Genomic DNA, 70,919 nt, shown 5'->3' with positions numbered 1-70,919 from the left:
GGCTCGTTCGTTTCGTGGCACCGTAGTTGACAAAAATTGCTTTACGCGGGTAAATGGTGTGTTGCGCGACGCTCACGAGTTATCTTCGCAGCAGCAGTAAAATGGCACCGGTTAATTATGCGCAGCACGGCTGCTGCTTTCAGTTTTGTGTCAAAAGTGGGAGATTTTAAGCTCGTTTATGTGGAGCTGAGGAACTTCGCAGTACAGACCCTACAAAAGAAGGGGACGTTTACGTGCATTCATTCACTTATATTTACAATTATTTACAGTATTAGTATACACAGTACTTTGCATCTATCTGCGGCTAAATACGGCTATAAACTATTTGTATTTATAGCCATTTACATTCATAGAATTTGTGTCTGTTTGCATGTATTTACACGTATTTACAGTCATAAGAAGTTTGCATTGTAGCGCAACCATTTTTGCACGTGTGAGAACGACAAAGCATCTCATGTGCGAGCGGAACTCAACAACGAATAAAACAAAACACACCTAACACTAAGGTGGAGATGCCAGTTCGTACGCCATCACGTGTTTGGTCTCTATCTCTTACGGCGCCGAACGACAACGCCAGTAGAGAAGACGCTGACGGGGCGCCGAAGAAACGCTGCCTTGTGGTTCGCCCTTTACGGTGACTGCCCCTGGACACGTGATGAAGCGGGCTTGATTTCAGTTTTATCTGCCTCCTTTTCTTAAAGTGCCTTTTCTTAGTTTTACATCGCATTATTAGTGCCTGGCAGTAATCCTGGTAGTAATCAGGACCAAGCAGAACTTCCGAAATGCTTTGGCAACAGCTGCTGCGCCTTGTATTTGCGAATGAAGTTCATTTTTCGTTTCTTAAACCAATCGTGACTGCAGGCTGCCACGGACAGAGAATAATCTTTATCCAGCAGTCGTAACTATGACAGCTTATCCTGGCAAAAGTACAGCTACGACTTGCAAGCTATTGCTATCTGGTAGTTTCTAAGAATGCCTTCTCAGGAAGATTTACCATGCCTTCTTTATTTCATTCTCCTATTTTCCTTACAGAGCATGATTGCATTCCAAGCCAAAATAGCACAACTTATTACTAACTGCATTTACTCGAATTTCGTTTCTAGAAGACCGTGTATTGTGTGATGTCAGCGCATGTTAAAGAACCCCAGGTATTAGACCCCCGCGAACGAACGAAAGAACGAACGGACGAACGTAACTAGCTTTACCATCTCAGTTCATATTTCCGCCAAGCGATTTCATTGCCTCTCTCGGAATGTTTCAATGTTTTTTTTTTATTGGTTTATTTTTGGTTTACAATGCATACGTAAACCAAGGACGAGCAGGCGAAAGGCGTTAAACAACACCTGACTAAGGCCTGCCCTCCTTTACAAAAACAAACAACAAATTAAAACAAACATTCAAAGCATTTACAGCAACCGACTTCGAACAGAAAAAAAAAAACGCAGGTTAAAATTAAATTGGCAGTAGTATACAGATTTGATACCAAAAAAGATACAACGGTGTTTACTTATACAGCACTGTCACGAAAGTAGCATATCATGCACGGCTCTTTTATAGCTTTGGTCACTTCGTTTTTCCATTGCCATAGAAAGTAGCGGGGCGTAAGCATTTAGAACTCGCGGTATCATAAATGTCAACATTTGGTGGCCATAATTTGTGCGGGACTTTGAAACATGGAAACTAGCTGTTCGGAAGTTATATAGTCCAGGCATGTGCAGATATGTGTTCTGAAACGTTTCTTTACTGTATTTTATTTGATTCTTTATGTATATAGCCAGTTTTTTGTCATACATTGTTTGTATTTTAAGTAACTTGTGCTTTCTAAAAACCTCCCCTGTGTCTTGGCTGAGTGTAAGGTTGAATACAGCTCGGATAGCCCTTTTTTGCAGCGCAAATAATTTTGCTATATTAGTAAGTGTTGTTGTTCCCCACACAAGTAGGCCGTAATGTATATAGGAGTGAACTAAAGAGTAGTATAGCTGTAGTTTGCATCTGACAGGTACAAGCATTCGTAGTCTGTTTATTATGCCCACTGACCACGATACTTTACTGCGTAAATAATCTGAATGGTCATTCCACAGTAAGTGCTGCTCGAAAATTACTCCTAAAAATTTTATTGAATTTTCACGAAGTAGAGTTGAATTTTGAAATTTCAGTTGAAAACTTTCAGTAATCATCTTGTTTTTGGCTCTAAATACGACATATTTAGTCTTTTCAACATTTAGTTTCAATTGGTTAGATTCCAGCCATGAAGAAAGTTCTTGTAGCCATACGTTTGCTTCTTTTTCTAAGATAGCCATATTATTTCCTGAAAAGAACACATTAGTATCATCTGCGTTGTAGCTAAAAGACCGACATGATTCGAACAAGCCACCACAGCCTTTCGTCGCAATGCCAACGCCGCTGCCCCGCACTATCTGCGCCTCCTTTTGAAACGAGCGCCTGCACTAGCTCCGCGATGAGTAGCGCCATGGTGAGCAGCGCCACGAACAGCGCGCTCTGTGACGCGTGCATACCTGACAGTATGCCTGAGAGGCATCCTGATGATTACGAGTAAAGCCCCTTGATAATACAAATTATAAAGGGGCTTTAATTGCAAGAGATGCGAAGCGCCGCCTCACGAAGAGAGAGAGAACGTTTCAAAAATTGTTTACGGCCGCTTTGCGTCGTTAGGCGCAACTCAGAGGGCACTTTCTCTCACAGGAGTAAAGCAGGCGCGAAGGCTAGCCGATAGGAAAGAGTAGCAAAGGAAGATAGGCATGGAGGAAGGAAAGAAGGAAAGAGTTTTCCTTCCTCCTTGAGGATAGGAGAGAGACTTGTACGGTCGGATTGGGCGTACTCGGCAGGCGTTGTAAAAATAGAGGAGTGTTAGCTTGTGTTGGTACAGAAATGCGCACCATCTATCGCCAAGCGGAGGAAGCAAGAGCAAGCATCCTCAGCCTAGAATCCTCTTCGCGGGGAGGCGCGAGAGAGCGTTCAGGCCGCGACGACGCACTCGTCGAGACAGTCATGTGATCCAGTTAATCCTTCAATAAATGTTGTTCGAAGAATTGATCGTGTCAGTCATATGCACCAAGGCTGACAGAAGGCGCTGACCAGAAAATTAAACGTGTTTTTACGTAGGAATACGAGCGCCTTATCGTGGTGAGCGCCACATTCATCGTCGCACACCTACTTTCGCCGACCGCTGAGATGCAGCGCTCGCAGCCTTGACGAAAACTGCGACGCTCGGCATTCGTTGTATTCAGTGCCATTCACATTTTTAGTTTGGTTTATTGGTTGGTTTGGTTTATTGGGGTTTAACGTCCCAAAGCGACTAAGGCTATGAGAGACGCCGTAGTGAAGGTCTCCGGAAATTTCGACCACCTGGGGTTCTTTAACGTGCACTGACATCGCACAGCACACGGGCCTCTAGAATTTCGCCTTCAAGAAATTAAGCCGCCGCGGCCAGGATCGAACCCGCGTCTTTCGGGTCAGCAGCCGAGCGCCGTAACCACTGAGCCACCGCGGCGGGGCCATTCACATTTTTGGAATTTCCCGGCCGCGGCGATCGAATTTCGATGGAGGCGGAATTCTAGAGGCCCGTACTGTGCGATCTCAGTGCACGTTGAAGAACCCCAGGCGGTCGAGATTACTGCAGCCCTTCACTACGGCGTCCCTCATAGCCTGAGTCTCTTCGGGACGTTAAACCCTCATAAACCATAAATCATGCATATACTATAGAATATGTGTCTATTTGCTTGTATTTAGATGTAATAACACTAATAAGGAATTTGCATTGTAGCGCAACCACCTTTGTACGCGCAAGGAGGACAAGGCATCTAGCGCCCGAGTGCAACACAACAACAGCGAACGACAAAAAACACACCTACCGCTTGCGTTGAGGTGCCACTTCGTACGCCCTCATGTGTTTGATCGCCCTCCCCTGCGGCGCTGAGCGACAACGGCTGTAGAAGAGACGCTGCCTTGTGGTTCGGCCTTTACGGTGACTGCGCTTGAACACGTGCTGAAGCGGACTTGATTTCTGTTTTAAGGCGGAAGCCTTTAATGTCTCATCGTTGTAAGCAGCAGTTGTCGACCGAAATGTCACGCTTTTCAATTGGTCGAAACGGTCGTGACGTCACAGTGAGCGAATTTCAAACGGGGCCAATTGTACTTTGGCTAGTAACCATGCAACCAATTGAAGGGATCGTATAGTGATGCTCCAAGTAAGTGGGACTGAGCTTAGTTAATTGCTTAATTACCCAATTAGCCTAATTAACTTTTCTAGTCAGGCCATATAAATAAATAAATCCGAGTAGGAAATTGGTCGAGCTCGGGAATCGAACCCCGGTCTTCGCCGTGCGAGACGAGCATGCTATCCACTCCGCCATGCCAGCTCGATGGTTTGGAATGAACAAACGCGCGTCTAGTGAATACGGTGTCTTTGCTCACACTCATCCTCCTCCCTTCCTTTCCGGCGAGGTTTAGGTGTCCACCGAGATATGAGAGACAGAAAATTTCCTTCCCTCAAAAACCAATTTACCGACGAGCGAGGCGTAGAACCAAATGGCCGATGGCGTTCTATGGACTCCCTGGCAGCATTGCAAGACGCTGTCGCGTTCCACTCTTAGAGGCGAAGCTTAACATCTTAACCACACATCAGTGACCATACTTTAGGTAAAAAAAGTGTCCCCTGAATTCTGACGGGTGTCCACCGAGATATGTGAGCCAGTTACTGCGTAATTTCCTTTCCTCAAATACAATTTTCATTTTCTTCATTTCGGCCCTCTTTGTCTACTTTCACTCCCACTTCCTACCCTCCTCTACGGTGCGGTTCGGGTGTCGACCGAGATGACAGAGAATCACTGCGCCATTTCCTTTCCTCAAAAAGCGTTGCGTTCAAAGGGCAAGGCATCGCGCCGAACGGATGGTGGGGATCCGTGGACTCCCTGGCAGCGCTACAACACGCTGTCGCGTTCCACTCCTGAAGGCGAAGCTTAAGCGTCATTAATTAGAAGCTAATTAGTAATCAGGCATCAATCAGTAATTAACCATTAATTAGTGATTGGTCATCACTTAGTAATTAGTACTCAATTATATGTGACGCCACCAGTGCCACAGAAGCAGCGAAGGTGGTGCGGAAAACGCTTTCGCCTCTACGCACTTTAGACAGCCAAAGTGTCCCTGAATTTTTATCTGCATCCTTTTCTTCAACCGCTTTTTTTAGTTTTGCATCATTTTACCCCCGCAACCTTCTTAATCTCATCCGTCCACCTAACATTCTGGCACCCCCCGCTACGCTTGCCTTCTCTTGGAATCCACTCCGTTACCTTTAAGGACCAGCGGTTATCTTCCCTTCGCATTACATGCCTTGTCCAAGCCCATTGCTCCCTGTTGATTTCGATTAAGATGTCATTAACCCGCGTTTGTTCCCTCACCCACTCCGCCCGCTTCCGGTCTCTTAACGTTACACCTATCATTTTTCTTTCCATAGCTGGCTGCGTTGTCCTTAACTTATTCTGAACCCTCTTCGTTAGCCTCCACGTTTCTGACCCATATGTGAGTACCGGTAAGATACTGCTGTTATATACTTTTCTCTTTAGGGATATTGGTTAACTGCCATTCATGGTCTGAGAGAGGCTGGCATGTGCGCTCCACCCCATTCTTACTCTTCTAGTTATTTCCCTCTCATGATCCGGATCAGCGGCTACTATCTGCCCTAAGTAGACCCACTTCCTTACCACTTCCAGCACTCGCTACCAATTTTTACTGTGAAGCCCTTCATGTCTGTCCTATTCTCAGAGTGTCCGATGAATTCATAACGCCATAACCTTCTTGTCTCCGTAGGTATATACTTCACTACAGCTGCTTTTATTTTCGCTTTCTTTATTACGTTCTCCCTCTGGGTTCGAATGCAGTCTCTGCCATAATTTATCCATATACCGAGATGTTTATATGCCTTAACCCTATATAACTCCAAATTTGTACGTAATCGTGCCAGAGTAACGAATACAAACCGTTATAAACTGTCCTTTACGTTGCATGAGGCGAAGCTGGAGTCATTGACTGAACGGAGTTCGAAGCTAGGCATAGCTCCCTAAGAATACGTAATTAAACACTCATCTAGAAGTCTCTTAATAATCATGAACACTCCGTTGGTACAATTTTTGCTCACACGAATGTCTATAAGTATTCATTTTTTCCTAAACAATCACAGACTGGAATGTACCGTCTGTTGCAAAAGTTTACAATGCACCGCGCCGTTCATTTCTGCGACGGAATGGACTGTAAACTTTCGCAACAGACGGTACGTATTTCCGTATGGTTCTCTTCTGCCTGCCGCCGATAAATGATTTGAACCGTCAGTTGGCGTGTTCCATGATGCGTATGTTGTTAACGTTGCGTATTGTTTCCTTTCTTGTATGGCGTTTCTATGAGTGACTGCACCTCATTTGGTCTTATATAAGTATGACTTCTGCATCTTTGTACCTGCCTCTCCTGCTTGGACCGTTTTGTTCCGCGGTATATGATAAATAAATAAAATAAAAAAATAAAGGACTCCCAATTTTTCTCAGCTAAATTTCAGTTCCAGAACCTCCGCCTCCTGTCCGCAGATGTTCGCCAAATCTTGAAGGTCACTCCGGTTGTCGTCTAGAAGAACATCATCGACATACATTAGTCCACGTAAGCGACTTGTTTCCAGTTGGCCTATTTGCCGCCATGAGAAACTAAACCCTAATCAGCTTATTTCTGCCTTCCGTTCAATCTCCCTAACGTGGACCATAAAAAGCAGCTGCGGTAAAGCCCTTGTTTTTTACCAGATCAGTTGTACGTTGTTCTCATTACAGATTTCTTTGAAGAAACATATTGTTTCACGACCCACACCCTCTTTTTTAGAGAATTTGCCCCAACATGCCGGGTTTACATATTCGCAAGTTTCATTTTACCTAAAAACGCCATCCACAGTGGTTGTTCTTCATTTGTAGCAATTTCGATGTGTTTAATGACTACAAAAATATCACCTAATCGGTACCTTGTCTGAAACCATTCACAGTTCTCCCTATACCTCAGCTTCTTCAGTGCAACCTTACAGCTGATCCTTCGCACAGCGGACATTAGTGTCTCTAGCGCAAACAGTAACACTTGCGCACATTAGAGCCGCTAGCGGACATTAGGGTGCTTCGTTGCATGTCCCAGCGGACATCACCTTCTAGCGCCTCCTGTCGGCTGCCAGTAGCAGCCACCATATAACTGAAAGGGAGTATTTTCAGTTGTGACTGAGAGAAAACTAAAAAAGTGCGGCTAGATATCTTCTTACGTGCTAACATATCTAACTTAAAGAATGCTACCTGCTCTCGCATTGCTTCCTTCAACCGGCCATAAAAATATCAATGGGTTGTAACGAACATTAGATTTTTTTTTTATATTCAGCGACGTGTAGCAGCTGGTGACTGTAGTACAAACTAGAGCCATTTGTCCAGAGGGTCCTGATTTTTTGGGCTCGAAAGCGTCACTTTGCTCGCTTACGCCTCAAGAATAAAACGTTTTTGTTGTAAAAATCTCGAGGATGTCTAGTGCCACTCCATGGCGGAGAACGTTTAGCCTCACCACTCGCATTTCGACTCAGCTGCGAAGCAAAAAATGTGGTCGGCTAAGCTACGGTTTCTCGCGGTTAATTCAGCGAGAAGCTGTCACAGGGATCTAAGCTTTGTATGTGCTTTGGCTGATGTTCTATTTTTTTTTCTTTAGACGAGCAATCTGTCTAATGATAGTAAACGCAAGCGGTTTCTCGTCTTCTTCCTGCATTTATTCTTCCTTTTCATCTTTGCTGACGTCAAGAAGTTACTGGTTAAACGGACAGTTATCCTGCCTGACATCCTTTTAACAGCTTCTGTTAAAAAGCTCGTGTGCTGAGATGTTCATGCACGTCAAAGATCACCAGGACGTTTATATGCGCACCTCGTCAGCCATACGCATGCCTCATAGCCTCGGTGCAGCTTTTGCGAATAAAAATTGGTAACAGAGGGTAGAGTTTATAACACTGCTTATAAACTCAAACGATCAGTTTGCACAGTATTGTAAAGACCCGTTTTCTGCGATAACTACATGACTGGCTTTCCCCGGACGGTACAGCACCGTCTTTGCCGTCGCCTTCGCACTACGTCACAAAGAAAATTTTAGTGGCTACCTACGCAGCGCGCTTACTGAAGCTCTTTAAATATATAGCGTATAAGTGGACGTTCTCCAAAAGTGTGCCACTTCAGACGTGTGATGTAGCGTGGTGTGGCGTGGCGTGAATGTGATGTGATGTGATGTGATGTGGCGAGGCGTGGCGTAGCGTGGCGTAGGGGGGTGTGGTGTGGAGTGGAGTGGTGTGGTGTGGTGTGGTGTGGTGTGGTGTGGTGTGGTGTGGTGTTTAGGACGGCGTGGGAATCAGTGGTGTCATGGGGTGGGGGAGGGTGGGTTCACTTAATATTGTTGTAGCTGTCAATTGTTGGCCCCAGGGAGTGTCGAAAAAAGTGTTGTTGTTTTCCTATCACAAATAACACAATGTAGTATAAAGCCGTATACTAGCCGTAATACTTTAATGTGCCCGTTTGGACGGGTTCTCAGTCACATACCCTTCCTTTCCACAGCGAAACAAGGACGCAGACATGCCAAAGCAAGAGACGCGGACTGAAACGGAAAGGGGCACAGGCAGAGAACGCCTGCTGTCCTTCGGTGGCTGGCGGGACGGCGAGGTTCCCGGCGTGCGCTGAAGCATAATGAGATCCGGCCAAGTCGGCTCATCCTATCGGTGCTCGGCGTGCATTTCGCACTGGCGAGAAGAGTTTTCCCACTGCGACCGTCGGCGCCGTGGCTTAGTTGGTTAAAGCGCCTGTCTAGTAAACAGGAGATCGTGAGTTCGAATCTCACCGGTGCCTAGTAACCTAATAGGTTGCACACCCCCCTTTTTTTCCCCGCGCCATTCTCGTTCCATTGCAGTGCAATTCTCGTTAGCCGTCACTATAAGGGGGAGCCGGTGACCTGTATTTACTCTCCCGTCGCTTTTGCCTTGATGCGCAGTCTGCACATGGTCGTTGATATTTGTTTACTTTGAAACATATGCCCGCAGACAGAACAATATGGAGCAGAACATCAGTGGAAAAAAATTCCTTCACCTTATTTAAACGCGGCCCATTCATGAGTATGCGTCCTACACACTGCGCAATAAATCATTAGGCTATGCACCCTGGATAAAAAGATGTTAAATTTCTTCTCCCAAGCCAAGCCGCGTTACACAATTTTTCACGTCTGGTTCACATATAAAGATGGATCAGCTCCTTGCACCCTTAAGCCTTGATACGCTGGGATGAAGTATGAAATAACGACTGCTCTATCGAGGAAGGGACAAGCGCACGGACGACGGAAAGGTCGCTGGGACATTCCACGTAAGGGGCGACGCGAAGAGGAATTTAGGCGCATCAGTGCAGGATCACAAGATGGCCACCGGTCAGCGGGGAAGCCATCCGGGTCATGAAGCAGGCTGCAGTGGAACCAGAGCTTGCTGGCGACGGCGCGGGAGCATGTATCCACAGAGCTGCTATAAGCACCAAGTGAAAAGAATGCGGGTAATGAGAGAGAGAAAGGAATTTTAATGAGAGGAAAAGGTGGAGAGGTTGGCCGGAGGTAACACACACACACACACACACACACACACACACACACACACACACACACACACACACACACACACACACACACACACACACACACACACACACACACACACACACACACACACACACACACACACACACACACGCACACACACACGCACGCACGCACGCACACACACATACACACACACACACGCACGCACGCACGCACACACACACACACACACACACACACGCACACGCACGCACGCACGCACGCACAGCCGCCGCGGTGGCTCAGTGGCTATGGTGCTCGGCTGCTGGCCCGAAAGACGCGGGTTCGATCCCGGCCGCGGCGGTTGAATTTCTTTGGAGGAGAAATTCGAGGCCCGTGTACTGTGCGATGTCAGTGCACGTAAAAGAACCCCAGGTGGTCGAAATTTCCGGAGCCCTCCACTACGGCGTCTCTCATAGCCTTAGTCGCTTTGGGACGTTAAACCCCATAAACCAACCAAACCAACCAACACACACACACACACACACACACTGGCTGGCACTCGCATCGCGGTTAGTAGACGCACGTAAAACTTGTGTCTTCAACACACGCACCATGAAAACACAAATGTAAACCATGTAAACTGTGTAACCCATGTAGGTAGTGCACAGGCGGTCACAGACGGGTATCCAGGCATGTTTCACACAAAAATTTTAGCACTGCGGGTAATGGCACATTCAAAGACACAGCACCTGATGAAAACTTCAGGGAATCCATGTGCGAAAAACGTAGGGCGAACGAAGCCAGGACCATCGCCGCCAGGCGAGGCCAAGCGAGCGGCAGCCCCGTTTGGGCGGGAACTAGGAACTGCGAGAGACACGTTAGTGCGACTCCAAATCTGCCAGATGGCTGCCAGATGTCCACGCCAACTTGTCACGTTCCCAACTTCTCCTCATCCATTAGTCCATTCGCTTCCTTTTCCTCTCGCGAGCAGTAGTGTAGTTTATATGGAACGCATAAATAAGCAACTGGAACCGAGCTCCACATAACCTTATCCAGGAAAAATGACGACCTGCCTGTACAAGTCATATCTAATCGTGCCACGAAAGTTCGACTCAAAACGATGCAAAATAGGCAGCAAAAGTGCGTGCTCCACATAAAAAAGCTGAAACGAGCTTCGTTCCAGGTGGGATATGTGGATCCCAGGTTTTAGCTGAATCTAATGTAGAACCAAAAAAGTATGCCAGGAACCGAGATTAGGAGCGTAGAGGAACGCACGCAGACCTAGAGGGAAAAATTCAAATGAACAGTTTAGTGCGGCTAACATGCGCTCACAAACACAAGAATTGGTATATGGCGATAGCATCAAGCGCTCGAAGCGTCCTTTGCACCAATATATTCATAAATGTACTGTGCGACGTTAGTGCACGTTAAAGAACCCCAGGTGGTCGAAATTTCCGCAGCCCTTCACTGCGGCGTCCCTCATAGCCTGTGTTGCTGTGGGACGTTAAACCCCCATAAACCATGCCTTACAAAAAAGTTTCAGACAGCCTATATAGTGCCTATAGACTTCTGTCTATAAAATCTATAGACTGTCTGTAGACAAAAGTCTATAGACAATACAAATGCCCTAGACAGTCTATAGACAATCTATAGATTTATGGTCATACACTTTTAGTAGACTTTTGTCTGTAGACAGTCTATAGACTATGAATAGACAAAAAGCAATATCTATGGGAAGTCAATAGCGTCTATAAGAAGCCTATAGACTGTCTATAGACCATTTTTATAATGAAGCCAAAAATGACTGGGAACAAGCGCCTACAAGCCTGCGAACAACACCGAATTCGTCATAGCTGTAGCGAGTGATCACAGTCATCGCATGCAAAGCTATCTCTATGTTTCAAGCGATAAACGATAGCTCGCGGTAAAGTGGGAATTAAAAGCCCCCTTCCTGGTGGCACTGTATATAAAAAAGGAAAATATAAGAAAGCTGTGCGTCAATGTGGAAAATGTGGAGTCGGAAATTGGACGGAAACTCGTCTGGCTGGGGACCATAATATTATAACTTGAAAATATTTTCCCATTTTAAATTTTAGAAATAATATATGACTTATTGGCAACGAAATCTGGCGTCGGCGTCGACCAGCAGCAGTATTCCCGAAAATCCCCGAAGACGTCACTTGGTATAAAAGTTTCTTCCGAAGGGGCGCGGAATTGAGCCCAGGATTTTCATACTGCGAGAAAAGCACTCAGCCTATGAGCCACAAAACTTTTCTTCGTGATTGGAATGACCACAAAATGGCGTAGCTTTTCTGCGAGCAAAGGTGAACCTAGCATATGCGTTGCCTTACGACAGTGTGCTAAAGAGTATGTGTGTCATTATAAAACAAGAGGAAAATTAAATAAAATAAAAGCTAAAAGAATATAAAACCAACTATTTTGCATTTAAATCACGTAAATAGTCATAAGTGCCCTCCGTAATTTTTTTTAACCAAGTTCCCGTCATACAGTACTAACTGGAACCCGGTACAGTTGTATAGTTAACGTTGGCATTTAATAAGTCTAATGCATGTTTCCTTATATAATTTTGAGTCTTCGGGCCATGCTTTTTATCAGTGCGTTTTCTCAGCTGTTATTATACAAAGCACAAAAGATAAATGGCTATCAGCAGGCGTTGTTCAACAATAGGGTAATTATGACGCCACACGAACTGGATACCATTCAAAAGATTCATGGTACTCTGAACGTTGAGAAATATTAGGACATCCTCAAATGAGTTCTCCTTCCTTTGTGTTGGATGATCGATTAGCTGACGAATTCCATGTTTTCAAGCACAATCGAAAGTACCACCCTGGTAGAGAGAAACGACAGCTGTCCCTGCGTGCCATCGCACCTAGCTCTAATTCGTCTAGGACAAAAAAATGCTTCCATAAGAAAAATTACCGGCGAGGGTATTTTAATTTGCTAATGCACGAACCATTTGCGAGGCAACTGTTGAGAAGCTTGTGTCATGTCCGCTTTAGTAGATGCAGACAAAAGCCGTTCTAAGCGCCCACCGTTCTCTGCGAACGCGCTACACGAATATGCTGCAGATTTGGTCGAATGCATTCACCGGCATGCTCTCTCGGACATTACTTTTGACTGCGAGGCAGTTGTGAAATATTTTTACGACCAGAGAGGCCGTGGAGAAAGGCGTCGGGAAGAACCCAAGACTGGGAGCATTCTTTTAATTGCAGCGCCAGGTTCCAGGACACCGAACAGAACAAGCGCGCCTCGAGAGCCCACCGCCGCTTCGTCGTCGTCTTCGACTCAGCGCGGAGGCCGCCCGGCGCGTTAGGCGCGTGGCAATATTGTAAGATGCCCTTATGAACATATTGATAGGAATGGTCTTACCTGCCGAGTTTGAGCGAAATTCTGCTTTTAAAGTTCGTCCTGCGGTCGCAGACAGAAGTTGAGGCTGCCATGGAGAACCGATGGGGTGCGTTCTTGACAATAAATATCAGAAAAATTGGCATATGATTACGACAGTCGGTAATGCAAAATTTGAGCGCAAGTACTCCCACGACACCTGCCACCGCTGGCAGGTGGCGTGTTAAGCTGTTAGCCGCCCTCCGGGATCTTCCCGTGGCAGCCACCTTCCGCTTGCCCAATATTCCTCCGCTCTCACCGTGGCAGGTGGCGTTTCGCCCGGCTACTGCCAGCCACGGTTGTCAGGCGATGTTTTACACCGACTACGACGTGGAATACAGGAACTAGCGCCGAAGGGCTGCGCTCTAAAAATACAAGCCTGCCAAGGGGGTGGGGGGCATCAGCGGATATTTATTCAGAACTACTGTAGATCCCCTGCGGGATTTTAAGGCTATAGCTTTACTAGCCCAAGAAGTACTTTGGTTTGGTCTAAATGGTTCATAGCTGTAGTTGGTGTCAGGACGGCGCGAAAGGAACAAGGACGAGGAACAAGTTCCGCCTGTCCTGTTGTGTTCTTGTGCCTCTCTCCTTACTAGCCCCATTACGAGAAAAGTGTGTTAGTGTGTGTACACCCAGATGGTGCAGATAATCCCAGCGATGGCAAGAAAAATAGGATGAAGTCATCAAGCGGCCGTAGGACGCACACAGCAAGCCGAGCGGCGCATTTTCGGAGAGCCATATACATTTGGTTCATCTTATGTATACCCGCCACTGGTAGACCTCAATGTGGCGCCAGTTTTCCTGACTACAATCGTACTATAGCTGTGAGCAACCGCTTGTCGTTCCGGGTGGTGCCATGCCATCTCTCTCTGATTGTGGCTTACATGTGCTAGTCCAGTTAGACGCTAGCTTGCGACAGGTATTCGAACTGACGACACATGCACCTTCAATTGTATTCCTTTCCACTTGACCTCTTCCCTTAAGGCGCGGTTGAGGCGTCCACAGAGTTGTGAGACACTGCGCCATTTCCTCTCCTCAAAAATAACTTTTCGTATTTAAATTGTACGCAACCGGTCGCCGTACACCGTTGAGGGAGGCGTCACACGATTTCCGTTCCATATAGCGTACGTTTCTTAGTCAGGCTGGAGGCTAGCTCGCGACAGGCATTCAAACCGAGTGTCCGACTGTTTCACTCGGATGTTTGTGGATTCTGCGTTTGTGGAATCAGCGTTGAGAGGCTCGTCTTCGCTTATTTCTCAGTGCGCAACCTACGTCCAGGTCGAACACCCACGTTGACACACTGACGCCTTCGTCTTCACAGCACGTAAGCAGCCTTAAGGGCTCTCAGGATATTTACAGGCAGCCCACAAAACACATACATAAAAGTTGGACAATACTGGAACGAATGTTTAACAGCAAAAACAATAACTTGTAAGCGAAGCAAAAATGCGGCAAGACAGAAGCGAAAAAAGATAACGTTCAAATGTGCGTTAAAAACCGCAATGAAGCGTTTTTTGATAAGAAAATGCAATATCGATAACGACTAATGAAACTGTTGACACATATCAGTAAAAGATTACAGAGAAAGGACATTGCAACGAACGAAGAGTTTTATGGGTTTATGGGGGTTTAACATCCCAAAGCGACTCCGGCTATGAGGGACGCCGTAGCCCCGGAAATGTCGACCACCTGGAGGTCTTTAACGTGCACCGACATCGCACAGTACACAGGCCTCTAGAATTAGTAAAGAAGAATTTAGAACGATTTCTAAGTCATTATCATTGGTGAGGGCTTCTTTGGGTTTCAAAGTCACAGCTGAGGACTTTGCGGACTTAAAATTCAGGCTTTTTTGTAGCAAGAAATTCTTCACTAGTTTAACAAAATTCATCCGGTGTAGAATTGTGTGTAAATGAATTTTCCAAGTTGTTCCACTCCCTAATTACAGGTGGAAAATGTGAGTGTTTGAGGCGTCCACAATAGCACGTAAATTGATTTAAAGTCAAAGAATGTTTATTGCATGTAGGTCTTGTATCAGCAATAGCGGTATACTTTGATGTATCTATATTAAAATAGTGAAGCAATATTTGGTATAAAGATTTCAGGGGGTAGTTATTTTATATCTGTTAAATCTGCTGCCTTCTTTTGCATTTCTTCTAGTCCGTTTTTTTTAGTTGAATGGATATTGTTGGGCACAATTTTACGTGTTAAAAAATTGCGTTCAACGAACTTCTCGTTAAAAAGCTAGCTTGTCCACAATATCCGGGTAGGCTGCACACAGTTATCTCTGGCGGCACTGCCATAATGAAGCCGCCGTGTAAAGAGCGTATTCAAGAGCGATTAGATTTGCTTGTCTTTAACTCAGCCAGCCTGAGGCTTGGCAATTCCTCACCCCTTCAAAGTGACTCTTGTTATCAGCATTCCAAGACAATTTTCTTGAGCGGTGAGAAGGCTGCCGCCAACTATCATTTATTCCAAGTCGCTCAAAACATTTTTTCACGCTTATCTTTGCTGGCAGCTCTCGCTAATCTGCAGTCAAGCGCAATTGACGCTGGAACGATTCTTGCATACCGCTGCTGCTGTGGCGCCGAAATGCGCCAAAGCTGGTCAGTCAATATCATTGGCGGTGTGTGAGCACCATCCTTTTAACGTCACAGAAAACAAGTCACCGGTCAGCGTGTTCGCCAAATGCAGCCGGTACAGCCAGCGATGACAGCGCTGGCCGTTGTGACAACCTTCAGTCACCGTGATCAATTCACCGTGGTTTCAAGCCTTGTGGCTGTACAGGCTGCAGTTGGCGAATACGCTAATCTGCAGTCAAGCGCAATTGACGCTGGAACGATTCTTGCATACAGCTGCTGCTCTGGCGCCGAAATGCGCCAAGGCTAGTCAGTCAATATCATTGGCGATGTGTGAGCACCATCCTTTTAACGTCACAGAAAACAAGTCACCGGTCACAACTGCTATTACTTCACCTTACATGGAACCGAGGTCTGTGGTGATTTACAGCCCATGAAAAGTAGCTGAACACTTACACAGAAGCAATTGTTCCCTTTTGCGTTATTTTTCATCCACCATTTAAAGCACATCTCAAATATATACGGACGAGAATGAGCTTACGCGGCTTGCTGCATCTACCAGGTGTTTCAGGGAAGATAAGTAACCTTCAAAAGCAGGCATTTTGGTGTAAAATATGACTTTTGCGGCATAGTATTACCGCTATTGGCGGACTGGTTGCAATTAGATATTTATAGCCCGTCGTTAGTAATACACATCAGGTTTTAGAATTTCTAAAACGCGATTATCCTCGGCACTGTGGCTCGAAAAAATATGGCTGCATCGTGCCAAAATGCATGCAGATTCTAAAAGCATGCAGGGAAAGCAATGTTTCCAATGAGCGCAACTAGTAAAAAAAAAACAAATTTTGTCGACACACACTGCCAACAGTAATCACGTTTTCTAAATTCTAAAAATCGATATACCTATTACTAACGACCGGCTACAAATCCCTAATTGCAACTAGGCGCCCAACTTTACTAGTTAAAAAAATTAAAGAACAATAGGTTAATCAGCTTATTAAGAAAAAAAACTTTAAAATCGAGATTTCAGGAAAGTAAATGGCGCAGCAAGTGTCTCAAATATTTTGGTGGACACCCGAACCACGCCGAAAGGGAAGGAAGGAAGGTGGAGTGAACGAAGGAAGAAAAGGAGGTGACGCAGTGGAGTGCTGAGGAATACTTTCTGCCACCTAGGTATGCAACTTTTAAGACGATTCACTAGTTGTGTTCTGGTGTACGCCAACACAAGTAATACTATACTGAAAAGAAACCATAATTTTACCTTAAAAACCTATTTTTAAAAATTACTCAGCCTTCCCTCCAACATCTGATATAGTCTCTTGCAGTAGATACGTCGGTAATTTCATCCGCAGTTGTTTTTCGAAGTTTCCTTCTGGATTTTCTACCGACTTCCTTGCGAACACATCAGTAGCGACACCGAAGAGTACCTCGCTGTACGCGCCGGAGCGAAGTGTGTTGCTTTAACAAACGAAGGCCTTGCGCACCACCTCGAAGTCACACAAATCGCCGCTCTTCGCTGTCGTCCGCGCTATGAGGGCACTAAGTCCAGGCTCACTGAAAGTGGCTCTACGAGGCTACATAGTTTAAGCAAACATCAGAAGCCGCTCGACCCGCAGCCCCTGACAGTCGAACAGCGGAGGCACATCTACGACCAGCAATAAGGCATTGCTAGTTATAATCGCTCTCAACCATGCCTCAATAGCCTAACGCTTATCCCCGTCAACTTCTAGCGCGCACTATATACAGAAATAAAATAGTGTTCCTCAGGGGTAAAATCAGACCCAAAGACCTATATTTTGTTCCCTGGTCCATGAATATAGTTCCGTCTACTAACGAACTCCTTCCATGCAATACATAGACGTCCGTCAGCCGCAAGAAAGGACGCCACCCGCAGCAGTGAAAAAAAAAAAACGCTTTTTTTACTCGATCTGGCTTCGCGCAATTTTGTCAAGCGGCAAGCAGAGCTACCGATGTTGTGTCTTTTCCAAATTGATGCACCAGAGGCTACTAGGCTTAGCTAGGCGCTGTCCATAACTCTTGGCAACGGTCTGTTCTTCATAAAGTGGTGCACTCCACCGTCGTGTCCGCGTTCTGTGTCACCCACGGGTGGGCAAGAACCTCTTCCAGTTCAATTCGATTCTCCGCTCGCAGCTGCACCAGCTGCGCAAGAAAGAAGAAAATGTTAGTCGTTGGCATGTTTAAACATATTCCTCTCTCTCCCTACCTCCCTTACCCTACCCCGTTCTACTATCTGTACCCCTGTCTGTTTTCTATCAATCTATATCTACGACTATCTATCTTACATTTTTCTACCCACTGTTCCGTCAATGAAAAGCTAAAAAAAATTCCCTCGGCCTAACCGCCCGCTTCTTAGGGCTCGAACTTTGCATAACGGTGGCATTTGGCGGTAAATTTTGTTTTATGTTACGTTTTGATGGAGTAATGGAGTTTTGATTCGGTTAAAATTGATATGAAATCATCGTATGTGGCGACGGCGCTCCAAATTCAGGGGAGCACTTTGTCGACCTAAAGGGCGGTGAGTCGGAAGCCTTAAGCGCGGTGTTGTTGCTTGTGTCACTGATGTGTGGTTAAGATGTTAAGCTTCGCCTCTAAGACTGGAACGCGACAGCGTCTTGCAACGCTGCCAGAGAGTCTCCAGAACGCTATCGCTCGTTCGGCTGTACGCATTGCTCGTCGGTAAACCGGTTTTTGAGGAAAGGAAATGTATCTGTCTAGCATGTCTCTGTAGACACCTGAACCTCGCTGTAAAGGAAGGGAGAAAGATGCTAGTAAACCAAGACACCGTATTCACTAGACGCGCCCTTGTTCATTCCTAATCGTCGAGCTGGCATGGCGGCGTGGTCAGCGTGCTGGCCTCGCACTCCGGAGACGCTGGTTCGAGTCCCAACTCGAACAATTTCCTACTCGTTTTATTTACTTTGCTGGTCTGAATTGAAAGGTTAATTAGGCTATTTGGTTAATTAACTAATTAACTAAACTCAGTCCAGCTAACTTGGAGCATCACTATATACCATCCCTTTAATTGGTTGCATGGTTACTAGCCAAAGTACAATTGGCCCGTTTTGAAATTCGCGCACTGAGACGTCACGACCATTTCGACCAATTGAAAAGCTTGTCATTTCTGTCGTTAACAACTGCTTACAACGATGAGGCATTAAAGGCTTCCTCCTTAAAACCTTCGAGCTTTCGCGGTAATGATGCCGGTCGCACCATCATGCGCCCTCCAGACGAACGAGCACTCTACCGTGCAGGGAGGCTGCGGAAAAACTCATGGCGAGAAGCGCAAGGTGCGGGGTGGGATGCAGTTGCATGAAACAGCGTTTTCTGCGCCCAATTTTGATAAATTAGCCGAGAAAGCACTTTCAAACAAACCGCGCAGCTCCATCCACCAATCTTGAGCTTCGCCGCAGCCTAGCGCTCGTTCCTCCGACGGTCACAGGTGGCGCTACGGGTACGACCGGTGCGAAAGCTTGCCGTTTCGGTCAGCCGTCACCGCAGACGATGGAGATTTTCTATTAATGCTGACCGAATTAGCCGAACACCCCACCTAAACCAAGTGTAAAACAGAACTGACTGCGAAATGGCACTTTTTGTGCAAAATTGGAGCCCGAACAAGCAAGCAGTTAGGCCGAGATAATTTTTGTCGATTTTCTCTCATCGACAGAACAGTCGGTACATCTCTCTATATTTCCCTATGTCTACCAATATCTGTCACTATCTATCTATATCTATCCACATCTCTCTATGTCTGTCTATAAAGAGATATCTATCCAGCTTTGTCTGTCCATCAAATAATGAATATCCCTCTAACGCATAAGCGCGGATGAGGCAAAGAAAATATATTGCGAAATTCGCTCTTTCTGAAGGAGAGCAAGGTACTAGGAACCAGTCTCTTGCACTACAATAGTGCTAACTTAGCCGAAGAAAGGTGCGACATAAGTACGGAGGGAGCAAACTGGGTGTTTCAAGTTATTAAATACAGATTTTTCTTTGAAAAGCTGCGAAAAAATACGACGGTGCGGTCTGTGCCTTTAAATTAGCACGCAAGGTGGACAATTATTTGCACGACAGAGACCAATAAAAAGATTAAGTGAAATTTACTAATCGACTGTTTAGTGAGAGTGAGTGAGTGAGTGAGTGAGTGTGTGAGTGAGTGAGTGAGTGAGTGCGTGTGCGTATGAGTGTGTGTGTGTGTGTGTGTGTGTGTGTGTGTGTGTGTGTGTGTGTGTGTGTGTGTGTGTGTGTGTGTGTGCGTGCGTGCGTGTGCGTGTGGGGGGCGCTAAGACTAGATGGGTGACCACCGAAAAAGCCGTGATGCGAAATTCTGCATCGGAGTGTACATCAGGTAAGCTCTAGGGTAAGCTCGGTGTAGCGTCTCGCCAGATGCAGCCGAGTGAAGAGAGGGTGTGAAGATGAAGAGCGAGGAACGCTGTTGCGTGCACGTGCCAGAAAGAAAAGGCGAAGGACGAAATCCCCGGAAGAACGTGCAGAGCAGCAAACGCTAAATCATGGACGAAGCCAGTCCTCTGACAGATTCCGAGGCCGAAAGACGCGCACGGCGAGCTATACAGCAACGCGAAAAGAATAACCCCGACGTAAGTGAACCGATCCAGTGGATGTAGGGAGGCGGCAAGCAGAAGCAGTGCGGCCGAGATCGTGTAACCTTGCTAAGCGGGATGCGCGAACAGATCAAGAGAGCACATGCAGATGTCAAACTTTACAGGCGAGGAACGACTGCAAGAACATTTGGGTTAAACTAGAATTTTCAAGCCAAAGAGCAGCTAAACAGAGAGAAACTGAGCTGAACAAGAGCAGACGTGCTAGCGCACCTAAGTCGCAAGTAATTTCATTTTTGATTTAGGGCGCAACAACGTTTGTGAAACTGGAGACTTTGAACATCGAAGGTGAGGCAAGTTTATAATAGTACTCAATCTGCATCGTGGTTCGAAATATCGAATTCGTTAAATAGGCTTTCGATAGCTCGCTAGGTTGGCTTTGCCGCATTGCACATTTGCGTCCCTGTGCGTGGTATCATCACGGGATTCACGTCAAAATCTTTTACTTCACAAAAGACGTAAACTGCGTCGGTATTTGATTCATCAACGACATTTTACCAGTGTGCAAGGTGAGAAAGCCAACTTGGGGAGTTTTCATTTCTTTTTTTTGGCGTTCGCTACCGCGAACCCCAATGCCTTTTCAGAAATTTTAAGACCAGCGCTCGCCTTCGATTTATATGGCCTTGAACTTGGGAAGTTAGATGGGGCGCCTTTCATTTCATGAGAAGAAAGTTGATTAGATAATTTTATTCAATAATATTCCTCGCTGCCTACTTTCGCCTAACTAAATAATCTCCGCCTTACCGCGCAATCAACCTGTACAGACTGCACTGTAGTAGCTTTCACGGCCTTTAAAAGTAAACGATACTAAAGAATTTCAAACACCCGGCATACCTATAGTGGGGACACTGCAACAAGCAGTGCATGCATGCTTCGCTGAGAGGCATGCATGCAGCCTGTAGCTACCATCCATGCACCACTTGATGCAACCGATACTGCTCACCTTTCGGATGACATCACGAGCAGGGGCGCCAACATGCTGAGGGAAAGCAATGTTTGCCCTCCTGATTAACGCCCGCGTCTGGTGTTCTGACGGGGTCTCAAACGGTGCGCCTCCAACGAGGAGCTCATAAGTGAGGACTCCTAGGCACCAGTGATCAACTTTTTTGTCGTAGGATCCTCCAGCGACAATCTCGGGGGCCAAGTAGTCTAACGTTCCACATATGGTCTTCCTCCTGCAAGCAACACTGCAAGTTTCGACATGTGAATACATGCCTCACGCACAAAGAGGCAGTCACCCACTGCCTATTGCTAGCCATGTGCCTCAACCTACAACCAGTTAGCTACTGCTTGGACGTGGCTTTGCAGCCTCTTTGCTGCCACTGATCATCGCAAGAAGACTGAAAGCAGCTCAAGCCCTTAATGGTTTCTCGTTGCCTCATCAAGAGTCTCGATGCGACAGCAGACCGGGCTACAGCGTGAAATAACTGCACGCAGGCAAACTGTACGAAGAAGCCCTTATGAGAAGTAATTAATCCATGCCGGCACTTCTTTATGAAAAGATTATTCCCCTTTTCCAAACACTTTGTTAGCCAAACTTTCTTTCGTGACCTAAATAACTGGATTGGTAGTCTGATCCCGCAAAGCAGCTGTCTGCACAGCGTTGGTCAAATGTTTGGGGGAAACCTGAAAGGTGGAGTTATTGATCAATTCCACTTCTAGTTATTGATCAATTCGCTCTCCCTCTACCATGTGCTAGCCGTTCCGGTCAGCGGTGATCCTGGGCTCGAACCCCGGACCAGGAAGAATGTTTCTTTAACTACGAAGTTTCTGAAGAAGATGAATAGCTTTCCTTTGTAGCCGTATGCCTGCTCTTGGGTGGGTGCCAATGAGTAATTTCCTCCCTTATGTCTGCACAGCATGCCACGGGAATATAACCAAAAGAGCACTAGGGCACTGTCAACATACCAGTCGTGTGCCCCTGCACACGACTGGTACTGCGGCAAAAGTTCTCCGCTGCACCTACCTCGAGGCAGAATCCTGCACTGCCCATCCGAAATCTGCTACTTTAATCTCTCCATTGAACCCGAGCAGAAGGTTCTCCGGCTTGATGTCGCGGTGGATGACACCATGGTCGTGGCAAAACTTGAGCGCCTGACAGAGTTGGTAAATATACTGCAAGAGGGGTGCCTTGTAAGCAACGTGAACAGCGAGATTCGCAGCGCGACAGTGAAGCTGTTCTAGCAAAAACTCAAAAGAATGTAAATCATCACTTGAAACACGCAGCTCTATTTGTTTAGAGCAATGGCAAGACGTCACTTCCTGACCGGGCTACTGAAAATTGGACATGACTTTTTAGTGCCTTTCTGTGCTGAAGCTCTGGAACAGTCCAGTCACGAAGCCATATCACCGAAATATGGAGCCACTGCTCATGCCTGACAACGACACGTTGGTAATCTGGGGCTGCTTTCTGTGCTTAATTCTTAATCTCGAAGAGTATTGCTCGTGCAGCATACAAGAAACGTTTTTCGGGCCTGAAATTCTCGGTAGCTTGTAAAAAATATGGTCACTAAATGCACCTTAAAAATGCGCCAACTAACGGCTCTCCCAGGCACCAAGTGTATGCATCATTCCATAGTTTGTTTCAATACATGGAAAGAAGAACTCGCAATCGAATTCTGCCCCCGTTTCAGCACATAATTGAAAGGCACATCTGAGTATACCGCACATAAAGAAAGACAGCTAGCTGCCTTGTTAGCGCCACTAATTCTGCTGCGACACATATCCCTCCCCTGGTCCCGCTTTCTTATGTTCCCACTTTTGCTCTCATTCATTCTGTAGTTTTTGGCTACGGACGGAATACATTCCAAAACTTTCACTGCCTTCTGAGCCATTTCTTGCAGCAAATGTGCCTCATTCTTGGCCACTCGATCATGCCCTTGTCTCGCATGTCTTGCACTCTGGTCACGATGTTTTGGCCGCTGCTTCAGGTATTTGGCGTAATCTTTGGAAACGTTTGGTGCAGCATGTGTCCTCTTTAAGAACAGATATTGACTATACCAATGCATTCACCGTACCCCGTCAGAAATTCCTCCCGACTTCAAACTGACGCTTTGGTCGCGTCAGCATCACATGTGTAGCACGATCGAACTCTGTGAAATTCCCACTTTAGATCCTCGTCGAGTTCCAGTTTCCGCGATCCGACTGCATACGCTTTTTGCCTTGCTTTGTGCTTGCATTATTTAATGCAAGCTCTCTTCGAAAACACCTATAGAGCACGTCTGACTTATCGCAGGTTAAAATGTTATCCCCTCTGAAAATCACATATTCGAAGCTAACCACATGTCCATGAACGCACAACGGCTTAGTAAACGGGACGTGAAGTTAAACAACCTCACACACTTCGAAGACAGAAAAGCCGAAAAGCTAGAATGGCTGTGGGTATATTGGAGCGTCAGAAGTTACAAAACGAAGCTCCCCCCATACCTTTAGTCATCCTTGAGGAAAAAAGTAATGCCAATAGCTATATTACACTATTAAGGGGGCACGCCGCTTCCAAGGATACCTGGATAGTAAAATCGCAATTCGCGACGTCTCGACAGCTTTCCCTCTCTGGCTGACACGGTCACTATGGCTCACTGGGCGAAAGGGCTATAACGTAGTGGTAGCGCAGGCAGACCAGAAGACTTGAAAGAATGTCGTACGCCAAAAAAGGACGAAACAGGAAGGAAACACAGATCAGGAAAAAGGCGCATATGTTTTCTGTGTTTCCTTCCTGCTTCGTCCTTTTTTTGGCGTACGACATTCTTTTAAGACGATGTACCAACTAACCCGTTAAAAAGTTCTACTAGACCAGCAGAGTTACAGGCACGCTTGCATAACCCTTTCGTCTCCAGTGTCTCTATCCGTGCACGTAATTCCTCATATTTTGAAAGTGTCGGCTACTGCTGAGACGTGATGTGCCAAGAATCGCTGAACTTTTCATCTGCACGCTTTCATGACAAGCCACGTGGTGGCCCCTCGAAGCAGGAATGCGAAATTAAAGCACAAAATGATTTTTAAGATCGAAGTTTCCGTTTTTTATGGTAGCTCTTGCGTGGCTCTGGTAAGTATGTTTGTTTTTATTCGCGTGTTTTTTTTATTGTAGCAGGGGTGGTAGCAGGAAGGGCTTTGAATGGTACATACATATTAGCTTAAAGTACAGAACGGTGCACACATATATGCAAGCTGTATATAGAAGTTTAACAACGTTTGCAGAAGTGCGGTACTACTAAAATAAAGTCCATACGACGAGAACAATTACAATTACAGAATCAGTTACAGGATTCAGTTATAGCATCGGTATTGAGGTACTAAGTAACAGTCAAGCCACAAACAAGGCGACCAAAACACCAAAGAAAAAAAAATCGGCTACAGTCAATGCAGAAATTACAGTGTACCCCTTCCGCTGTCCTTTCTACTATCCCCTCATCCCTTTCCTTTCACTTCTACACACTGCCTGCTAATCTTTATTTCCGCTGCTACAGCTCAGGTGCTTCCAGCCGCGATAGCAGATGCCAGGGCAGCAAACATTCTTTTACCTTCCATACGAAATGTAACAATAAAGTCACTACTACTACTACCAGTCAAGGCACAAACAAGATGGCGAAAATAGCAATGCAAGAAGATAGTAGGAAAAAAATAAATACTGAGATGCATATAGTCGATCTAAAATTACAGCACTAAACGTATTTAAGGATGAACTGTTAATAATACCTGTGTTCTGATCGTCCCATTCAAGCGTCGCTGGTGCACAAAATGATTAATTGAAAATGTCGGTATGAAATGGAAATTTGTTTCATGTGTCTATTCATACCTCTTTGAGCACGTCGATACGTATTTTGTTATGGAAAGTTTTAATTGATTGCGTGTTAGCTTACATTGCAAGGTCCGGTCTGTTTTCCAGGGTTAGGAGTTCAGCACGTTTGAGTAATACTGTTTTCGAGTCTGTAGTGGAACGTTTATTATATATATATACACACTATAATACTTTTCTCGGCACCTCTTTATGTTTCTAATGAGCTTGCTATTATTTTGGCGTACTCTAGAATCGGTCCGATAAGTGTTTATATGCTGGTAAATTTGTTTCAGATGGTGCTAGTTTAAGCGGTCTGTTAATGAGGAATAGCTGTTTTAGGGCGGTCGTTGAGATATTCTTAACATGAGAATACCCTATGAAATCAGATTTTAGTGTCACACCAAGGTACTCTGCTGATAGCCAGACGCAAGAGGAACGTTGTTAAGGGCTAATTGAAGACTGATTCATGTTTTTTCTTTGTTATAGATAAAGGAACCAATATATTTAATTTAAATAAAGTCATCTCTCATTCCTGGTATCGCAGAAACATTGCTATTACGGCGTTATTTAATGTTCTGTTGTCATCAGTGCAGTTAATTTCCTGATGAATAACGCAGACATCTGCCATATTCTTTGAAGCACAAGCTGGTAGGTTCTTTATAAATTTAAGAACAATTTTTGAGCTAAAACATTTCATTGGGGTACTCTTGATGTAAAGTTAGATGTCGCGGATTTCTCGTTAATTTCAATAAATTGCGTGCGATAACTAAATTAGTGCGTAACCCAATCTAGGATAGAGCCAGTTCCCGAAGTTCGTTTTCCCAGAAGTTTGGTGTGTGATACGAGGTCCAATGCTTTCGAGAAATTAAAAATATGAGGTCCACTTTTTTGTTTGGTCATCAGTGTTTTTGGATATATCATGCGTTATTTCAATTAGTTGAGTAACAGTAGAAAGGCCGTTTCGAAAGCCGTGGTGACAAGTGGTTAAATTTTTACTGAAGCGAAAGCTCCACTATGGACATCGGCCTTCAATCGCGGTCCGTGTAAATTTGATCTTCAGCTAAGTTAGAGGTTAGACCATGGAAAAGAGAAATAAATTGAATCAATATCCCTGACTTGGAGTCGACTCCGCAGCTGCGCGAACAGACCTCGTTTAAGGGCCGCTCAGTGAGATCGCCGCAGCCAACACGCCTCGTGTTGAACTGCACGGCCCTCTCGCGCTGTGCATTGGATAGCGTCGTCTTCATCAACTTCCGGCCATCTGCTCCGTCCCGCGGCACTGCCTGCTCACCGTCGTCTTCTACTTAGCACAAATCAGTGCTTTCGCTCCCATTCGAATGTAGTAAGCATTCTCTGTAGTTTGTTTTTTTTTTACTTCGTGGTAGGCGTTTATGTCTTTTAAAACAATATGCTCCAATAACTTTTATATTACGCTGGTTAGTGGTACTGGTCTGAGGTTGGAAGGATTAAATTTATTTCTTAATTTTGTGTGGCTGTTATTGTGGCTGTTTTCCATTACCTGAGAAGTGTGCAAGTCGATAACGATTTGTTAAAAAGTAGTGCAGGAATTTAGCTACCCACTCCGCATATCGATGAAGGAATATGTTTGGGATGCAATCTGGTCCTCGTCCTTTCTTAGTGTCTATGTTTAGTGAAAGGTGCAATACTCCCGTTTCCGTTGTAGTTAATGGTGCCATTTTCACACTTATTCCGGGCAGTTTTCCGTTACCTGATGTGAAAACGGAGCAGAAGTAGTTATTCAGCGTAGTCGCTGTATTCCTATATCCTCATGAGTTGCTTTTCTTCCATATCGTTTTTTAGAGTTTAAATAAATCGAGAGTTTTTGACAGCATTCTTTAAAAGCTAGGAATTTATTTTGTAAACTAGAATTGTTTGCCCTTATTAAATTTTCAAATCATTAACGGCAGAAATCAGTTTTTCAACTGGTTTGGTTGGGTTATTGGGGTTTAACGTCCCAAAGTGACTCAGGCTATGATGGACTTCTTTAACGTGCACTGACATCGCACAGTATACCGGCCTCTAGAATTTCGCCTCCATCGAAATTCTGCCGCCGCGTCCGGGATCGAACCCACGTCTTTCGGGACAGCAGCCGAGCGCCGTAACCACTGAGCCACCGCGGCGGGACTGTTTTTGAACTCTTGGTTGTGACTGACGATTTTTTTTAGTCGTCGAATTTTTCTTTCTGCGAGGATTACGATTTTAGTTATCCAGGCGTTATGTTTGCTTCCTCAGTCCTTAAGGATAGATATGTAGTTAGTGATTCGATATGACAACTGTTTTAAATCTATGCCATGAAGTTTCTATGTCTGTGTTTGCATCATCTGTCAGCTGATGAAGTGATGACACTTGGAGAGACAGTGTATCAATGATGCTTGCATTGTGAGCTCTGCTGTACTCATTATACATTACTGTTGATAGTGAAGAGGGTAGAGAATCATGATATGGCACAGCTCACAATACTAGCGCTCTGACAGGCCACCACTTACTTCCATTTAGCTTCATCAAGTCCAGCTTCCTTGGACAAAAATTTTGGATATTGGAATATTCTTAGGTACGTTAAGGAAAAATTGAAGGTAATGGTCCATTCTTCCGATGCATAGCAAACTCTTTCTTTCATTGTTTTTCCATCACTCACATCGAATAGTTAAGCCTGTTACAGAAACATACGCAGGAATTCTAGACGAAAGCCTTTTTGAGTGGGAAAGAGTTTATGGAAGAAATTTTTCATCCTGGAAAATTTCACTAACAATAAATATATCCGCAGATCTTCTGTTGGCAAGCTTGCTCAAAAACGTTCCCTATTGGTTTTCTATGGTAGTTTTAAGTGCTCGGTACGAGCGATGGAAAAAGCAATGAAGGAAAGAAAGACTTTGCAGTGCATCGCAAAAACGGACCATTACCTTCAAATTTCCATAACAGTACTATACAATACTTTAATATAAAAAATTCCTCTCCAAGAATGCTGACCATGGCGAATAGCGGACGTTTGTGGCGATAAAAACAGTAATAGCAAAAAAATGCAAGCCTGCAGAGGGGGGGATCTGCTGATACATTGACTGTTATAGTGAAATCTTGCAACTTGTGAATAAATTGCGTTCATGGACTCTTTCCCGTTGAAAAATGTGTTTGCCCAGAATTGCTGGGTATGGGCTGGAGAAATGATTACTAAGAAATTCTAGATCTGAAATGTTAGAGCCAGATCCTTGTTCACAAGTCTCACTTGTATTTAGGTTAGAGAGCAAAGCGTCAAAAATACTGCGTATGATGATCGATGATGCAGTGTGTGCCAGTTGATATCAGGTAGACTGAAGTCGCCCTGTAATATTAGCTTGTTTCCCCTTCACATCCTGCTGCACGCAGGCAGTGGGGATCGCCCTGCTCTGTCCCCTTGGGTTTGCTTCACAGCGATGCGTCCACCCAGTTACCTTACCTAACAGGGGAGGGAGGGTGTGTCGCAGCGCCACGGACGGCGTGTTTGGTGCGTACGAGGGGGGAGACAACTCTTTCTCTCTATTCGGCTCGGGAACTGGTCGCATGCAGACGTCCAAAAGAGTTTAACGTCCAAAAGCGACTCAGGCTACGAGGTACGCTGTAGTGAAGGGCTCCGGAAATTTCGACCACCTGGGTTTCTTTAACTTGCACTGACATCGCGCATTACACGGGCCTCTAGAATTTTGCCTCCATAGAAATTCGACTGCAGCGACCGGCATCGAACTCACGTCTTTCGAGTCAACAGCTGAGCACCATAACCACTGAGCCACCGCGGCGGCTCTTTGATGCTTTTGGTTATCCAGGTTTGTGTTATAGCCATATATTCGGGGCCGAAGGTCATTAATATTGTTTCGAGGGGAGCATGCTTATCAATGATACCTCGACCATTAACATTACCGAAGTTATTTTGGCCATTGAGGACGGTGTGAAAGCAGGGTCCACGTACCGGTGTTTTTTCTTGCTTCTTTTGAAGTTGGCATTACGGAAGACACTTCATTTTTTCCTCCTAACGGACATGAAGGCAACTATTGACCTTTAGTTTCCCGTATATTAAGGTAACTTCAAGGCAACTTCCTTGGTTTTTCCATATTTTCATTACTTCTCGCTAATATCTCGAACGCGGTGTGAAAAATCTTGGGTTATGGTGTGGCCAGTTTACTTTCAATTTATGACAGCTGCGGAAAATTCTTATTTCCTCTCGGAAGTCGACGAGCTTTACAGTTACTGGTCTTGTTTTGTTTGCCATTGGTTTGTTAGTCTACGGATACTTTCAATAGCCATTTCTCTCTACTTCAAGGGATGGTTAATGGCCTCTTCATTCAATGGGGTTCCAGGAACTTGTGATTTTCTTCCGTATCTTCCGGCATGCCCTACACAGCGAAGTTCGATCTTCTGGATCGATGCTCGATTCCGTATAGCCTAATTCCAAGGATGATATGTTTTTCTAGGCTAGCAACATGTTTAGCGCAAGCTGACACATATTCTTCAAGACGCGTTCTAGTTTTTCACTAACTAATGTCAGACGTTCTTCCTTTATTGTCTATGCGGCGATATGAGTTAGCTGTCCTCGAACGTGAAACGCAGGCTAGCGATGGTCTGCACGAAGAGGACAGGTGGGTCAGCCATCTGCGTGCAAGCGCTGCTCCCGCACCCTCTGTGATGTGGTGGGTCGGTCTTTATGCTCTGGAAGGTGCGTGGCGGAGCGCTGAACGGCTGGAATACTGTACTTCCGCTGGAAGTAGACGATAATTGGTTTCCATCTGCAGGTTGCAGGATAGCAAGCGTCGGAAAGCTGCCGTTGTGTACCACATGCGCGCGTTGAATCACGAAAGACCGATTTGATTCTTGATTCCCCGCTGGTATTAGCAGCAGAAGGCACGAAGAATACGTGCAGAAGATAAGCGGGGGCAGTTATCTGCGTGCAAGCCCGTCTGCTTTGCCCTTTTACAACCATTCGCTCTTTAAAAGGTCTAAAGTGTGGAGATTTGTTTCCATATATGCTTACTGTTAAAGCAATGAGTCATGAGGAGTGTAACTCAGATCGTCAGGTAATATTAAATAAAGAATAGAACCTTTCGTTGGTCGAACATAGAGGGCCAAGGTTGTGCCTGCCCGCTGGGCCGCACTCTATACGTTACTCACAGCTTTAAAAACAACGCGGTGAGGTCGTCGTCAGGGGCAGACAAGAACAGCAATGCAGACGCACATGCGCGTAAGCGTAGTGCTGGCGTCTCCGGAAATCAAAAAGATCAGGCTGCAAGCCCCAACTGATAAACCGGCAATACTCATGAACAACAAATTCGCGGCATTATTACTGGCCAGAGGGTGCAGCTAACCTTTTTATTGCCGACAACAGCGAACGCTACGACGCGTTTACTCCTGTGTACAGCTCTAGCAGTAAACGGGAAGTTGAACAGCGGAGTGCTTGCTAAGCTGCTTAACTGTTTGTCCATGAGGGACACAGTGCAGGAGTAATGGTGTCAGCACAGTAGTATATGTCGTAGCCGACAACCTCCATATCCACCTGCCCCCCAAAGACAATGTTCCCCTCTTATGACGGTGCCCGACAGGTGCACTGGGGAACTACGTTTTTCTAGAATGCGCCATATGCGGTTGCGAAGACCAAGCGGGTCTAAGATCTAGGTGCCTTCAATGGAGCAAGGAGTGAAATGCAGTACGTGTCCTTTGAGGCGAGCTTTATCATGTCGTGAAGATGTACTGAGGCTAGACAACAGGACCACGTAATCATTTGATGATAAATAGTGAAAGTCCTTGCAATCTAAACATGAATTATCATATATAGTGCCCTGTATTGAAACAAAAAGGTTAAGCTGTCCTTCAGGGCACTCCCTTTTAGGAGCAGGGTATGCTGCCCAAGCCCTGGGGTAGATTTACAGCACTAAAAATGCGTATTATTTATGGTTGGTAACAGAAACAAACTTCCTCTTCGAAGCATGCGAAGTTAAGCAGTTCAAAAGATTATAACTGTGGTGTCAAGCTCCCCTATTCACTAACTTCAAGACAAACAGTGTCGCGTTTAGGAGCCTCCTCCCATTGCTAACTGCATAAGTTACTATGCTTTGCAGTGGGTACATGCCTTCGCTGCCAAGAGCACAAGCGTTCCGTACAATCAGCGATCGAAATCTACACCTGGACTTGACCAGGTTACCCTGCCCCCAAGAGGGATTGCGCTAAAGGTGTGGGGACGCCTTCGTCCCCTGCGTTCACTTTCCCGCATTGCACACCCCACTGTTGTTAGCTCCCCCCGAAAAGCACTCCTCTCGGTTCGGTTACTTTTAACTAACAGGGGAGGGCGCTCGCGTCGCAGCGACACCAGCGCCACGGATGGCGTTTTGCTACGCGCGCGCGAGGGATAGCTGGCTCTCTTCTCCTGGGGGCCGGGAAGGCGAGTGGACGTTTCGCACGCGGCTCCGCTCTTCGTCGACGGGCGCCTCTTGGTCGGAACTTGCTCGCGCCGAACCCGTCCCGTTCGGCCTCGGAGCTTATCCCTTTGCCCTACCGTGGGCGAACGTTCGCTCGTAACCGTGCTGGTGAGTCGGACATCCTCGATTCCTCAGCGTATTTTGTTGCTAGCTGGCGTTATTGTTGCTGCAACAATAAATGCCTTGTTTGTGTCAGCCAGTGTGTCGTTCCTTTGTTCCCGCAGAGCTCGGGCCGCCGTGGTCAGCGTGCGCTCGGTAGCGTACGCGACCACGGGGTGCGGTCCGCGCGGCTTTGAACTGTGTCAGCCGCGGTAAAACGGGGAGAACGGATTTATCTCTCCATTTTAAACCCCATAAAGGATACCTTACTCCTTTTTTACTCCTATACACGCTTATTCGTATATCAATCATAAACTCATTATGCAAAATGCTAGAGCATATTTTCTGTAAACAACAAGTGCTGTACCTTGAAAATAATAATCTTCTTTACAACAAGCAACATCGGTTCAGCATTCGCCTCTCAAGAGTCACAAAATTATTCGAAACTCTTCTATTAACTCCAAAGAACAAATTGACCTTATAGCATTAGATTTTTTGAGGGCCTTCGACAAGGTGCGCCACACGAAACGTGTTGAACAAATGTACGCGTTTAGCATCGATTCCAACGTTATGGAATGGGTACAGGCCTATTTAGATACTAGACAGCGATTCGTTGAGACCGATGGTGCGCGTTCATCAACTTTAAATGTGTCCTCTGATGCACCCCGCAAGGGTCGGTTCTGGGTCCCATTTTATTTTTGTCATCTATTAATGATATTGGTAAGAACGTACATCCTTCTTTTGAAGTGCGACTGTTCGTCGACGATTGTTTATTATTTTGCAGTTGAGTGTTTAGTCGGCATTTTTGCGGATCTATGCCTAGTTCGAACTCCGTTCATTGAAGGACTTCAGCTTTACATTATGCAACATAAAGGAAAGTTTATACTCGTTTGTAGTGGTTGCTCTGGCACTATTACATACAGATTTGTAGTTATATACAGTAAAGGCATATAAGCATCTAGGTACATGGATAAGTTATGGCAGAGACTGCAATCGGAGCTAGGGGGAGGAAGTAATAAAGAGATCGAAAAGAAAGGCAGCTCTAGAGACGTATATAGCCAGAGCGTCATGAAGGTTGTGGCGTCATAAGCATTGGGCACTCTTAGAATACGACAGACATCAAGGGCTTCACAGTTCACAATTGGGAGCGAGGTGCTGGAAGTGGTAAAGGAATATGTGTAATTAGGGCAGGTACTGGCCGCTGACCCGGACAACGAGAGCGAAATAACTAGAAGAATAAGAATGGGGTGCAGCGCATATGGCAGGTTCTCTCATGTCATTCCTGAGAGTTTACGAATATCCCTCCACAGAAAAGTATACAACAGCTGTATCTTACCGGCACTCATCTATGGGGCAGAAACGTGGAGGCTAACAACGAGGGTTCAGCTTAAGATAAGGACAATACAACGAGCTATGGAAACAAAAATGATAGGTGTAACGTTAAGAGAACGGAAGCGCGAAGGGTAGTTAAGGGAACAAACGCGGGTTAATGACCTCTTAACCTAAATCAGCAGAAAGAAATGGGCTTGGGCAGGGCATGTAATGCGAAGGGAAGATAACTGCTTGTCCTCAAAGGTAACGGAGTGGATTCCAAGAGAAGGCAAGCGTAGCAGGGGGCGGCGGAAAGTTCGGTGGGCGGATGAAATTAAGATGTTTGCGGGGATACGGGGGCCGCAGCTGGCAAAGAACAGCGTCAATTCGAGAGACATGGGAGAGGCCTTTGCCCTGCTTTGGTTGTAGTTAGGCTGCGGATGATAATATATTCCCGCCACTTAGCTGGCAAGTACCACTCTGTCAATAAGTGAGCTGCACATATGATTTTATTTCACAGCACTGCAAAGCCACCCCTAATGTTTGCTCAATATTTTTAAACACTCCACATTAGCACTTAGTGACCGACCACACGCTATGATATGCATCGTCCTAAACCAGAAATGTAATCTGACTATTATTGTTCCAACAGTCCTTCACGTTTCTTTTCGCATCCTACTAAACTCCATCAGTGTCGTGCACGGAATCAATTTTTCGCAGTCAAACACATCCCTACACATGGAACGTGCTAAGCCAACCTCCATGGCATAAGCGCTAGAGCTCTCAGCTGCTCAGCCGTTGTGTGTGAGGCCCCTGTGTGTGCCGACCGGGGTGTAGGCAAACTGTCCTGGTCCCGTACCTTCTAAAGTCATCAAAACCTGCCCATCGGATTGTGAGCAAACTGCCCGCCCTGCTAAGCGGCAGTTCATTTAATGAGTGGCCGCGAGATATTGCTTGTGAACAGAAACTTGGTTCTCAAAACCCGCACCGGTGGCAGCACCTGCCATCGCAGGGCAGTGACGCATCGCTTGACCGCTGCACCACACTGCGCCAGGAATGTTATGAGGACTCCCAGCGATCTATGAATATAAAGTAGAGAATGACCAATTCCGCATGTTGAGTTGGGCGAATGATAGCCGTAGATGCTTATGTGTCGCTAAACCCAGCGCAACACACAACACAAATCCGCATATATGGCCATGAACCTATTACCGCTCTCACGTCCTGCCCTTAAAAGAACTCTGAAAGGGGCTCCGAATAAAGTTCCGGTATGCAGAGGATGTTAAAGGACGCCGCTTCGCAAATATCCTCCAGCAATAATTTTTAAAATGCGTTTTGTGGAAGCTGAGTTTTCTGTAGTCAAAATCTGAATTTACGCGTCTTCTCGCCTTTCGGTGTCCTCTCGTCACTTTTTGCACGGTGAAATGTCGGCGTGCTTCTACCGGCCCCACACACTCGGTCCCTCCGCCGGCTGCCGACGCGTGCGGAAGAGGGAGCTTCCGGACGCAGCCACGGTGGCTGCGTGCCGTCAGATAGAGACGGCACAGCCAACCAGTGACATCCTTCCTCTGCCGACATAATGTGAGCTGCGTGACACGTTGCACCCAGGGCGCCGCGAGGCGTGTAAGGGCGAGTTTTAAAATTATATATATTGTAAATTATCGGTTCGCTTTTTAGTCCCTGTACGCGGCATGAACATTCGGTGGCCTGTGCTCTAAATAATGCAAGCGTATTATAGACAACCTTGCATCTGGCCTAACCACGCTTAATCGTCTCGTTTTCTTTTCTCATTTCAAATATCCTCTTCAAGGAGTGTTTGAGCTGAGAGTTCAATCACAGTGTACCAACTGCATGGCAGAACAGAATTCCTCCTGCCATAGCCTTTATGGTTTTCGAGAAGGCCTGCTACCATCAGCCGGTCTTTATGGGTTCATCAAGTCATGTGTCCCGTTTCGGTGAAAACCTTCCGCATAATCTATTGCATCGGCTTATCCCGCAAGCTTCAAACGTCCTCACATTTTCTGAACATTAGTTCCAAGCCAAGATGAAGAGATTACTATAGGTCGATAGAAGAAGACCTCGCCCGCACAACTAATGTATCTCTGGTAATAAAGAGGTAATCAGCATCATTAGCTTCACAAACCCGCAGCTAATTCTGGTCGCGTGGCGGCGCAAACATGAAGTATCTTAGCGATTCTTTCCCAAGTGCCGCTAGCGGGTTGTACTTAATTCTTGAAGCTGTAAAAAAACTGCCTGGTTCTCGTCAGCCAGCGCTGAAGTGCGCACATTTGCCTGCTCGCCTCTAAGCTTTCAATGGCGTTTTCACTGTGGCGCCTAAAAATCCCCAACACTCCATAGCCCTTCATTAGGCTGTTCTTCAAAGTAGAGCAAGTCTCCTCATGGCTTGTGCTCAGTGGCACGGCGCTTTTGCCATAGCATTTGAAGACTGCCTGGGAAAAGCGCCATGGCTCTGTGATGAGGAGCAGAAGGTGAGCAGAAGATGGCAGAGCACTCACAGTGGCGGCTCGGGCGTCGGTGAACCGTTTTTCTCGAACCAGCTCGTCAAACAGTGCCCCCTTGGGCGCGAACTCAAGGATAAGGTACACCTTATCTTCGTCGTGGAACCAATTGTAGAGGTGCAATATGTTTGGGTGCCTGCAAGGGGAAGCACACAGTGGAGTGGTCTTAATTCTATGCCTGGTCTACGGTCTATGGTATTTAACGTCCCAAAGCGACTAAGGCTATGAGAGACGCCGTAGTGGAGGGCTCCAGAAATGTCGACCACCTGGGGTTCTTTAACGTGCACTGACATGGCACAGTACACGGGCCTCTAGAATTTCGCCTCCATCGAAATTCGACCGCCGCGGCCGGGATCGAACCCGCGTCTTTCGGGTCAGCAGCCGAGCACCATAACCACTGAGCCACCGCGGCGGCTGTCTTAATTCTTGATTTCCAACTCCAAAACATACGAGAAAGCACGAAGGTATAGAACAGGACGAAATGTCACTTCCAACTAGTTTATGATGCACACCAAACGTACTTACATATACAGAGAGTTTCATCTAAGACTTCGCACATTTTTCAAAAACAGTCTTTTTGAGTTATAACAGCGGTTTTTCGGCACAGTATTGTCTGTGATGTGGTACACCGTAATACAGCTAAAGATGTACTAACTAGCAGACTGGTTAAGTAATATTGAATAGTTCACTTTTTAACTATACATGTTAGGCTCCCCGATTATTGAGAGGCGTGTATAGTCCGCCGTACATAATATCCATATCACTTTTTATAATTTCGAGAAAAGGGTTACCATCGCCGCTGTGGCTCAACAAATTTTGGCTATTTCGACGAGTTACGTGCACAGGAGAGATTGCTGTACCTGCCAGGTTCTCGAAAGCGCGTGTATTTTCACGCGATGTAGCCAAAATTTGTTGAGCCACAGTGTCGAGGGTAACCGCGTTTCGAAATTTTAAAAGCTGATATGGATGTTAACTACGGTGGGCTACACGCCTCTCAATAATTAACGAGCCTAACCGTTATAGTTAAAAAGTTCATTATTCAATATTAGTCAACCAGCCTGCGAGTTAGCACATCTTCAGCTGTATTATGGTGCACCACATCACAGACAATGTCATGCCGAAAAAGCGCTGTTCTAACTCAAAAAGACTATTTTTGAAAAATGTGCAGTCTTAGGTGAAACACCCTGTATGACTTTCATCGGCACATGGGCAAAAAGGTCGCCCAAAAGTCATGATCGCCATGATGAAGCACGCTTGTAACAGTACCCTGGCTCTTGTTATTTATGTATTTACTTTTACCTAGAATGCGCACGTAAGTGCAGTACGGGACTCGCACAGGGAGATTTTGTAAAACCGCTGAAGGGGTGGTTTACCTAGTCCCCCTGTCATGCGACCACTCCTACGTTGGACAAACTGGACGGTGTGTCAGTGAGCGAGCAAAGGAACATGAGTGAAATGTGGAACAGATGAAGGAATGTACGCATTTAGCGAAGCGCATTAAAAGGTGCGAGTCTCGTACTTGTGAGACATGCTACACTGACATATGCATTCTCGGTAGAAGGAAGTACACAAAAGCCAGGACGCTGTTAGAAGCGGTATTTATCAAAAAGGAAGGCAGCCAGCGCTTAAGTGATGCTGCAGTTGTATTGTACACGGCTGAGAAGAGATTCCTGTAGCGTGCTTCATCATGTCGATTGTGATCTTTGGGCGACCCGTCTGCGCATGTGACGATGAAAGCTATATATGTACGTTTCGTGTACGTAAGAAAGAAAGCCAATGCAATTATTACGCCTGCCTATATTCCCCACGTTGACGATTTTCCTGAATCATAAATGAACACAATTAAAACATGAAATAAGCAACAACACTGACGCATGATAAAAGCGACTGCACTGGTTTCTTAAAGTGAAACTGGACCATTTGTCGCGAATTCGTAGAGATTCAAGCAATTGATTGTAACATTCTTGCAAATAAAGCACATCAAGTTTGTTTTTGCACTAGCATATAAAATGGTAGTAATTCAATTGCCTGTTAAACCCGCGATGATGCGTAGGCTTCGTGTAGCAGCATCAAATGATTGTGGTGAAGCTCCTGATGACCTCATTAGACGATTTGATGCCATATTACATAAGCGTTTGCCCACGCCCTGCCGGGAGTCTTCGGATGCCGCCAAACATAGCTCCATAGGTTTTGCCTTTTGTGGCGTTGGTTTACGCGAGCTTGAGCCGCATATGGTGACTCCGGGGCTGGCAGCGAACTATAAGTGTTCCCCAGCAATGAAGTTTCCCGAGCTGACGGCTAAGTCCTGCCCATATCTTAGCAACCAAAGAACCCAACAGGCGTGTTGCGACGCCAACTGTCATGACATGTCTGTCCTGAAAGTAATGAGACTAGTCGCTGCGTGGCGCGTGCATGCTCTAGATCTGGAAACCGCTTTTCGGGGAAGGAGCGGGAACATTCAGCTTCACAATGCAAAGCCCTCAGTTGGCTTCGCGCAGGTCAAGCGAGTGGACGCGCTCAAACGTGTACCCCTGTTTCGTCGCTGCGTCGAGGAAACCATGGAACAGCGCGACGCGGTGAAGCTTTGCAATAAACTGAATAAATTACCGACCGAGACATTTGACAGCATGTGGTAATGATGCCATGTCCGGATCGCAAGGGTTCCAATGGCACAAAGCATTTACAAATGGCCGTGAAGACGTTCAGGACCACACAGTCAACGTTACCGTCCGTAACCGTCACCGACAGGCGCCTGGACCGCTGCTTGTTGTGAACGTCGTCACGACCGTTTTTAAATGCCTTGTGCCATTAGAACACACGACGTGGACATTGCATCGTTCCCACATGCTGTCTTGATCACGTTGATTGACTCGGTAGGTGACTTACCCAGTTTATTGCAAAGATTCACCGCGTAGCGCTGTTCCAATGTTCGCTCCATGGATTCCTCGACGCAGCGACAAAATATGGGTACACGCTCGAAGATGTCCACTCGCTTCGCCTGCACGCAGCCAACTAAGCTCGTCGCATTGTGAAGCTGAAGGTTCCCGTTCCTTCCCCCAAAAGCGGTTTCCCGATCTAGCGCGAGCACGCGCCACACTGCGACTAGTCTCATTACTTTCAGGACAGACCCTGTAGGTTGAGACACGGCCACCCATCCTCTGTGCTGACGGTGTGCGTTCGCCTAAAGCAGCGAGGTGAAATGCCGCAGAGAGCGCGTCGGCGTCTCGGTTATTACTAGTTATCCGGAAAGATAAGAACCAGTAGCAGTCCCACACTGAGTGGACTCCTGTACTGTGCCGTGATGGACTGAGTGAAAGGGGCAGCCCATAATGCAGAGGAGCGGTATGAATTAGGCGTGCGTCTCTCGTCGTGCATAACGCTTTCTCGTCTCGTGCCCAGCACTCCGGCCGGACGAAACGCTAGGTCAGTCCAGGCCGCAGCGGCCGCGTTTCGAAGGAGGCGAAATGCAAAAAAGACGCTCGTCTGCTGTGCTTTGTAGGTGCACGTTAAAGGGGAACTCCGATTCTTTTCCTACGAAAGATTTCATGGTACATCTTCCTCAGTCTTACGGTCCCTAGTGCCAAATTTCACAGTCGGGAGGTGCCTTCTTGCATACCAAATTAGTTTTAAAATTTCCTATTTCGTAGAATCAGATCTGGGCAGCTTCTACGGGCAACGTTGTGTGTGTGACGTCAGTGTTTGCGCGCTCGACGATAATGGCTCTGCACTCACTGAAGGAGAAAATTTCCAGCTTGTTTTTATTCATTTCAGACAAATGACCCATACCAGGGGCCTTTGAGGTATCAAAAAAAATTATAATCCCAGCTTTCACCTACATTCACCATTTTAGCCAATCAACGCGCACACGAAAAATTTGTGACAGTATTCGTAATGTCACAGGTACATTTGTAGTGACGTCAGTTTGGTCTAAATCCAGTTTCGGTTTCCCAGTTTTTGCAGTCTTGAAGTTCTTCTGCTCTATTTTTAAAAGCGATTTTTTGCCGGATAGAAGGGACTCTAAAGAATGCGATGCGATTATCGACTCAAAAACCCAGGTTGCCCTTTGAACAGCCCCACGAGGTTGAAATTTATCCGGAGCCTTTCACTACGGCCCGTCTCTCTCTTCCTGCTTTCATTCCCTACTTCCGCCCTTTCCTCATCGCGCGGTTGAGGTGTCCACCGAACTCCGGATGTTGACAGCCCCGTCTACTAGACGCAGACCGGGAATCTTTACCTTAACAGCTAATGCTCTAAAAGAACACAAGGAGCAGGATAATCTTCAAGCACGAATGTACATCGACTCAGTGTGTTAGAAGATGCACTGACAGCCCTTTCGTGCCCATGCGGGTCGCAAACCGAGCAAACTTACCTCATAGTTGACTGGATTTCGATCTCTCGGATCGATTGATGCTCAACCCGACAGCGTACAAGTTCGGCCTTGGACAATACCTGCAAGCACAACGTTCGTGATGAAGATTAATTTATGTTTTCCCGAAGTGGTGACGCGAGTCCAGGCAGTGAGGAAGACAGCAAAAAGTGCTTCTAAAAGTAAATTTAAAGCTGATAGCGAACTTTCGAGATAAGGCGTGCAAAGTTGTTGACAAATTCTGGAACAACGCAGAATCGACTCCGCCTGGATGCGATCAATCGATGTAAATCTGGTCGCGTCTTGTGTCACAAACGAGGCGATAAAGCCGCGTGTCGGCACCTTTGAAGACTGAACAAAGAAACATTACAAATATTCGCTGAATATGGCGCAAGGAAAGCTTTGGCCACAGCGCACAATGACGCAAGATGCTCTGGGTGCACCCTAGGAAAGAGACCTATTTTTTAAGCATTTCCTCCCCACCCCACACACAAGCAGACCACCAGGCCAGGCGAAAGCTTGTATCCATTGGTAGCCGGCGGTGGGTACCTGGAGGCACTGGGGATCGAATATCGCAGCCCTCCCCCCCCCCCCCCCCCACATACACACACACACTTCTTCCGCACACGAGGTGGATGCTGCAACCGCTAGGCCTCAGCTGCGGTCGCACGCACAACGTTTATCCACCATTTCTTCCTGTAGTTAGAGTGCATCACGCTAATCGCTTCAAATGCCTTGCATTTTTAACAGCCTGCGTGAGACCATCAGAGTAGTAAACAACATGGCAGCAACCTTGTGACTTTTTTTGGTCTGAAATTATAGCTCTGGTTAGTAAATTTCACGATTTTTGTTGGCAATGTTATCACAGCTCTCCGTCCCTTGAGCAGTGCTTCCTTACACTGAGTACAGAAGCAATCTGTGTGTTGGCTACTTAATGAAATATTACAGTCGAAAGGCAAACAGTAATGCAGCAATATTAAAATGTTCCAGTTAAGCAATCTAAGTTGTTCAAACATTGTCACGTAGTGGTGAAGGCAGGCAGTCGAGAAGGAAGACGGACAGGCTTGCGCTAAAGTTTAATGCTTTATGGGCCGATATTGCGCCAGCAAACGAAAATAATTCGGCGACGGCGGTAGCACCAACTGTGCTCGGCGATCATGAAGGAACGAAATTCTCGCCGCTATCGGGCTGCGCCCAATTTAAAGATGACGAATGACTTTCGAGATGAGGCACTGAAAGCACCTATGACAACCTCGAACGTCGTAGGAACAGTTGCGCGCGGTTACAGTCTTGCAAATCTGGTCGCCTTTCACATCACAGCTTTCGCATCCCGTGCTGAATGCCCAACCTGCAATGAAGTTTGCCGTGTCACTCAGAGCGCAGTACCATGCAGCCCAGCGGAAGGAGCAAGAATTTTTCTTTTCGGACTCGCAGTGCTTTCCTACGCCGCAAATGCCTGCGCTTTAAGGCATGAACTACCGCGCTCTGTAGCAGCCACATGTATCAAGCGTCAGCTGACTGCGCTATGTCTAGAGCACCCAGGCAAGGAATCTTATCAAAGATGCGCCTCTAATCGTCTAGATTGTGGTATCGCGCTTACTGCGGCCCAAGCGACTGACGACGGCAATTTTTGATTGCGCAGTGGGATAGTTCCCGTGCCACCTGGGCACCTTTGCCCGTAAGGCAGTGCCTGGGTTCCGGAAAAAAAAACATCTTCGGAAAAAACGTCCCCATTTGAGAAGTAGGAAAAAATGTCCCCAAACGGGTGGCATCAAACATCTCGTAACCCGCAGTGACATGAGCATCCAGCCGCCTCGCATGCATGTACGCGCAGATTTAAGTTGTGTGACGTAGGAACAAATCACTGACCCATAAACGCAACTGTATAGTAACCTTAACGCACAGGGCACAGGGCTCGGAAGATTTTGCAACAGAACATTAGATGAGAAGGACATCATGATACACAGACTAGATACATGCGAAATACAGACAGAAATTCGTATAATGCAGAAAGCAACTGTACAAAAATGTCTATATATGTATCAGATCATAATAAAAGCACTTCACATCATGACCATACGTTTATTGCTGGGCATCATATTTATAGGTTAATATAGCATGGCCCAAGCACTGCGCACGTCCTGTACACTATCATCGAGCTAACACATGAGCTCGATACAGCATTTAGGGGGTGGTAGTTCAGCGCCTATGTTGCATCTGGAGACAGCAGCTTCGCGCTTGCACCAGCTCTTGCAACGGCAAGTGGACAGGTTAGAAGACATGGTGTAAAGGTATGCAGAGCGCTATAAGTTGGACACTTGTCCCAGTATTCATTTAAACGCTGCGGTATTTATTTTTATAATGGAGATCATCAAGTCGAGAAAAGGAGGCATTAAGTTGAGCCTTGACGGCTTTATGTACGCGAGACCAAAAATAACGCCTCTGGCACCCGCTGGTGCTGTGTTAAACGCAAGAGCTGCAGAGCTACTTTAGTTGTGGAGAATACCTCTAAAGAGTTCCACCTAAGAGTTCCCCCAATCTCCCCGTAGATAATGTTGCTATAAATATCGCTAAAACAAAGCAGCAAATGAAAGAGACCACTCTTGTCTCGAAAAACAAGCCTGCCGCCATTGTCACAGATGCAGTCAGAGACCTTAAGGAAAATGTCGCACGAGCAGCGAGCACAGCCTGAAACGCAGCATTCACCAACAGCGGAGCAAAATCTACCCGCCGAATCCTGTCAGCCTCAGCGACCTTGTTGTTCCGCCGCCGTAGACTGCCAGCAGCCAGCCAGAGCACTTCCTCTGCTACGATAGTGGTTCAAACGCTGAAACCCAGCTACTTGTACTCGACAGCGCAAATTGCTTGAAGTTGTTGGCCGAGAGCAGCACATGGTTTATGGATGGGAACTTCTATTTCCCACTGCGGAGATTCCTGCAGCTATACTTCATTACTGTACCGCTTGGCGAGAGCGTCGTATCAGTTGCTTAGGCCTTCATGACAAAGAAAAATCAAGAAGAAAAAAAAAGGTGTACTACCGAGCCACTAAATACGACCCCCGCGCACCTCGTCAATAAAAAGCTATACCGCTGGTGACCCACCATTTGGCAGTACGCGCTGACGACGCGTGTGAAACATGCCACGCCCCGCACTGCATTCTGTGCTTTGCACCTTTCCAGCAGGGTGGAAATTTGGGCAAGTCGGTAATGATCCATAACGCAAGAGTAGCGCTAAACCAGGACGACGGACAAAAGGGGGTTGTGGGTGTGAGTTCTCTCCCTTTTGTCCGTCGTCGTGGTTTTCCGCTACGCTTATGTTTTGCACCTTTCCACAAAGAGCGTTTTTAAGGAGAGCCAAGACAGCGATTTGTTTACAATTAATATTTTTTTTTCATGTTTCCCTAAACGAGGCCCGAGTTCATTTTTATCCCACATTTTCAGGGTGGCCATGGCCCTCAGGGGACATATCTGACCCGATTACTTTTAACTGCGCTACTTTACGTGCGAGATTGTAAATTGTGCTAAAAGTATTTTTTTATTCGCTTTAATACACGGGGCTGCCATTTCTGCAAAGGATCTATGCGAAAGTTATGGCTCTTACACTCTTTACGCGTGAATTCGACGAGTCTCTAGGGTCAGTTAGGATCAAGCTGGTGTGAATTAATAGCCACCGTATTTTTAAGGAAGAAGCATAATAAATAAATTGGGCGCAATGCGCTCTCAGTTTCCCTCATGTGTAATTCATTGAAATCAACGAACAATGAGATTTGAATTCTCTCGTCCTCTTAATTTCCATTTGCGACCGCTTGCCTTCTGGGGTTGTGTCCGTTTACCCCTGCTCATGGTAGGCCTGCCTTAAGTACCAGTGCATGCGTGGGTTTTGACACTACATGCCGACTGCTGTATGCATCACAGCATACACAGGAGGCCATCCAGCGGCCGCTGATGCACCACATACCAGTTCCTATATGACAGGATAATGAAGTCATACGCCAGCAATGACGTCCTGTAAAAAACGGATGCTCACAACACGAATACAATGCTTGTAACTCCAACTACATGCACTGATCTCTAGGCTTACTCTGTACTCACCTTCAGTGCCACAATGTACTTCGTCTTCTTTTCGCGCACCAGATAAACTCTTCCAAATCGGCCACGGCCCAGTGGCCGCCCCATCTCGAAATCCTCCCTTTTCCAGTGTTTCACCGAGCTGCAGTCAAATAGAAATTCTTGAAACATGGAGGAAGGAGCAAAAAAAACTCACGAAGTAAAACTTGCACCTAATAAATCGGTGAAATGCGACCGAAACTCAAGCGATACGAGAAAACGAGTGTGCCCCCTGTGGCTCCTCTCATATCAGCGTAAAGCGGCGCACGTGGGAAGGACAAAGAGTTGCGGGGACACTAAAGGCCTGCCTTTAAGGATACGACGCGACAGCGCTAATGGCTCCCTTCAGCTGATTCTCTTCATATATAGTCGCTGTTCTTTGTTTTCATTCACGCATTCATCACGATTATCGCAACACAGTTTGCACATTCTTGTCTTTAAACTCTTCCACACTGCAGTTTATACGCACATAATGTTGTTCTGATTAGTATCTCACTAAGTAGTACGCCTCTAGAACCCTTCACTACCACATTAAATAGCTCCAATATTAAACCAATATAACACACAGATCACCCCTCCTTCCCCCCCCCCCCCCCTCCCTTGTTCCGCTGCCAAGTCAACATGCCTCCGTGACCTAGTCGGTAGCCGCCTGTCTGGCGACCAAAGAGTCGTGGGTTTGACTCCCGACTGTATGCAGAAACTTTTATTTACTTAAAATTAATGGCTTTCTATAGCTGAATCACATGACACATGCGCGCGACTTTAAGCTGGTGGCAGCTAGGTTCCACCAGCTCATACGTGTAGTTCTACGTTATTCTTGAAAGATGCCCCAGTAAACCAAAATAATACAGGAAAGCTTCGCTGATTCCAAGTTGATATACTCCAAAATCGTGAGCTCTGTTTTGTAGAGCTGCATTACCATTTAAGACCTGTTTACTTCGTTCCAGAATAGTATGGTTTCCCGGCTATTACGTCTATAATTATTAGACTAACTACGTCAACTGAGGGACAAAGGCCTCTCCCATGTCCTTCCCACTTGCCCTGTCCTGCGCCAGCTGCGGCCACCCGATCGTTGCAGGCTTCCTCATCCCATGCGCCCGCCGGACAACGACGCCGCCTTCTAGGCTTGACTTCTCTTAGAATTCACTCCCTTATCCAAAGGGATCGCCGGCTACGTTGCCTTTGCATTACATGCCCAGTTCAGGCCCATTTCTTCTTGATTTCAACTAGGATATTAATAACTCGGGTTTGTTCCCCTGACCAATTCGGCTCTCTTACTGTGTCTGTATGTTACACAAGCAGCCACACTGACTCAGTCGCTACGGGCCTCGACTGCTGACCCGAAAGACTCGGGCTCGACCCAGGCCGCGCTGGTAGCATTTCGATCGAGACGAAATGTAGAGGCCAGTGTACGCGGTCTGTTAGAAAAGTATCCGACATTATTTTTTTTTGCAAACAGCTGATGGATATGAAACAAGCGCGCTTGCATCAGCCGACCTTGAACCTTCGTGCGCATGCACGAATTTTTTCCTGCCTGCGGATAGCGTCAGTCGCTGGGACGTAGCGTTTGAGTGAGGCAGTGCGCAGTGCTCTCGTCGGAATTTTATAGGAAGGAAAGTGGCGGAGTAACAGTAGCAGCGCTACTGCATCAAATTATGCCATAAACTGGGCGACAGCCAAGTGGAAACCATTCGGAATATTCAGACGGTTTTGGTGACGATGCTATGAGCAGCACACAGATTAAGCAGTGGTACAATTGGTTTAAAGATGGCCGCACATCGATGGAGAGCGAGCCACGCTCCGATCGGCCATCAACATGCCGAAATGACCAGGTAATTGCCGAAGTGAACGCTGTGGTGATGCAGGACCATCGTTTGACTATTCGAGAAATTGCGGAAGAGGTGGACATGAGCATTTTTTCTGCACATTCCATTATCAACGAAGATTTGGCCATGGAAAGAGTTGTGGCGAAATTCGTGCCGAAGCTGCTCACAGTGGAGCAAAAGCAGCGTCATGTTGAAGTGTCACAGGGCATGCTGGATTCCACAAACAGTGACCCCGACTTCACCAACACCATAATCACTGGTGACGAGTCTTGGGTGTACGGGTACGACCCGGAAACAGAATCCCAGTCGTCAGAGTGGAAGCATTACACGTCACCAAGACCAAAGAAGGCCCGCCAAGTGCGCATCAATGTGAAAGTGATGCTGACTGCTTTCTTTGACTCCCTCTGAGTGGCACACCACGAGTACGCACCCCATAGGGTCAAACAATGATCAAAGAGTACTACAGGGATGTCCTCCGTCGCCTACGTCGTGCTGTGCGGCACAAGAGACCGGAGTTGAGGTCAAGAGGAAAGTGGCGCATCCATCATTCCTAGCACTTCATTCGGACTTTTTTGGCGAAAAACCAGGCTCCTGTAGTTCAGCAGACTCCTTACTCTCCTGATATGGCCCCCTGCGACTTCTGGCTGTTTCCCAAATTCAAGAGGTTATTGAAAGGAGCGCGATTTCAGACAAGAGAGGACATTATGGCTGCAACGACAACTGAGCTAAACTCCATTCCGAAGGGGGTCTTTTCGGAACACTTCCAACAATGGCAGCACCGCTGGAAGAAGTGTGTGGAGTCCCAAGTAGACTACTTTGAAGGTGACTAGGTTTGCAACGCTCCAGTTATGCCAGTTTTTTTTCTTCGGGCAATGGTCGGATACTTTTCTAACAGACCTCGTATACTGTGATATCAGTGCACATTGAAGAACCCCAGATGGTCGAAATTACCCGTAGCCCTACTCTGCGGCGTCCCTCATAACCTTAGTCGCTTTGGGACGTCAAATCCCATGAACCAATCTACTTTATGTCACACCTATAATTTTAATGCGATGGCATACGAAGTCCCATTCACGACAAAAACTGCGTCCTTCCGTTGGTCCTTGCCACGAGAAGGAAGGTGGCCCACCCACCCAATTTTGGCACTGAAAGAGGGTTCGTGTGAACTCGGCGATACAGTTCCCAAAACAGCTGAGCGGCCGGCAGCAGAATCGTCTAGACAGCCAGAGAGCTGGAGCTGCGCCGGCACTTCGTCGTCAACTTCTTCGTCTGCCATGGAGGCGAGTTCATCATAGTTCACTACAATGGCCCCGAGATGGAAGAGGAGCCATCCTGGCGGCCTAAGGTGATGGCAAGAGGAGCAGGTCGTAATAAGTCTTGAGGCGACTGACATAGACAGGTTCACGCCCGCGACGACGCAAGTCCGAAGAGGGTGTAAGCGGTTCTACAATATAATTAACAGGGGACGTTGATTCGACAACGCGGTAAGGGCCATGATGTTCTCTGCGAAATTTCGAAGAGTGTCCCGGTGTATTCGAAGGGATCCAAAGCCAAACTAATGATTCCGGAGAGAAAACGTGCGGGGTGTGTCGTGTTCATGCTTTCGGCGACCTTCGGAGACCGAGGTGAAAGAACGGGCCAGTTGGCGACATTCCTCGGCGTGCTTGGCGAGTTCGAAAAGGAGAGTGCATTCGAAGGCATCCGGAGTGTACGGAAAAAGCGTGTCCATTGTGGAGGACGGCTCGCGGCTATACAACAGGTAGAAAGGGGAAAATCCGGTGGTTGACTGGGCGGTGGTATTGTATGCGTACGTCACGAAAGGAAGGACAACGTCCCAGTTAGACTGATCTGACGAGACGTACATGGTGAGCATATCGCTGACTGTGCGATTAAACCGCTCAGTCAGCCCGTTAGTTTGAGGGTGGTAGGCAGTGGCAGTCAGATGAATGATGCAACACTCTTGGAGGAGGGCTTCCACCACGTCCGAAAGGAAGACTCTACCTCGGTCACTCGGCAACTCGCGCGACGCACCGTGGCGAAGAACAAAATTGTGCACCAGGAAGGGGGCAACGTCGCGAGCAGTGGCAGCGGGTGGTGCGGCGGTCTGTGCATATCGGATTAGCTGGTCGACGCCAAAAATTATCTAGCGGTTCCCAGAGAACGTTCAGGGGAGCGAGCCGTAGAGATCGACGCCACCACGATCGAATGGGCGGGCCGGGCACGGTAATGGCTGCAAGGGGCCGCTCGTACGAAGCGCGGGAGACTTGCGTTGCTGACAGGCGATGCAGGAGCGGACGTATTGGCGAATGTACCCGTACATTCCCCGCCAATAATAACGTTGAGAGATTCTTTGGAACGTCTTCAACACACCAGTGTGGGAGCACTGTGGGTCAGCGTGAGACGAGGCACAGATCTCAGAACGTCAATGGCAAGGGATCGCGAGGAGCCACCGTGGACCATCTTGCGTGCGGTTACCGCGGTAGAGCAGGGCATCGTGGAGGGAAAAATGGGGTGCTTGGCGGTGGAGGGTGTGCGAAGGCGCATCAGTGTAGCGTTGGTCATGACTTCGACGATCGACGCAGCCACGGGGCTGTTCCGCAACAATATCAGAGGCAGTAAGAGGCGAGAGGATGGCTTCTGGCACCGATGAGCATGCAGCGGTGGTGGGCAGAGGAGATCGAGATAGAGCGCTGGCGTCCATGTGCCTGCGGCCAGAGCGATATGCAACGTGGATGTCGAACTCCTGAAGGCGGAGAGCCCATCTGTCAGGGCGGCTGGCCGGCCATCAAAGCGCATGATGGTCCGTGACGACATCAAACTGGCGGCTGTACAGATGGGTCGAATTTTCCGGAGCGCACAGACGATCGCTAAATATTCCTCCTCCATAACGGAATACTTGCATTCAGCCTTGCTGAGCACCCGACTCGCATACGCAACGACGTATTCCTCAAAACCAACCCTCCGCTGAGTCAGGACAGCTCCGAGGCCGACGCCACTTGCATCCGTATGTACCTCGGTAGGGGCTGTCGGGTCGCAGTGGCGAAGTATGGGCGACAAGATGAGAAGACGGCGCAGCGTGGTGAACGCGTCTTCGCATTCGGGTGACCAAGCGGACAGGTGGTTGTCGGTTTCAATAAGTTTCGTGAGTGGCGCAATGATCGACGTAAAAATTCACGGGGGCACTTTGTTGACCTAAAGTGCGGTGAGGCGAAAGCCTTTAGCGCGGTGTTGCTGCTTGTGTCACTGATGTGTGGTTCAGATGTTAAGCTTCGCGTGTAAGAGTGGAACGCGACAGCGTCTTGCAACGCTGTCAGGGGGTCCATACAACGCCATCGCCCGTTCAGTTCTACGCGTTGCTCGTCGGGAAATTGGTTTTTGAGGAAAGGAAATGTATCCGTCTCTGATATCTCGGTGGACACCTAAACCTCGCCGTAACGGGAAGGGCGGAAGGCGGGAGTGAGCGAAGACACCGTATTCACTATACGCGCCTTTGTTCATTCCAAACCATCGAGCTGGCCATGGCGGAGTGGTTAGCAAGCTCGTCTCGCACTCCGGAGACCGGGGTTCGATTTCCGAGCTCGACCAGTTTCCTACTCAGTTTTATTTATTTATCTGGCCTGACTAGAAAAGTTAATTAGACTAATTGGGTATTTAAGCAATTAACTAAACTTGTAGCATCACTATACCATACCTTTAATTGGTTGCATGGTTACAAGCCAAAGTACAATTGGCCCCGTTTGAAATTCGCGCACTGTGACGTCACGACCGTTTCGAACAATTGAAAAGCGTGACATTTCTGTCGAGAACTCCTGCTTACAACGATGAGGCATTACAGGCTTCCGCCTTAAAAATTTCAGACGAAGCGCCGAAAGTAGGAGCACAGACCGATAAAGCTCCGAAGCTGCTTGATTGATGTCGGCTTAGGAAACTCCGCAACAGCGCGGAGTTTGGCCGGGTCAGGGAGAACGCATTTCTTAGGTACAATGTGACCCAAGATAGTTAGCTGCCGGGCGCCGAAGTGGCATTTATTCAGATTAAGCTGCAGGCCGGCGTCGTGATGGAAGTCACAACCTGCTGCAGGCGCGTGAGGTGAGTGGAGAAATCTGCCGAAAAGACAACGATATCGTCCAAGTAACCGAGGCATGTGTGCCACTTCAGCTTGCGTGAGACGTTATCCACCTTTTTTTCAAATGCGGCTGGCGCGTTGCACAGGCCGAATGGCATAACGGTGAACTCGTAAAGGCCGTCCGGGGTAACGAATGCGGCCTTCTCACGGTCAGCGGCAGCCATCGGGACCTGCCAGTAGCCCGAACGCAAGTCAAGGGAGGAGCAGTATTCTGCGCCTTGGAGACAATCAAGAGCGTCGTCGATTCGGAGGAGCGGATAGTTGTCTTTGTGGGTAATTTTGTTGAGTCGCCGGTAATCGACACAAAATCTGATAGAACAGTCTTTCTTCATGGCCAGCACCACCGGAGAAGACCAAGGGCTGTGAGACAAATGGATGACGCCACGGTGCAGCATGTCTTCAACGTGCTCACTTATCACTTGACGCTCAGCCGTAGACACGCGATAGGGCCGCTGCCGAAAAGAGCGGATGGGAGCCGGTCTCAACGCGATGAGCCACGGTTGATGTACGGCCTAAAGGCTGATGGGCTGCATCGTAAGCAGAGTGGAACGTGTGAAGAAGGGCTGAGAGCTGTTCACGGTAGGTGGACGGAAGAGTATCGTCGATGGCGGCGTGGAAAAGTTCGTCAGGCTGAGCTTCAGTAGCGAGCTCGGAAGGCATGGCGTTTACTGAGGGACCACTGACTACTTCGTGGACATTAAGGCCATAGAGAAGGCAGACAGGTTGAATGCAGCCATGTGACTCACCGGGGAGCACGGTAAGGAGACACGGGGATGGATTGTACAGCAGGATCTTCGTGACAGCCTCCCGGACCTCGAGGACAGCAGACGGTAGCGGCAGGTTCTTGCGGCGCACGTAGGAAGCAGGCGGCTTAAAAAAACCGCGTTATCCGACGCGGCACGGCATGAAAGGGAAACAAGGGCAGATGCTTCCGGCGCAATTTCGACATCTTCAACGATGGTGACCTTGAGTGGCCAGGGTGCAGAGATGTCAGTAGTAAGCTCGCAAGACAAAGCAGAAAATTCAACTTCAGCGCGGGCGCAATCGATGACGGTGTTGTGCGACAGGAAGTCCCACCCTAGAATTATATCATGTCAGCATGAGGACAGCACCAAAAATTTGACTGGATAAAATATATCGTCAATGATGACCCGCGCTGTGCATGAGGCCAGAGGGGCAATGAGCTCTTCACTAGCGGTGCGGAGCGCGAGACCCGTAAATGATGTCGTGACTTTGCGTAAACGGCAACAGAATTTTTCGTGAATCGCTGATACCGAGGCACCCGTGTCGATACACGCATGTACCGGCAGTCCGTCGAAGATGACCTGAAGAATGTTGCGTGGGGAAAATGGAGGCCTTGAGCTTTTCGAACAGCACGCAGTTCTTGCCTCCGGAACTGCGGATCCTAGTTTCCCTCCACAACGGAGGGAGGGCGACGGCGCATTGGTGACAGTGAGCGGCGGCATGATGATGGAGAACGTCGGGTGTCGTAAGGACGACGGTAAATAGCGTACGCGTCTAGAGGATGCGGAAGCCGAATGAAGCTTCTGAGATGGATGCACAGTGGTTGAGATGGTTGGCGAAGCCACCATGCGACGGCGACAGTGGCGGACGACATATCCCGGGTACCCACAAGAGTAACAGATGGGACGGTTATCCGATGTGCGCCACGGGATGTAAAGCCGCTGCGACGACGGCGGAGATACCGGTGCTGGTCGTAGGGCCGCGTGGGGCCGTGTGCAGGACGGGCTGACGAGGCGGAATAGTCATGGGCACGGAGCGCGCCTCCACTTCTGCGTAGCTCATCCTGGCGGTTATCGGAGATGGTTGGTTGTTGTTGCTTAAGACTTTATTTGTGCGCAAATTTAATAGGGAAGGGTGATGGGATCAGGCAGACGGGAGCCCTTGAGCCCAGGCAGACGGGAGCCCTTGAGCCCCGGCAGCCTCCGCAGCCCACTTGCATGCCGCCACTTGGGCGGCTGGATCTGAGCTGCGCATCAGTGCCTCCCACTGCTCCATATTTTCAATGTTGCTATGTCGTTTGGGAATATTTGAGCAACCCCACATCATAGGCGTGAAGTTGGCTGGCTTAGGGCAGAATTTACATGTACCCGTGTACTTGTCTGTGTAAATGCGCGAGTAAATTGTGGGATGAGGGTACGTATTTATCTGTAAGTGGCGCCAGGTGTTTTCTTGGGTTTCATTTAGCGTTTTGTGGCCGGAAGGATATTATTTGCGGGCCAGACGGTAGGTTTGCGTAAGTTCCTGGTGTGCGGTCAGTACATCCTTCTGAGAGCTACTGCCTCCTCCGTCTGCACCCTTTGCCTGGTACGCTAGCTCTCGGGCGGAGTTATGGGCGGATTCGTTGCCTGGAAGGTAGGAATGAGCGGATGAGAATGAGGAATGAATGAAGAATGAGGGAGATAGTTGGTGATATTGAGCTTCGGCATGGCGGTTGACCTCCTGCAATGGCGCTACCAGAGGAGACGCAGCGTCGTCACTGAAGGGCATCAATGAGAGCTGACACGCGACTTCCTCCCGAACAAACTGCTTGATCTGCGGTGACAGTTGCGCCGGATCGGTGTCAGACGTGATGGAAGCAAGAGACTCCTGCTGCTAGAGCGGAGAACGGGTGAGGATGTCTAGCTTCCGAAGTTCGTCGTAGTTCTGGCAATGGGTTATTACGTCAGCGATTGTGGTGGGATTGCGAGCCAGAAGCATCTGGAAAGCATCATCGTCAATGCCTTTCATAATGTTGTCAATCTTGGAGCGCCCAGACATAGAGGCATCCACGCGTGTGCAAAGGTTCACAACATCCTCTATGTAGCTGGTGAAATTCTCACCAGGCAGCTGCGCCCGACTTCGCAGGCGTAGTTCCGCGCGCAGCTTGCGCACCGCAGGCCTTCCGATTACGTCAGAAAAATAAATTGGTTTTGAAGGCTGACCACGTGGTGATGTCGGCTTCGTGGTTTCGGAACCATAGGTTCGCATCGTCCGCAAGGTAGAATATGACGTTGTTGAGCTTGAGGGCATCATCCCACTTGGTATGGGTGCTCACCCATTCATAGGATGCCAACCAATCCTCGACGTCATGGTCGCCGGTGCCACTGAACACAGCGGGATCACGCTGCCGCAGCTCTCCAGCGCAGAGTGGGTGAGGCAGGACTGGGCACGGAGTCCTTAGGCATGGTGTGGGGCGGAAGAGCATGGCTGCGAAGGTCCAGGGCGTCAGGCGACCGCAACCTCCGCCAAATGAAAGATGGTTAGTGCACTAGTGAACTCGGAGATACAGTTCACAAAACAGCTCAGCGGCCGGCCGTAGAATCGCAGTCATTCTAGACAGCCAGGGAGCTGAAGTTGTGCGCCAACACTTCGTCGTCAACTTCTTCGTCTGACATGGAGGCAACATGACCCGTTCATCATAGTTCAGGCGTGTTCATCATAATTCACTACACCACCCAGATATCAAATAAATACGAATAAATTCAGTGCAATTGCCACCTGCCCACCGTGGAACTGCGCATCATATCACTGGTCGAGAGATAAAACAGCCTCCCGAAGAACGACCTACGCAAATATTAGCCATACGGGAGCTCTGGTGGAGCAACCAGGGTCTCATAAGCCCCACTGGTGGCTGCACCACTGCGCCAGGAGGTGATTACCGGCAAGATACAGCCGTTACATACATCCCTTTTGTTGGATATTGATAAACTTCAAGTCATCACTTGAGAGTGCCTGAAAAATGTGCTCATCATTGCCCGAAAAGCAACCTCTGTATCTTGCTTGGAAGCGTGCACGTACTTGCACTTTTGTGCTACAAGCCTACCGGTTCTACCGCATGGATGTCCTTGCTAATGGGGCAGAAGCAGGCAAGGGTAAAAATGCTTATTCGGAGCAGTGTGATGCAGTATAATTATTGTTTATGGGGAAAGGAAAGGTCTAGCGACTGTCTCACCACTTGAACACCCCGCCGACAGCCGATAGGACGAAGGGATTGAGAGAGAGAGCCGAGAGAAAAGAGTGCCCTATAGTGGAGGGCTCCGGATAAACTTACACCAAGGTTCGTTAGTGTAACCTTCATTGACATCGCACAGCACATCGACATCTTTTGCCCTTCGTCTCCATTAAAACCCGGCTACCGCGGCTGGGACTTGATCCCCCTACCTTACGCTGAGAAGCCGAGCGCAGCCTGCCAGTCAGCGAGAGCACCGCGAACAAAAACAAGGATCATAGTCACAGAAGGCCGTGACGAGAAGCAGAAAATAGCCATGTTATTACGCCGGAAACTGGCCGGAGTACAATAGTGGGTTGGGCAGGTGCCTGCGGCTGTCAGTATCCGGTTTGAAAATTCTACGCAAACGGGCACAGACGCTATCCTACACATGTCTTAGCACGCACTGAGAAGTGAGCATTATTTTAGAAATGCCAGAGGCGTCAAAGAAGAAAATAATGTTGGGCACAACTCCAACGCATGGAAAAGACTAAGTACCCGAGCCCATACAATTACCTGTCTTCTCCAGAGCGCTCCGATGGTTGCCCTGGTTCAGCACTTTGCGCTCCAGCAGGAACACTGCGCAAAGCGGCGAATTCTAACGATGCAGGTTAATGAGTAAACGGGTATATATAAGAGTCGTAATGCACATCCACACGCTGTGGCATAAGGGATCAGAGGCAGATCTAAGGGGAGGGATGCAGCCGACCCCTATCCTCGAGAGAGTAATCTTAGCTGGGAAAACCCACATTTTGCACAGTGGTGGATTTAAGGAAGGGAGGTGGCAGCCCCTCTCAGCGAGAAATTTTCTATGGAAAACCATGAAATCTTATTTTATGACGATGAACGTCCAAGAAGTGCATTTCTTTAATAGACCCCCCCACTGAACCTACCAAATTCTCGAAAACTCGCTCCTGCATTGCACCCTTCCACTTTTTCGAGGTAGGTCAAGAGATGCTTGGTGCAAATAAGCTACCCCTGCTAGGTTGCCCATACATCTGCCTCTGTAGGTTTCAGCCTTCGTCAAGAGTTTAGACCGCAATAAAGTTTGCCTTTCGGTCACGCTGTGCGGCTCGTTGTGCATCCCAAGCGTTATTAATTTCCTGAACGTTAGTGGAACTCAGGTCCTGCCCACAACGTTAGCATCTCTGCGGATGCTACAAGAGCCCCGCAACGCGGCTTAGAAGCAAACCTTTTGGAGCTCCAAACTTTTGACACAGAATATTTTCAACACGCGCGCAAAAGCGAAAATTTATTAACGCACAGCGCCTGAGGCAATCGCGTTTTCAAAATTGTAAATAATGATATGGCTGTTAGTAACGGTGGACAAATACCCTCTAATTACAACCAGGCATCTAACTGTACTAGGTAAAAAACAGTTAAGCAGTTTAATAGTTAACCGGATTTAGCTGCTCTCCAATTTCCGCCAATACTGGTATTAAAATTGGCGGAGCCACTAAAGCTCCGCTTTCAGGGTGTGAGTCACAGCATAAGGGGTTAATTTCTACACACACTGGGTCTCCAGAGCAGCGCGAACCAAGCAGAAAGCCGGACTCTAACCAGCGAGAACACTCGTAAGGCGCTGTCAGAGCATTACGAAATTAAGGAGAACCTGAGCAACTATACCACCAGATTTGCAGACTTATTTGTTGTCCAACCTTTAGAAACGCCACAAACCCGCATTTCCTCTGCTTTCCCTGATCTTTATTTTTTTCAAGCAGCAGCTGTGAGGCTCAACTCGAAAGGCGCGTGAGTTGTCTCATGCCATGTCGCTTTCCTGAGGTAAGCAAACCGCGATGTGTTTTCTGGGCACCCGTGGGATCGCAGCCACCACATGCGGGATATCTGCGCAGCGGCGCCCTTTTACATCCTAGACACATCGCAACATTAGTGAGAGGCAGATAGCGTGCAGCTGCTTCTTGACAGGAGTATTGGTGTCGCTAGAGGTGTCACGCGGCTTCGCTCTGGCTGCGCCAGAGTCCTCCTCGCCAACTTTCGCAGCTCGTCGCAGCCCCTTACCAAGGGCACAGTAATCGGCCTCATCGAGTGCCTCAGCGCCCCTGTCGATGCTGAGACCCTGTCCGCGGCTCTTTCCCGTCCTCCTCCGCCCTAGCACTCGGTGCCGCCTTTAGGTGTCAGAATTGCACCGCAACTCTCGGCTCAGGAGAGAGACGAGCTCGTCGCTGTGCTGGGTGAGGTCCCCGACTGCTTTTCTACGTCACCAGGAGTTCGCCAGACGCAAAAGCAAAGCACAAAATAATTACCGACGACGCTGTCCATCCTGTTCGTAAGTCACCTTATCGGGTTTCGTTAAAAGAATGTGAACCATACAACATCAAGAGCGCGAAATGCTGGTCGATGACATTGTACAACCATCTCACAGCCCGTGGGCTGCTCCTGTGGTACTGGTGAAGAAAAAAGACGGCACCTTTGACTTTTGTGTTGACTGCCGGCGCCTCAACAGAGTCACGAAGGACGTATTTCTACTTCCGAGCATCGATGACGCGCTTGATTGCCTGCGCCATGCCCGTTACTTTTCCTCCATCGACCTTAAAAGTGGGTATTGGCAGATAGAAGGGGATGAGCGCGACCGACAGAAGACTGCTTTCATCATCCTGGATGGACTGTATGAGTTCAAAGTGATGCCCTTCGGACTCTGTACAGCTCCGGCGACCTTCCTGCGCGTTATGGACACCGTGCTCACCGGCTTCAAATGGCAAGCATGCCCCATCTACCTTGATGACGTAGTCATTTTTTCAAGCTCGTTTCATGATCATCTGGATCGCCGAAAAGCGATCCTGCAGGCTATCAAAAACGCTGGCCTCATCCTCAAGCCTGCGAAGAGCCAGTTTGCCTGTGACGAACTGAAATTTGTGGCTCACGTCGTCAGTCCCGAGGGCGTCCGTCCTGATCCCGCTAAAACAGTGTCCTTTGTGATCGGAGGCCCAGCAAGCGGTGACAGACGAGCCAGGCAGGCGCCATCGAGCTACCATGCCCAAAAGCGCTGTGGTTCATGGAAAACGCAAGAAACGTCGGCGTGAGGGCGGCTACTGGCTACGGCGTCGCCGTAAACAAAGGCGTCTAATCCCCTTCGCCGGTGATGCTGAATGCGGCGCTTCTCCCGAACTGCGCATTCCCGTGAACTGACGGAGTCGACACCGAGTGGTGACGACTGTGGAGGCGAAGGCGGCGCCAACCCATTGCCCGCGTGCCCCTGAGCAGCCTGACAAAACGGGAGTGGTCCCGGCTGATTCATCCTTCTCTCGTGAGCTATCCGATCTCGTGTTTCCCATGGCAGGATCGTCGCATAGCAGCCAACGGCCCTTTGGGCCTGGTCGGCCCGCGGCAAACCCTATTTCGCGACTGCAGGGTGCCAAGGTTCCTCCTTGCCTGTGCGTGTTTCTGTTGGCGTGCGCGGTCACGTGGGGAGGGCGGAGTATATGAAGAGGCTAAACGCCTATTGGACACTCGAACAGATATCAGATTCCCTAACTAGGTGCCTGGGGACTATCAACTGTATTTAGGCCGCAATCTAGCGTATGTCCCAGCGCTTCTTCTCTGACTTTTGGTCTCCTTGTTATTTTGTAACAAGGAGACAAAAATATGTAAATAAATGTAAAAAATATGTAAAATAAATCTTTCAGTTTACTGCTTTTCGTGAAGCCTTCCCTCCGCAGTCTGCCCGCTTCATCGCCGTGCAGTGAGGTCTCCGGTCCCGATACACCGATCACATCACCGTCGCTTCCTTCCCGACGCCGTCGGACAAGAACGCTGTGCAGAGATTCCTGAGCCTCTGCGCTTAGTACAGACGCTTTGTGCCGAACTTTTCGGGTATTGCTGCGCCACTTACTCGCCTCACAAAAGAGTCCGTCCACTTCCAGTTGTCTGATGAAGACCAGCTTGCATTTGACCATCTAAAACGGCACCTGCAGGCTTCCCCTGTACTAGGCCATTTTGATCAGGACGCCACGACTGTGGTACACACTAGCGCTAGTAACACGGGCCTCGGAGCCGTCTTGATCCAGCACCAGAACGGCGCTGAGCGTGTCACTGCATACGCCAGTCGTGTTTTGTCGAAGGCGGAAACCAATTACTCGACCACCGAAAAAGAATGTCTCGCAGCAATTTGCTCGATCACCAAGTTCCGACCCTATCTGTATGGACGCCCATTCCAGGTGGTCACATACCACCACTCTCTGTGTTGGTTGACCAATCTGAGGGACCCTGCAGGCCGACTTGTGAGGTGAGCTCTACGACTGCAAGAATTCGACGCTACGATCGTCTATAAGTCTGGTTACCGACACTCTGATGCTGACTACCTGTCCCCCGCTCACGTCGAATCCACGCCTACAGAGACGGGCGACTACAACATCTTTCTAGTAACCCTAAGTCCTGTAGATATGGCGGCGCGCCAGCGACAGGACGCCGAACTTCACGACGTGATCTCACATTTGGACAGTGAAGGAGGCGTAGTTCCACGTCCTTTTGTGCGCGTAGTACCTAATTTATGCCTTCGAGACAACGTTCTTTACAAAAGTTTTGCCCTGAGCCCGAGGTCATGGCTTTTGGTTGCGCCAACTGATCTACGCGACGAAATTATAGAAGCATCTCATGATGACCCCTCCTCGGGGCATCTGTGGTTCAGTCGAACGCTCGCGCGAATACGTTCGGAGTACTATTGGCCACAACTGGACAACACCGTTCGCCATTACAACATGACTTGCCGCTCCCATCATGCTACCGCTCAGTCCGTTCTTGCAGATTACTGTGGACCTACTCGAAGCTTTTCCTAAGTCGCAATCGGGGAACCGCTGGATGGCTGTTGCGACAGATTACCTCACGTGGTATGCCGAATCACGCGCTCTGCCGTCATCAACAGCTTGGGATGTGGCAAAATCTGTCGTGGAGTCAGTTGTTCTTCGACATGGTGCTCCAAAGGTCCTTATCACTGATCGTGGAACCGCATTTGTGTCCAAACTTCTGTCACAGATACTGAGCTTAAGCTACACCGCCCACCGCAAAACCACCCCATACCACCCGCAAACAAACGGGCTGACCTAGCGCCGTAACAAGACCTCGGTTGACATGCTCTCAATGAGTGCCGGCATCGAACACCGATCCTGGGAAGAAGTGTTACCGTACGTCACTTTAGCGTATAACACTGCGGTTCACGACACTACTGGATTTTCACCATTTCGCCTGGTGCATGCTCGACGCTATGCTGCCCCACCAGCCAGACGTCCACACCACGCCGATGCTGAACTCGTCGCCCAACATGTGGAAGAAGCCCAACAGTAGGACCCCATTCGCATAAGCCCCCCAGCAAGTCGATGCTCGCCAATACAACCAAGGCCACCGTGATGTTCAATTCAATCCTGGTGATCGCGTGTGGGTTCGGACTCGAATTCCACGCTGTGGTCTTTGGAAACGATAATTTGGCACGTACAAGGTGATTCGCCATATAGGCGAGTTAGGTTACGAAGTGCTGCCGATCGTAACGCAGCCGTCCCGCCGCCCGCCTGCCTCCGAGGTTGTTCACGTCGCTCGCCTCAAAGCGTACTATGACCGCTCGGAGCACGTGGCCTAACTCTTCCCGCTTTGCACATTTTTCAGCCTTAATTTTGCCTCGCTGCGCATCGGGCAGCCTTTCGGGAGGGGAGCAGTGTCGTGTGTTATTGTTTTTCCACCTACTCAACGTCATCCAAAACCAGCGGGGTGCCGATCGACGGCAAAGAGGAAGAAGCTCGGACGGAATCGCTCGTAAGCCCGGCCGCGACCGCTTGGCCTGTCTATAGCGCTTGATCCCCTGTGGTCCTGGTCCTCCAGTGCTCCTACGACCCGCTTCGTTTCAACGACACGCGAAAATATATGCAGAATTATTTGTTGACCAACCTTTAGAAACGCCACAAAACCGCGTTTCCTCTGCTTTCCCTCATCTTCATTTCTTTCAAGCGGAAGCTTCGAGGTCCAGCTCTAAAGGCGCGTGAGCTGTTCAACCCACGTCGCTTTGCTGAGATAAACAAACCGCGACGTTTTTTTTTTCTGCGCGCGCGTGAGACTGCAGCCACAAGCAGCAGAATATCGGTGGAGTGGCGTATTTTTACATCCTAGGCATACCGAAACATTGCTGAGAGCCGCATTCAGAGCCTCTTCAAGTTCATTCCTTTTCGTTAGCCTCCATGTTCCTGCCCCAAAGGTGAATACCCGAGAGATATAGCTCTTATATGCTTCCCTCTTGATGGATATTGCAAAACTCCAATTCATCACTTCACAGCAGCTGCCATATGTTCTACACCCTATTCTTATTGCCCTAGTTGCTTCACATTCGAGGTCCGGATCCACTACTGCACTAATTAAATGTATTCCTACACCACTTCCAAGTCTTCACTGCCTATTGCAAACTGTAGTTCCCTTCCGAGACCATGGACCATTACTTTAGATTTCATTACATAAATCTCGGGAACAGATCTGCGTTACACATCTACGTCAAATATTTATGCTTTGCAGTTCGTCCCTTGAGTTACTCAGCAAGGCAGTGTCATAGGCAAATAAGATTTCTAACAAGCATTAATAATTCCACCAAATTATGATCGCGTGATAGATTTAATGACCATGTAGGCTAACCCGTAAGTGTACTGAGCCTGGAACGAAGGGCAGTACGCAGCCAGGATGGGTCTCCTGTGTACATAGGTTCAAGCGGAAAAGCATAAAAAAAATTACAGTTTGCATATTCAGGCCAAATACGAATAAGGTGCGCTAGCCGTTTGATTTTCCCCTCACCTCCGGTGTTCTCATCCAGTTTTCACGGATGGCAGTTGATCGCGTAGCGATAATGGGTTACTTAATGCCTGTATATGCGGAACTGCTCACCCTCTACATGCATATATATCTGTGAGTCTTCCTACCACTCCTGGCGCAGTGATGCAGCGGTCAACCTATGCGCCACTGCCCTGCAATGTCTGGGGCTGCTATTGGTGGGACACAGTTTGCTCTTCCCGAGCAGCCTCTCGCGATTAAATGAGCTGCCACCTGACACGGTGGTGGTGGTGTGTATGTGTATGTGTGTGTGTGTGTGTGTGTGTGTGTGTGTGTGTGCGTGTGTGTGTGAGTGTGAGTGTGAGTGTGTGTGTGCGTGTGTGCTTGTGTGTGCGCGTGTGTGTGTGCGTGCGTGCGTGCGTGTGTGTGTGTGTGTGTGTGTGTGTGTGTGTGAGTGTGTGTGTGTCCATCTTCCGGTGAAAAGCCTGCCAGGAAACAAGCTTTAGAGTGACACAAACCGGCTAGATGTCGACCATGGAAACTAAGTGCTAGCCCACTATAAACGACTATGGTGACCTAATACGAACACGTCGAGGATGGGTTAGGCGACGCCCTCTCGGTAGCCCAAAAGTGCACGCACGTATCCAAGGGGGGGACCAGCTCCTCTCCCCAAAATCGATCTCATCCCACCACACACGTAGCACAGTTAACAATTCTCTTACCAATACTCTTCACTATCTTGCATCATCGCCCTTCTCGCCCCCCAGCCCCCTGCAGATACGAGAAGATATCTCGGGCGCCTACCACAAAAGAAATACCTAATACGTAATACGCATTCGAGAAAATACGTAAGTAATACGCATTCGAGAAGGAAGCCGGCCATATGAACGAAATACTTACTACTTCCTTTTCCATTCCTCAGCCTGAATGCGTTGCTAAATTTATTACGCACCAATGACAAGGCATATGCGAATGTATAGAAGTCTAAAACCACCAAAAAATGCTCTTAAGACCTTGTGCCAAGACTTTCTAACGGTGCTTGTAGTAAGTGATAGTGTCGATGCGTGGCGGAAAACACTCCCGAGACATTTTTTCTTAAATCTTGGTGCTCTTGGACGGTAAACTTTCCCGGAAAACCCGCCTCTTGAGAATTCAAAAAAAATTATATCAGCAAGGTTGCTCTATCGGCAACGCAACCTGTGTCCTGCTTAGAAGCATGCACGAACATCCACCATTGTGCTAAAAGCCTACCGGTTCTACCGCATGGATGGCCTTGATAAGGCGGCAAGAGCAGGCAAGGGCAAAAATACCTCTTCGGAGCGGTATGATACACGACAATTATTGGTTATGGGAAAAGGAAAGGCCTAGCGACTGCCTCACTCCGTGAACATCACGCCGACAGGCGATAGGACCGTGGGAGTAAGAGAGAGAGACAGTCAGGAGAAAAAAGTGCCCTATAGTGGAGGGCTCTGGATTAACTTACACCAAGGTTCGTTAGTATAACCTCCGTTGACATCCCACAGCACATGGACATCTTTTGCCATAAATCTCCAATAAAACCCGGCTGCTGTAGCTGGGACTTGATCCCGCTACCTCATGCTCAGGAGCCGAGCGCAGCTTGCCATTCAGCAAGAGCACCCCCGAACAAAAATAAGGATCATAGTTACGGAAGGCCGCCACGAGGAAGCAGAAAATAGCCATGTTATTATGCCTAGCACTTGCCGGAGTGCAATCGCTGATTGGGCAGGTGCCTGTGGCCGCCGATATCCGATTTGGCAATTCTACGGAAACGGGCACAGACGCCATCGTACATATTTCTTAGCACGCACTGAGAAGTGAGCATTATTTTAGAAATGCCAGAGGCGTCATAGAAGAAAATAATGGTGGAAAAGACCAAGTACCCGAGACCATACAATTACCTGTCTGTTCCATGTCGCTCAGAACAGTCCTGAGCGGCGGCCATGCCGCACTCCATCTCGTGAGGGTCGACATCTTGCGATCCGGCAATAGCGCTGCGCAAAGCAGTGAATTCAAATGATGCAGGCCAATGAGCAAGCGGGCATACATAAGAGTTGTAATGCACATGCACACGCTGTGGCATAAGGGACCAGGGGCGGATCTAAGGGGAGGGATGCAGCCGACCCATACCCTGAAACGAGTAATCACATAACCTCAAGCGAGTACCCTCAAGCGTGGGAAAAACCACCTTTTGCCCAGTGGTGGATTAAAGAAATGTAGGTGGCAGCCCCTCTAAGAAATTTTCTACGGGAAAGCCATGAAATACCTTTTTTTTTTATGACGATGAAACTCCAAGTGCATGCTTTTAATAGACACCCCCCTCCCACCTTGACCCTACCAAATTCTCGAAACTCCGCTCCTGCATTGCACACTTCCACTTTTTCGATGAAGGTCGAGAGATGCTCGGTTCAAGTAAGCAACCCCTGCAAGGTGGGCCATGCATCTGCCTCTGTAGGTTACAGCCTTCGTCAAGAGTTCAGAGCGCAATGGAGTTTGCTTTTCGGACACACTCCGCGGCTCGATATGCATCCCAAGGGTTCTGAATTTATTGAACGTTAGTGGAAACCAGCTCCTGCCCATAACGTTAGGATCTCTGCGGATGCTACAAGAGCCCCGCAACGCGGCTTAGAAGCAAACCTTTTGGGGCTCCAAACTTTTCACACGAGATATTTTAAAAGCGCGCACAAAAGCCAAGATTTCTAAAGCCACATCGCCAAACCTAATCGCGTTTTCAAAATTCCAAACAGTAACATGACTGTTCCTAACTGTCGACTAATAACCTCTAATTGCAATAAGGCACCTAACTGTAATGGGTAAAAATACCTTAATGAGTTTACTAGTTACTTGGATTTAGCTGCTGTCTGATGTGCGCCAACAGTGGTATTAAAATTGGAGGAGGCACTTAAGCTCGGTGTTTAAGGGTAAGACGTCACAGCGTAAGGGGTTAATTCCTTCACACACTGCGTCTCCAGAGCAGCATGTACGAAGCAGGAAGCCGGACTCTAACCGGCGAGAACACTCCGATGGGCGCTTACAGCGCGTTACGAAATTAAGAACCTGAACAACTATACCACAAGATTTGCAGACTAATTTGTTGTTACCCCTTCAGAAACGCCACAAACCCGCGTTTCCTCTGCTTTTCTTTATCTTTATTTCTTTCAAACGGCAGCTTTGAGACCAAACTCGAAAGGCGCGTGGGCTGTATCATGTCATATTGGTTTACTGTGATAAGCAAACCGCGACGTGTTTTCTGGGCATCCGTGAGATTGCAGCCGCCAACACCGGGATATCTGCGCAGCGGCGTCCTGATATATCTTCGGCACAACGCAACATTACTAAGAGCCTCTTTCAGAGCCCCTTTAAATTCAACTTTTTTCGTTAGCCCCCATCTTCTGCCCCATAGGTGAACGCCGGCAATATGCAGATGTTGTACGATACTTCCCTCTTGATGGATATTGCTTATTTCCAATGCATCTCTTGACAGCGGCTGCAAATTTAATACACCCTATTCCCATTGCCCTGCTTGCTTCAGATTCGAGATCCGGATCCACTACTGCCCTAATTAGATGTATTCGTACACCGCTTCCAATTCTTCACTGCCTATTGCAAACTGTAGTTCCCTTCCGAGACCATGCAAGATTACTTTGACTGCGTTACATAAATCTCGGGAAGCACAGTTCTGCGTTAAACATCGAGGTCCACGATCATGCTTTGCAGTTCGTCCCTTGAGTTAAACAGCAAGGCATTGTCATAAGCAAATCAGATTGCTAAGAAGACTTAATAATTCCACCAAATTATGATCGCGTGGTAGGTTTAATCACCATGCACGCTAACCCATAGGTGTGTCTGAGCCTGGAACGAAGCGAAGTGGCAGTCCGCTGCCAGAATGGGTCTCCTATATACGCTCGCCGTAAAAAGCAAAAGGAAGGAAACTTTGTGAAAAAAAATTATTTCTTTAAATCTAGAGCATAACGGTCCGTGATTGGTGGTGCACGGTGCAACAATTCTTACAGTCACAATTATGCTACACATATGTATTCAAGGATGCATGAATTGGGGGGGGGGAGAGATGATTAAATTTTTTCGTTAATATTGACTTCCATTTACCCCTGACGGCACCTGTGCATAGGTGCAAGCAGGGAAGCATAAAAAATTGTCAATTTGAGTAGTTTGGCCAAATGCAAATAAGGTGCACTAGCAGTTTGATTTTGCCCTCAGGTCCGGTGCTCTCATCCAGTGCTCACGGATGGCAGTCGTTAGTCGTTCGGGTAGCGATAATGGGTTCATGCCTGTATATGCGGAACTGCTCCTTCTCTACATTCATATATCTTCCGACACTCCTGGCGCAGTGGTGCAGCGGTCAACCTATGCGCCAGTGCCCTTCAATCACTGGTGCTGGTACTGGTGGGACGCAGGTTGCCCTTCTAGAGCTGCCTCTAGCGATTAAATGAGCGAGAGAGAGAAACAGCCTAGAGAAAACAGTGCCCTATAGTGGAGTGGTCCCGATTAACTTCGACCAAGGTTCGTTAGTATAACCTCCGTTGACAGCTCACAGCGCATTTGCGTCTTTTTGCCTTTCGTCTCCGTTAAAACCCGGCTGCCGCGGCAGGGACTTGATCCAGCCACTTCACGCTCAGGAACCGAGCGCAGCTTGCCATTCAGCGAGAGTAGCCGGCGAACAAAAACAAGGATCATAGTCACAGAAGGCCGTCACGAGAAGCAGAAAATAGCCATGTTATTATGCCTGGAACTTGCCGCAGTACAATCGCTGATTGGGCAGGTGCCTGTGGCCGCCGATATCCGGTTTGGCAATTCTACGGAAACGGGCACAGACGCCATCGTACACATGTCTTAGCACGCACTGAGAAGTGAGCATTATTTTAGAAATGGCAGAGGCGTCAAAGAACAAAATAATGCTTGGCACAACTCCAACGCATGGAAAAGACCAAGCACCCGAGACCATAGAATTACCTGTCTGTTCCATGTCGCTCAGAACAGTCCTGAGCGGCGGCCATGCGGCACTCCATCTCGTCAGGGTCGGCACCTTGCGATCCGGCAGGAGCGCTGCGCAAAGCAGTGAATTCAAATGATGCAGGCCAATGAGCAAGCGGGCATACATAAGAGTTCAAATGCACATGCACACGCTGTGGCATAAGGGACCAGGGGCGGATCTAAGGGAAGGGATGCAGACGACCCATACCCTCAAGCAAGTAATCGTATACCCTCAAGCGAGTACCCTCAAGCGTGGGAAGAACCACGTTTTGCCCAGTGGTGGATTAAAGAAAGGGAGGTGGCAGCCCCTCTAACCGAGAAATTTTCTACGGGAAAGCCATGAAATACCTTTTTTTATGACGATGAAACTCCAAGAAGTGCATTCCTTTAATAGACACCCCCCTCCCACCCTCACCCTACCAAATTCTACAAATTCCGCCTGTGCATTCCACCCCTTCCACTTTTACGAGGAAGGTCAAGAGATGCTGGGTGCAAAAAATCTCTGCCTCTCCCGTAACCGAGAGTAGAGTGAGCATGAAATGCTTGCAGGCATAACACATTGCTTGAAGATGGTACTAGTCAAAATCTTGAGCAGTCTTCTGCTGTGGCGTATCACTCGCAAAGCGTTCGCTTTCCGCAAGACGGTTCCTACCTCTCCTTTCATCAGGCTCCATTGCTCGGCTTAAGCAGCTGTGACGGTGGCGGCATTGAAATGCAGGACGATGCAGAAGCATACGCGGACGCAACGAGACGCAGGCCTGACAAGAATGCATATGCAGCGCGTTCGAAAGAGTGTAAAGTGCGTAGAGGCGAAAGCGTTTTCTGCACCACTTTTACTGCCACTGTGGCACTGGTGACGTCACAACTGGATTACGTCACACATAATTAATGACGAAGTAATGACAAATTACTAATTTGTGACTAATCACTGATTAATGACTAAATACTAACTAAATGCTAATTAATGACGCTTGAGCCTCGCATTAGTAGTGGAACGTGACAGCATGTTGCAGCGCTGCCAGGCAGTCCACGAAACGCCACTACCCGTTCGGCGCGATGCCTTGCCCTTCGAACGCGACGCATTTTCAGGAAAGGAAATTACGCAGTAATTCTCTGTCATCTCGGTGGACACCCGAATCGCCCCTTAAAGGAGGAACGCCACCACCCGTTCGGCGCGATGCCTTGTCCGTTGAACGCAACGTTTTTTGAGGAGAGGAAATGGAGCAGTAATTCTCTGTCATCACGGTGGACACCCGAACCGCACCGTACAGGAAGGGAGGAACGCCACCACCCAATCGGCGCGAAGCTACCGGTGCTTGTAAGCCGGTCCTGTAGGAGGGCTTAGAGAGTCTCGTTAAATCTCGTTAAGTCTCGTATGGTGCCCGGATGTTCTCGTTTCCGTGCCCGGATGAGTGGAATTCAGTGCCCGGATGTTGGCTGTCGCTCTCAGCGTGACGTCACCACACTGCCGACAACGAGAGCTAAAAGCATTTCATGCTTAATAAGTTACCCCTGCAAGGTGGCCCATACACCTGCCCCTGTAGGTTTCAGCCTTCTTCAATTGTTCAGAGCGCAATAAAGTTTGCTTTTCGGACACGCTCTGCGGCTCGATATGCATCCCAAGGGTGCTGAATTTCTTGAAGGTTAGTGGAACCCAGGTCCTGCCCACAACGTTAGGATCTCTGCGGATGCTACAAGAGCCCCGAAACGCGGCTTAGAAGAAAACCTTTTGGGGCTCCAAACTTTTGACACGAAATATTTTCAAAGCGCGCGCAAAAGCCAAATTTTCTTAACCCACAGCGCCTAAGGTAATCGCGTTTTCGAAATTCTTAATATTAATATGGCTGTTACTAACTGTCGAATAATAACCTCTAACTGCAACGAGGCACCTAACTGCAATAGGTAAAAAAACCCTTAACGAGTTTACTAGTTACTTGGATTAAGCTGCTGTCTGATGTCCGCCAACACTGGTATTAAAATTGGAGGAGGCAGTTAAAGGTCCAGTGAAGAAGAATCTAAACTCGTCTTTTTGCCGCGGGAACTCAATCTACACGTTCCGAGCATTCTTAGAAACTTCGATTTATTGCCCTGTATGGTCGATTTCCCTAATTTAATCGAATTGACGTCCGCCTCCCACCTTTATTTTTTAATTCTCCCCGTACGGTGGCCGGAGTCGACCAACGCATGGACTGCCTTTCACCCAGTCCCGTGGCGGCTTGCCGCTCAGCCTTCGGCGGAGTAATACGTAGTAATCCGTAGAAGCAAATAGTCCGCGCGTATTTTTATTTCTGCGGGCTTATTTTGCTGCTATATTATCTGCGAATGAAACTATTTATTCACGGAAACCTATAAAAAAATAAACCGAAAGCAAAGCCTCCACGGAACTGGCTGAAAGGCACTCCACGCGTTGGTCGACTCCGCCCACCGTACGGGGAGAATTCAAAAAATAAAGGCGGGAGCCGGACGTTAATTCGATTTATTAGGGAAGTCGTCAACACAGGGTAATAAGTCGAAGTCTAAGAATGCTCGGAAAGTGTAGATAGAGTTCCCGCGGCAAAAAGACGAGTTCAGATTCTTCTTCAGTGCACCTTTAATCTCTGCCTTAAGGGTATGACGCGATAGCGTAATGGGTTAATTTCTTCACACACATTCTCCAGAACAGCATGAACAAAGCAGGAAACCGGACTCTAACCGGCGAGAACACTCCGATGGGCGCTGTCAGAGCGTTACGAAATTAAGAACGTGAACAACTGTATCAGAAGATTGGCAGACTAATTTGTAGTCCAACCTTCTGTCACGATATTGTGGGCGGCTTGATGTTAGTTGGCGCCGAATTTATAATTAACAGGGCCAACCTGGCCACCACTGCACTCCCCGTAAGTTCGGAGGGGGAGGAGTGACAAACCTCTCCATCCTGCGTGCGGAAGATGAGGTTCGACTGCTGACCGGCGGTAGGGGCCACGCCTGATTAGCCCTTGACCGGAGGCATGAGGCGTAGGCAAGTTCTTAGCAAGCAAGAATCTTTACTTGGGCAACGGATCACAACAACCAGTTACAACACTACGCCCAACAAAGTAGCGTCAATACATTAGCGCGACGCGAATAACACAGAATGAGAACGCAAACACTACAATTAACACATAGAAGGAAACATCAGGGCGACTACTCTACAGCCCGTTACAACAACAAAGCAATACTGTACAAAAGGTTACGAGAAGAAAGAGTGGCAGGACGAAGAAAAGAGTAAAGCGAGTGGGGAGAAACGGTGGCTTAGCTGCATAGTGGCAAGGTCCGGTCGCAGGGAGCGTCGGGCTGCGGAGGCGCGCGGGGCTGATGGGGGTTGCGGATACGGGCGAACTTGGGCCACGCGTCTTCGGGGCCGCCGTCGCCGCGCTCTATGCGTCAGACACCCGCCTTAGCTCGCTTGCCGACCACTTCCCTGGCTGACCTCAAACACGTCCGCACGCACTGAAATCTCCAAGCCAACTCCTCGGCTCGCAGTTTTTCCGCCACCGCGTTCTCGTGGCGAACCAACAAACAAACAAAAACCAGCAAACGAATCCTCCAGGCACAGTGTGCCAACGATTTGCAGATTGTGAGAACGGGGGGAAAGAAACACTAAGAGATTGAGAAGGGACGCCAGGGAAAGCCAGGGTCCTCACGAGGAGCGATGCTAATTTGCCAAGATCGGGAAGGGTGCTAGGGCATTCAACCGGCCACTTCCTGTCTCCACCTCGTGCAATAGCTCGCTTCACGCGATAATCCTTGGGAGGGGCGGGGCAGCCTTGACCATCTAGCCGTCGCCAGCGGTCAACTGCCCACGCGAGGGGTACAAAATCGTCGCCACCGCATTGCGAACCGCCCGCGAACAACCGGCGCCGTGACCAGCCGTGGCCACTTAGGTCGCAAAAGAAAAAAAGAAACATAAGGCATGCACACACTTTGTGACACCTTCAGAAAAGCCACAAACCGCGTGGCCATTTAGGTCGCAAAAGAAAAAAGAAACATAAGGCATGCACACACTTTGTGACACCTTCAGAAAAGCCACAAACCGCGTGGCCACTTAGGTCGCAAAAGAAAAAAAGAAACATAAGGCATCCACACACTTTGTGACACCTTCAGAAAAGCCACAAACCGCGTGGCCATTTAGGTCGCAAAAGAAAAAAAGAAACATAAGGCATGCACACACTTTGTGACACCTTCAGAAAAGCCACAAACCGCGTGGCCACTTAGGTCGCAAAAGAAAAAAAGAAACATAAGGCATGCACACACTTTGTGACACCTTCAGAAAACCCACAAACCCGCGTTTCCTCTGCTTTCCATTGTCTTTGTTTCTTTCAAGCGGCAGCTTTGAGGCCCGACTCGAAAGGTGCATGGGCTGTCTCATGCCATGTTGGTTTACCGAGATAAGCAAACCCCTACGTGTTTTCTGGGCACCCGTGGGATCGCAGCCACCACCAGCAGGATATCTGCGCAGCGGCGCCCCTTTACATCCTAGACACATCGCAACATCACTGAGAGCCTCATCCAGAGCCCCTTTAAGTTGCACCCTTTTCGTTAGCCCCCATGTTTCTGCCCCACAGGTGAATACCCGCAAGTTATAGCTCTTATATGTTTCCCTCTTGGTGCATATTGCAAAACTTCAATTCATCACTTGACAGCAGCTGCCAAATGTACTACACGTACCCTATTTTTATTGCCCTAGTTGATTTACATTCGAGGTCCGAATCCACTGCTCCACTAATTAGATGTATTCCTACACCGCTTCCAATTCTTCACTGCCTATTGCAGACTGTATTTCCCTTCCGAGACCATCGAACATTCCTTTAGATTGCATTACATAAATCTCTGGAAGAACAGTTCTGCGTTGTAGATCTAGGTCCACGATCATGCTTTGCAGTTGTCCATTGACTTCCTGAGCAAGGCAGCGTCATAGGCAAATCAGATTGCTAAAAAAATTAATAATTCCACCAAACTATGATCGCGTGGCAGGTTTAATGACCATGTACGCTAACCCGCAAGTGTGCTGAGCCTGTAACGAAGCACAGTGGCAGTCCGCTGCCTGGATGGGTCTCCTATGTCCACCCGCCGTAAAAAGAAAATAGGACGCAACTTTGTGAAAAAAAATTATTTGTTTAAATCTAGAGTTTAATGGTCCATGATTGGTAGTGCAAAGTGCAATTCGCAGATTCACAATTACGCTGCACATATGTATTCAATGATGCATGAATTGGGGGAGAATGGGGGGGGGGTGGCAATGATTCAATTTTTTCGTCAATATTGCCTTCCATCTAGTTCTGTCAGCACCTGTACATAGGTGCAAGCGGGGAAGCATAAA

At 48.0% G+C, this 70,919-nt stretch overlaps 1 protein-coding gene and 1 non-coding gene across 2 annotated transcripts; one reads left to right on the top strand and one right to left on the bottom strand.

The window, feature by feature from the left end:
• The first annotated feature begins 8,832 nt into the window (after nucleotides 1-8,832).
• TRNAT-AGU (transfer RNA threonine (anticodon AGU)) lies at nucleotides 8,833-8,906 on the top strand. The gene has a single exon. It is a non-coding gene; the product is annotated as a tRNA-Thr (tRNA).
• An 8,751-nt stretch (nucleotides 8,907-17,657) lies between these two features.
• Nucleotides 17,658-53,032, bottom strand: LOC149354572 (aurora kinase C-like). Its single transcript, XM_089576004.1, has 7 exons — nucleotides 52,770-53,032; nucleotides 43,858-43,975; nucleotides 39,770-39,849; nucleotides 35,398-35,536; nucleotides 22,206-22,354; nucleotides 21,183-21,414; nucleotides 17,658-17,762 (listed from the first exon to the last, which is right to left on the bottom strand). Exons 1-7 carry the CDS (start codon nucleotides 53,030-53,032, stop codon nucleotides 17,658-17,660), a joined length of 1,086 nt encoding a protein of 361 aa, XP_089432130.1.
• Nucleotides 53,033-70,919: the final 17,887 nt, after the last annotated feature.

The sequence above is a fragment of the Amblyomma mixtum genome, chromosome 3 (assembly GCF_055824585.1).
Source record: "Amblyomma mixtum isolate Tamu chromosome 3, ASM5582458v1, whole genome shotgun sequence".
Lineage (NCBI taxonomy): Eukaryota > Metazoa > Arthropoda > Arachnida > Ixodida > Ixodidae > Amblyomma > Amblyomma mixtum.
The sequence above is the reverse complement of the archived record's forward strand: the minus strand, read 5'-3'. Positions and strand labels throughout refer to the sequence as shown.

Excerpts from the sequence above, each read along its gene's own strand:
- LOC149354572 (XM_089576004.1), bottom strand. The coding sequence starts at position 53,032 with ATGCTCTTCCGCCCCACACCATGCCTAAGGACTCCGTGCCCAGTCCTG. Across the intron at positions 43,976-52,769 it reads GAAGCCGACATCACCACGTG|CTCGGTGAAACACTGGAAAA; the intron begins GTCAGCCTTCAA and ends ATTTGACTGCAG. Across the intron at positions 39,850-43,857 it reads AGTACATTGTGGCACTGAAG|GTATTGTCCAAGGCCGAACT; the intron begins GTGAGTACAGAG and ends TTGTGCTTGCAG.